The sequence below is a fragment of the Diadema antillarum genome, unplaced genomic scaffold, assembly GCF_040938485.1.
Source record: "Diadema antillarum isolate AM-2024a unplaced genomic scaffold, OU_Dant_1.0 seq00000589_RagTag, whole genome shotgun sequence".
Taxonomy (NCBI): domain Eukaryota; kingdom Metazoa; phylum Echinodermata; class Echinoidea; order Diadematoida; family Diadematidae; genus Diadema; species Diadema antillarum.
In genome coordinates this window covers 489721-561809 of record NW_027271521.1, presented here as the reverse complement: position 1 = coordinate 561809, position 72089 = coordinate 489721, and the positions used below count along the sequence as shown (strand labels likewise).

The following is a 72089-nucleotide window of genomic DNA, read 5'->3' as shown; positions in this document are numbered from 1 at the left end:
TTTGACCTCCCCTTTAATACAGCCTCAGATGGACAAACTGTATATTGATTATATTATCATACTATAATTGTTATCGTCGTATTGTATAGATGATGTTGGGGTCATGCTTGTGAATACGGCGCAGAAGAATTTTATTTTTGTGATACAGGGAGAACGGTGCATCACCAATAGATGACTTTACAAATATCATTTTCTCACATCATAATTGGTTGCTATTGTGAAGTTTTTCTATGTTTGATTGAACTGTGTCGTCATTGGCCATTAATTAAAAGTGTTTCCACTTTTATATCAACATCGTGATACTCTACACGTTGTATGAAAGGCTTCAATTTAACTTCCTGACTAGTTAGATAAAAGTTAAGTCTGATAAGAAAGGGTCATATTTCATTCACAGAAAAGTGAAAATTTAATTAAAATCGGACAAAGATTAAGGATTAAAGTTACGAAATTTTAAAGTCTGGGTAATTTATACAAAATACTTCTTGAACAGTCAGTATGAAGTCATTCAGCCAGGAATGACTTGACACTTAATACCTTTATAGCAGAAAAATTATTTTTTTTTGTCTTTTCTTTTTTGTACCCAATCATACCGGTGGAAAATTGTGAGGTGATGGCAACATTAGCACACCTTTTGTACTCGCATACTATCAAATGTCTGAGATTTGATTTGCAAAAATTAGAAAAACTTCACAATTTAATTTATAACATTTTTTGTCAGGTTTTAATAATTTTTTTTTTCAGACGTTCCCAGAAAATTAAATTTTTTTCTATTTAAACTAAATTGTATGTGATCGGAAATTCCCTTTAAGTAATGAAATTTTATGCATCCATACTTTATCAGGATGACATTAATATCTGCTGCCAAGTTCCCAGAAATATCTGCCATCATAAGTCGTCCCCAGAGCTCTCTATTCACGGGTTATCTCTTCTGTGTTTGTGACAGAAAAAAAGTATATTTATGAATGATAAACAGACCAAAGCTACAAATGAATCAAGTCATGTTTGTTTGAGAATGTTTTTCAAATTTGCGATGTTCCATACGGCATACTTTTGGAATCACACTGATTTACGCACTGTTTAGATCAAAGCCAACTTTGCTTGTCTATGCGCAGACACGTCGTCACATTCATTACGTGTTGAGAGGAAGATTCAGTCAGTTTATGCGTGGCAGTTTTGAAACAGCGATTGTGCAATATGCCCGAGTGGTGCAAAGAATGATTTGCGAGCACTGTCCGAGATTCCATGGGAGATGAAATCTCTCTCTCATACCATGCATCAAATTTCTGGCAGTTGCAAAACGGGGATTACTCGCAGTGGGAAAATAGGATTTCCTGTGGCTCATTAATTACAGCTTGCATCAACGTCTTCGATTCCACGGCGACGAAAAACTGCCGCGATGTTGGAAGGCAGCCAGAACGAGCGTAGAGGACAATCTAGGGCAGACACGGCAGTTGTCTGTGCCCGGATGATAGCACTCCGAAGTGAGCCATCTGTCTCGTTTTAGTGCCTTCTATCGTGATATAAAGTGACAAGTGTGACTCAGCAGATGATTTGTCTGTGGTTTAATGCAGACTTTAAATGTGACTGAAATAAATTCATCTCTTTTTCACATTTACATCTATCTCCAAGTTGCAATTCACACCTGTTCTCTTATGAATGGAATTTAACAAAGTACAAGATAACTTGCTGTCAAATTCTTAGTGATTTGCTCATCAGACTGTACAAATTAAAAAATTAACAGAACCAAATGACAATTATAACATGTTTTCATTAACTTTGTAGGGATGGAACTTTATTGAAAGGGAAATTGTCATCCAGATAGATTGAGAATATCTATTAAACTCCTGTCACTATTGTGAATAGGTGTAGAACACAATTCCACACTACTTGTTCAAGGATGCTATACTGAATAAAATGTACTTTGTTATCTAAATTTTTACTTAGTTTGATAGAGTGATACCTTATTTCTAAGAGAAATCAGCATGGCTTGAAATCAAAGAATTAGACAAAATAGGCATGTTAAACAAACTTTTGAGTAAGTCACGGGATAATGTGCTGCATCCATACCAAAACCATTTGATTTATACCTGGTAACTGGAGGATCAAACCACAATTTTGAAAATCACAATTTTCCATAATTTTTTTTTATCCTCTCGTGTGATCAGATCGATGGAGAAGCTTCCTTCACTGTCTTGAATATCTCATATCATGTAGCGTACAGTATTCCTGACATTGTTTTTGGTCAACTGATTGAATTGGTATCACGTACAATGTAACATTCATTGTTGTGTTTAGTGGATGGTCATGCGATGTGACTACAGATTTTGTTCATGGGATATTACCTCCTTGGTGTTAATGTACGTTGTTATTTATACAATAGCACATGATGAGTGCTCTGTCCTGTACCATTCTGGACTATTGTAAAGTACATGTACTCCAAATGCCTAAGTAGCCCTCTTGATATTCCGTTTCACTTCAGCCTGAGGCCAAGGTGAAAATGGCAATAACCATATAATCCTTTTCTATAGAGCTTTCCTGACCATTCACTATCTATGCATAATTTTTATACTCATGGAGACACACAAACCCACATACATGGCTACACATGATAATGTGCAAAATACAAATGTACATGTACGATCAACTTTTTGTTGTTGTTGTTGAATTTTCATCGAGTATGTCTCTGTTTATTATTATAACTCTGCTTTTGACCATTTCTTCTTCAGGTTAAGTGTCAAGCATGTTTTGCTCTACGCAACCTGGCTTCAGATGGTAAGTTCTTTCTCTGAACTCAAATGGCTGTTGGTAGTAGTAGTGGTAGTAGTAGGTAGTAGAAGTGGTAGTAATAGTAGTAGTGGTAGTAGTAGGTAGTAGAAGTGGTAGTAATAGTAGTAGTGGTAGTAGTTGAAGTAGCAGTCTTAGTGGTGATATTAGTACCAGTGGTAATAGTATGTGTAGTAGGCTCAGTAGTAAAATGGTTGCAGTAGTAGTAGTGGTAGTAGTAGTAGATGCAGAGACTCCAACTCTCCCGCTTTCGATGGGAGATCTCCCGCTGAAAGCCCATTTTCGCAAAATCTCCCGTTCTCCCGGTTGAGATTTGATTTCTCCCGCCCTGGCTCTGTGTCTCCCGCTTGAAATGATTTTTTACTGAGTGTCATTGTATGTTGAAAAATAAGCATGAGATGGGACAAGAGAGCACATAAAACCCTAGAGCGGGACTCCAGCCGCCGAGGGACATCGTGCTTTGCGCTCGTGATGTGCGCCTCGCGCACATCGATGTTGGAGTCTCCCGTTTGCTAGGGGTTTCAGGCGGGAGAATCTCCGGATCAGAAGGTGCTTGGGGTTGGAGTCCTTGTAGATGTAGAAGTGGTAGTGATAGAAGTAATGGTGGTGGTAGTAGTAGTGGTGGTGGTGGTGATGGTGGTGGTGGTAGTCGTAGTAAAATTAGTAGCCGCCCAAGCAGTCCGTGATCAACAGCAACAGGAGAAGTTGTAGTTTTATGTTTGTGTAAACAAGAAAAGCAGCAATAAGTTTTGTAGTGGAAGTAGTAGATATACAGACATGTATATGTAGCAGCAGAAGAGTGGTCATCATGAGTGTTGTTGTGACAGTAAAGATGACATAATCAGAGACTCCACCTCTCCCGCTTTCGACAGGAGATCTCCCGCCGATAGCCCATTTTTGGAAAATCTCCCATTCTCCCGCCCTGGCTCTGTGTCTCCCGCTTGAAATTATTTCTTACTTAGTGTCATCGTATGTTAAAAAACATAAGCCTTAGATAACATGAGAGAGCATCTAGAACCCTAAAGCTTCCACTTTATAACCCCGGCCGCAAGGAAATTCGCACTTTGCGCTCGTGATGTGCGCGAGCCAAGTTGGAGTCTCCCGTTTGCTTGGGGTTTCAGGCGGGAGAATCTCCCGATCAGAAGGTGCCTGGGGTTGGAGTCTCTGCATAATATTCACGTCCTATAGCCACAGTACTGTTCAATCAAAAACATGTTGGGGCCAGGTCTGAATTGGTAGACTACTCTGAAAGTCCAGCGAACTGAAGGGCACTTTACTATACTCTGCGTTAGAGTATACCACTAATAATTACATGAACACTACCCCGCCCATTCAATCCCCATACACACTCTGAGCACACCGCTGAATGGCAGAATCTCGCACACTCAATAATGTGTGGTCACTGCTGCTGTAAATCCAATTAATTAATTAATGTACGAGGGGCAGTGACAACCTTCACTTCACTTTGCGGAGTTTTCAGCTTAATTGATTTTTCTCTTCATTGTCCGTATATTTCATTAGGCTGTTACCAGCACAGAAACAGCCCGAGGACATTCTGATACTAAAAAAAAAAACCCAACAACAAACCAACCAAATAAAAAAACCCAACAACATTGATACATTTGACATGCTGGTATTTATGTTCATGCCATGATAAGCTGGAAGACAAAAACTGTAATTTTTTAAACCTAAAATCATGAGAATTCACCTCCTTTTGGAAATTCTATTGAAATGTTTTGCTGTCATGTCACTCCTAAAGACCGATGTGACCACCCAGCTGAAAACCCACAAGAAAGTCACAGATTAGAATTCTCTGTGATAGACCAAAGTAATTATTTGTATTGACCAAATCAAAGTTTTTAAAGTCTGTCTTACCTGGAAGAGTATTTTCTTCTCTACCACCTACTGTCAAAATTTGGCAGCATAAACAAAACTAAAATCAATATATATCAGCACTTTTTTTGGACCATTATATATATATATATATATATATATATTTTTTTTTTTTTTTTTTTTTTTTTGACAGGCACCACTTTTACTGTGATTTTCATTGACAATTCTGTACAGCATTGCTGATTGACCCTAATCTTTAAATCCTCTTTTCTCCCTTTTCTGTGAAACTGCACTTCCTAGGTCTCTTTTACTTCAGTCACTTTTTGAATTATTTAGGAAGTTCCAATATTCATAATTTATATATCATTTTTAAAGCTTACAGCTTACTCTTTTAAACTATGTGGAAAAGTGAAAAGTCATCTTGGCCTACTTTTTGTGGCTTTTGAGCCGGGCAGTCACATGCCATGGGAGTAATCTTGAAATGGAATACAGCCTGCCCTGAATTTAGAATTTGACATTTACATCAAAAAGAATGGAAAAAAATTGATTACACTTTGAGACAAAAGTTAGAAATAGAATATATACCCCTATAGACTTTGAAGCTGCCCTTACAGTAGATTTTCAAAGTATCTGTGCAAACACATCTGTGTACAGGTGTGTGTCTGGATGGAGAGAGATACCATGGCAGAATTTTTATGATATTACATTGCTAAGTAACAATGTCTGAATTCATATGATTTTAACCCATTGAGGACGAGTCCCGGGTATACTCGGGCAGGGGTCTATGGGAAACATGTGTTGTACCGGTACCAAAATCAGCCCGTCCTCAATGGGGTAAGAAAATACATGCACCAACATGATTTTGTTGAATGGTATTACATGTAGTACCACACATTGAAAATGAATAACTGTAAATGATTTATATAAAGCTTTGTAGCAGTAACAACTGACAATTATTGTCAACAGTTTAGTCTCTACAACTACATCTCCATTACATATTTCAGAAAGAAATTGTTCACTTCTCTAACTACCAAGCTGCATGCACATCAGTATGAAGACTGTCTCAATCTTCATTCCTCATGCTCACATTTCCATTATCAATGCCGATGTTAACCCAGTATTTCTTCCAAATAAAGAAGCTAAATGCATGATCAGGTAACAAATGTATTGAATGTGAATTCTATGTTTAGCTAGTTTTAATGTGTCACAGCCAGGTAGTTACTTTGAAAGAACATGCCAGAGGTTGCTTTTGTTTGATCATTCTCTGGTCTGTCTTCTGGCATCTCTTGCTGTCAATATGTTGACTGTTTTCAACTCAGAACTTTAAAGTTGTTCCTACTCGTTTCCACTGTCAGAGAGAGCCCCTCAAAAAGTGAAAGCATACAAAATAAGAACAAGCAAAAAACAAACTGTACTAGGTTATTGAGTATCAAAAGTGTGTGGTCAGGTTGAATTCCCTTTACAGCATCGTGTTTATAAATCTCATCCAACATTACTTTTGCCTCCAAGACATATGGTACAAGCACAAGAACCCCAACGTAGTCCCCCCTCCCCCCAAAAAAAACACACACAAAAAAACCACCCTAGGGCAATCATGAGTATCTCTTGCATACAGTAGCACTACATTGCCATTTCTTAGACTTGTCCTCCAGGGAGGATGGAGGTGCCCAAAGCTTTGCTAAAATCACATAATGCCAATAGAAAATCACACGTGTCCTTGTCTTTAAGTTTCCACCCATGGGATTGTTTGTACAGCTACAAAGAGCCGCTCCTGAAATCCAGCCCAATTCCTTTTGTCATCCTGATTTTAGCCTTGGAAAAGCAAGCTAACAAACCATGTTTCTTTTCTTTTATTGCCTTTTTTTTTTGTCTCCCGCCCTCTTGTCAAGTGAATTGTAACCCTTGAAATTCTTGTCTTCCTCGCATTGTAGTGAATACTTCATTTTCCCTAAATCCCATGAGCTGATGTCTGTTCAAAAGGAGTAGTGAATCATATCGGAAAACCCTCTCAGTCTTCATTTGTACAATTGTACGATTCATTCCCCATAGAATGATATGTGTTCAGAAAACAAAGTGCTTGAAGTCTTCATTTGCGCTCAGTACTAATTTATGAGCAAAAACTAAAGGTGACAATAGCAACAATACATACACACACACACACGTACAGACGCAACCACATAAATGAAGAAAATGTGCTATTGATGCATTATTTATTTTAGAATCAATAGAAGAAATCTTTCATGAAATCATCCTTCGTTTGTGACGACAGTGCGCAGGTGACCCTTTGCAAGGGGGGGGGGGGGGTGGTAGGTGTCAAATTTGCCACGGGTCTGACCAAAAAGACAAAATGTGCATACTACATGTATGTATTTTAGTATGAGCTAACCAATACGTGATATTTATGGATTAATTACATTATACTGTAAAACGAGGAATGTTCGCGTGCATTTTAATTTCGCGAAGTTCGCGAGCGCCAAGATTCGCAAAATTAAAATTCATGCAAAAGTTCTTGTCTTCACTATATGCATTGAATGGCAGTAGCAATTAGCGAAAATTTCATGCCACAAAAAAGGCTGTCGGCCCCAATTTAACAGCGAAAATTTCCTGCCGCTAATATGTTTTACAGTAGTGTCTTTTCCTGAGCAGCATGTGTGATATTAACCAGTAGCACTGTTTTCTGAAAACACAAGAGACTTTGCAACCTTCTTTTATATTTCTTGACCATTTCAAAGTAAAACCTTTGTCACTCTTTATTTGTATGACTGTATTCTTACTTATCTATTATGAAACTTGTCTACGTCAGCAAGGAGTGGGGTTTCCCTTAAACCATTTCTGTGCCAGGGACTTTGGACAGTGTGAAATATGCTATAGGGTTTTTCTGAGCCATTTGGCATGCAAATCATACAAAGGGTTAAAATTCTATCCAAAGATCATGAACAGAGCTTGTTGTTTTGAGGAAATTTTGATGAACGGGACATGGCAAAATAAACAAGATGTACCCTTTTGTGAACATTTAGAGTACCAAAGTACAGATCCAAGATGGCACAATTTTGGAATTGTAATCGTCTTTACATGTTATAAATTACAGCTGTGATTGCACTACATGTGTTGGCCCCATTGGAGCATGGGGGAGTGAGCAGGGGGAACTACAGAGCATCATATATGATGATGCTTAGTTTCATCTGATGTGCAGCGATCGCGAGCATTGTGTCTTCGTGTCTGTGGGACACATTGTCGGGTTCGATTTGCGGTGACTGGAGAAAGCATGGATATTTGGTACTGATATCGCAGTGACTCACAGGCTTTTATTAAATCAACTCTTTAGTCGCGGTATCAATGCCAGACTTCACAGTAATTACATTGAGCAGGGTAGCCTACCATCAAGACTTAATCATAAATTGCTTTACCTGCTTCTAAAGACCAGGACATGATAATCAGCTTTAATTCAATATCTGGTTTTTCAATTTAACCGTCTATCATGAGTTCAAATTGTCTTCTCCATGTGTTCAGGCTAGAATGTATATCTTGACTCATTACAACGCATCTTGGCAGATAAAGGTGCTAATTGATATAACTTGATAGCAGTGTCGGATGACACTAAGGGATGACTTTCGTTGGATTCCTTGCGATTCCTTACGGGACAAGACTACATTTTGCACGTAACATAGCACTTTCAGGGAAATTGACTCATCGATGCTATCGTGGGCGCGTGAGACTCCCGGCACAAGAATCGCTGATATGGATCTTGAGTAGCCAAGTGACCTTCCTTCCAAGCCAGACTCGCAGCTAACTGAGACCTGATGATATGTGATGAAAGAGTTTGAAAAACCAAAAACAGTTTAACAAAGAATCGAATGTATTGTGTGAATTCCTGCTATAAATCATATACATTTCGTTTTACTATGTAAAGTGTATTTGTTCTCGTATTGAAAATGAAGTCTTTGTATGTTTTATTTTGTTTCATTCGGCCCTGTTAGTCTACCTTTTAGGCAACTGTGGAAGACATTGTGATTTGTAGTGAAAGCAGATTGAAGTTCTATAACCCCCAGTGATTTATTTTTTAAAGTGAAACTTCAGTGAAAAATTGATGAACTCTATAGTTCTTACCAATTAAATTATGCACATTTCCATCTTATATATTAAATCAATCAAGACCAGTGCAGCAGACTCGAGACAAGTTTTGAACCACAACTTATACCTGGCAATAAAACTTAACGAAACAACACAATAAAAAGGAATGATAACTTGAGTGTAAAGACTCCACACTGTACGTTGGATTTGTCTGATTGTTTGTTTACAATAAACAATGAGACAAGTCTGTGTCGGAAAAACTTGTTGAATTGTTGGTCTACAAGCAGGTGATGTAATGTGATAAGGATGTGCTCCTGAAGTCTCCAGTTGAGTGTTAGAGAAAGCATGATATCTGGAACAGATTCTTGGAAAATTTTATTGATATACCTATTAACTTTCCCATGAAATAAGGGCACGCCAGTAACAAGTTTATAAAGATATAAAGCAATCAATGTCACAGTCATGAAACAGGCCAAGATACACTCAGACACACTCATTTGTGGACCCCAAGAGGACAATCATGTCTCTGTGACTCACTGTTGCTCTGTTCCTGTATTCAGTGTCTGTCCCAGTTGTGCAAATTTGCCGAAAAATTTTACGCTGACGTTTGGTTTGTGTTTCACTACTTTCATCAATGCAACTCTCCATTGAGTTTACTTTCCCAACTGTAATGAAACAAGGATTGTTTGTGCAGGAAAAGTGGTTGAACAACAAATTTTCCTATATGTTCATTTTTTTCTCTGACAGATGAAAATCAGGTAGCCATTGTCAAGCTGAACGGATTACCCCCTCTACTGTCCATCATCAGGAACAGCTCGAAGGAGACGCTGTCAGCTGCAATCGCCGCGTTACGCAATTTGTCCATCCACAGACTCAATGAGGTAATGGCGTTCTTTCAATTGGTGGTCATGTGACTCAAAGTTCATTAATCTCTTCATTATTATACAAATGATGCACAGGATAGAGTGCGTTAGTGGAGATGTAGCGCACTCTCGGGTATTTACAATGTAGTGCAACATGCACTCGGCTTCACCTCGTGCATGTTTCACAATTGTAAATACCCTTGAGTGCGCTACATCTCCACTAACGCCACGAAATAATCCTGTGCATCATTTGTTTTATAAAATGGGTAGAAAACTAACAGCATTTTTCACGTATCTTTGTGGGTCAATACCAGTCAGCTACATGTAGCACTAGCACTGGTCGATGTTCGTCCCAAACATTTACGCACGTCGCACTCGGAAATCCTGCACATATAAGTACTGTACGTATAAGAGTACTGGAGTATACGTACGCCACACATGTTATGTACACAAGAAAGGCCGGCCAGCAGCCCGAACTAGAAGTCGTTTACAGGATTGACAGCGCGTATAGTAGCGCGCGACGCACTTGTAACAACTGATTGAGTGCGCACTGCTAGTGTAAATATTGTGACGTCAGGCCGAGCATGTTAGTGAGAAATTGATGCACGCACACATGACTCATTTCAGCGCTTCCAATTGGCTACATTCTTGAACCCATTTTATAAAACCGTATGATGCATTATGTACTGTGTTATTTATTAGCATTATTATTTTGTCTTATTGGTGACAATGGGGAAAACATGTAGCAATGTGGAAAAATATACAGGGAGTGCTGTATATGACAAATACTTTGCAAGGTTTTTGTTTTCTTGAATTTTGCAAGTCAGGTGTTATTCATGAATTTGAAAATATAGAAATATTCATTCTCATCCCGACACGAATGTGACATGCATGCATACACATTTCTTTATTCAGTACTGGACTCCACCATCGCGAATTTAACCACTCGCGAAATTGTCGGGAAGACCCGATTCACGAAAAATTAGACTCATTAAATATGTGGTGTAAACAGTTAAATGTAGTTATTTTGTGAATAGGAATGGCAAAGAAAGGATTTCCCTCAAGTCAAAGTAGAGAAAGCATGCTTGCAAACCTGCTTTGGTGAGTTAAATGTATAACCACAATTGTTGGGATTGGTGTTTGCTGCAGGCAAAAATTGTGTTTTTACCTCTTTTTTGCTCTTTTGGTGGTCCCTTGTGACACAGGCTAGAGCAAGTAGGCGTGTTTGGCAAGTTCTCCTGTTCTCATGGACGCAACTCACCAGAGACTCCCAGTGTTAAAAGCAAAAATTCTGATTTAGCAAAATATAATTTTGAGGATGAGGAAGATGATCTGGTTTTTGTGCACCTTCTTCCTCTGGTCCCAGATCCCCATCTTGGAGCACGGATTCCTGGAAGAGATCGCGGTGGTGCTGAGGCAGCCGATGCTGTGGGACGCTCACTGCCACGCCGCCGGAACGTTACGCAACCTGGCAGCCGGGAGTAAGACATCGGTAAGGTTGCAGAGCCTTGAGCAGAACATGCACTTTAGCGCCTGTACACAAACTTCAAATATGCGCAGCTTGAATTCCCAAGTTCATTGACCTTAATTATATGCCAAAAGATAAAAAAATCTCTTAAAGATTCATACAAGTTCTTGGGTCACTGGCAAAATTTAATCATCTATTCCTTGTGTCATTATCAACTTTTCCTGTAGGTTTCATCTAAATCTGTAGTCAACTTTTTGAGCTATTTTGCACCCAGACAAACAAACAAACCAGCACCAGCAAAAACATAAACTGCTTAGAAGAGGTAATAAAAGAAGGCTCATACAAAACTCTGAGGCAGAAATAATGTGTGTTGCATATATCAAAGACACAGATGTCATAAATGGTGTTGAATGTTGATTTATTCGTTTGGATGCTAGATGATTCTTACTTCGGGTGCCCTTGACGGACTAATCACCGTGTTCCTGGAGTCCACCTCTCCAGCCAGCGTCCAGACGGAAGTGACCGCAGCCCTGGCCATCATTGCTGGACACGGTAAGGTGGCCGGTGAAGGCCAATGCAACTCCATGATTGTGGACCCATTCCTCCCACAATTCTCCAAGATTCTTCCGTGCCCCCAAACAAGATTCTTTCTCCCTGTCCACAGAGAACGAACAGGTTGGTGATCTGCCTGTGCGAAAAACAGTCAAGTGGTACAATAGAGACTGTCAAATAAACTATACCTCACAGGACAAAGTTCTTTCAGTGATCATGAAGCAGAAGAAGAATTCTGTAACTTCAATATCTCTCTTTCCTGTAACTGCAACGTCAGTTTGTGGTCTCTATTGAAGAGATGAAAAGGTGATTTGATGATATTTGACAAGTCAGTCCATGGATGCATCTTTGCACTTTGCTATGCTGTGGGCATTGTGCAGTACATAGTTTTCACACGATTGCAAATTGTGCGAATCAATAGATTAACAGTTTGCGCAATATGTGCAATATGTGAAAAGATGAAAGTTACACTATGGCAAATTTGTTTAGATCATAGGATTGATATTGCCATGAGACCTGTAAAACTGAGTAAGTTTGACTGCCCTGTACTTACAAGTGTCACTGTGTCAATTCATATACATATTACATTCCTAATTATCTACCTACATGCTTGCCATTTGTATTGTAAGACTTGGGTTCGCTGTTCAAATGTGCTCCTTTATTAATATGTACTTGTGTCACTATTCTAAAATTATGATCAAAGGTATGTATGACCATGTACATTTTGTAATTACAGACTGGAATTTCTCATGATGCTGTGATTTTGCAATCTTGTGCAATAAACTGTCCTAATTTTGAATTACTGGTAGTAATTCTTGTGTTGAGTTGTTCTTATTGGAGCTGATTGACAAATTGCCCTACATTGATGTAAATGAACTCCTATTATTCAGTGTTTGAGCTATAATGAAATATCACAGGCATACATACTCTTGTACTCTTGTTAGTTTGAGTGTTAACCAAGTATGTGTGCTCAGGATTTCTCTATCATGACTCCTACTCAAACACCCAATGATTGATGTTCATTTATGTTGACATGGGGCAATTAGCCAATCAGTTGCGATAAACCATCCTGATTATACAAATTTTCCATTGTTTGTGCTGTGTTCCAGACGAGGCCAAGCGAGTGCTCCTAGGGATCGGTGACGGCCGGGTCTTCAGTCGTCTGGTCAACCTGGCCGCGTGCTCGCCCAGTCGGGATGTGCAGTACAACAGCGCTGGAACCATTGGGCAGCTGGCGTTATTCAGTGAGTGACCAAAAGGGGGCGCCGCACATGGGTTGTGAAGTTACAAGAGTTCATGTGAACTGTCACCCTTACACTTCTAGGGCCATTCCACTTTGTTTCAATTTGCTGTGTTGACATCAGACCAATGTCTCCCTAAACTCTGTTTAACCTGTTGAAGACTACTCTTGAGTATGCCAGGGAGGTGTCTACGGGAAATGCATGTTATAGCAAATTAAGTCAGCTAATATTATGTACCATTGAGTAGACAATCCTGTTAACCCATTAAGGACGGGCTAATTGTGCTACAACACGCATTTCCCATAGACCCCTGCCCAAGTATACTCGGGACTCGTCCTCAACGGGTTAAAAGTTTCATTACAGATGTAACAGTCCCACATCAAGACTATTGTAATATGACGGGGTGAAATAATTGAATATTATAGAATTGGTACAAGAATGTAGCCAACCCTAAATGCTGACATGAGTCATGAGTGCCTTCTTCATTTTTTTTTTTTTTTTTTTTTTTTTGTGCCAAAAAGCACCTGAGTGCAAAAAGTGCACAGCAATGAGAAAACAAAACTGCACTACACATCTTCCACTGGAAGATTATAGAGTAACCCAATTAGTTGCTTTGATTCACATGGTCGTCTGTACAGCTGATGAAAGAGGGAGCAAAGAGTTTTCCAGCTGACATGATAGTTCATCGACCTATTTTTGTAACAAATATTGCACAGGTTTAAGCTTGTGACATTAAATGAATGAATGAAAAGGTATTTTTTATTAAGCAACATCTCTAGCAGCCCGCAGGCTGAATTACAGACTTTTTACATGAGTAGATGTGAGAACATTGGAATATGAAGAAAAAATAAAAGATAAATGAACAAAAACATATATAAGAATATAAAAAATATATAAAATAAATAAACTGAAATCAATGGTATTCACAAATCATGCAACATGCTGTTGGCTGCACCTTGCGCATGTTGCACCATTGTAAATACCCTCCAGTGTACTGCATCTCCACTAACGCGCTGTCACCCATGCATCATTTGTCTAGCGTCATTCTCTCACATTGCAATGAGTTTTGGGACATCTTAATCAGTAGGAAAAGTCTGTGCTTTAGCAGACATGAAAACAGCAGACATCACACATTTGTGTTTTAAACACAGGGGTTAATTAAGTAAAAACCTGAGTAATAATCATGGTGTTTATTGAACCCCTGTTACATGTCAAGGTCTTATTCTAGGCTTTGATTTCACATTCCTGGCACCTTTCACAAAGATGCCTGGATCATTCTCAAGTTTTACAAAATTGCACAATAGGCCAATAGTAGTTTTTGCCTCTCTTTTTTTTTTCTTTTTTTTTTTTTTGGGGGGGGGGGAGGGGGTGTTATTCATTGTATTGACAGATATTACCCATATTTCTCTATCTTAACAATGGCATGCAGTCTACCGTAATGCTGACAATGGAGCAGCAATATTTGTTTTTCGCTGCAAACCTTTTGATATGCATGATTGACACATACGAAACAGATAAGTGGGCGATCAGTACACACTCTAATTTCAGTCGGTTGATATTATAAACCGCTTCTTGTTTTGTTCTTAAAGTAAAAAAAAGAAAAAAACAGTGCCAATGATGTGCAGAGATATGATAAGAGATGAGAATCGGAAAACAGAGTAAAATGGGTCATCAAAGTTTGTATCCTTGACTGGTAGGTTATGATGAGCTGGTTTTGTGTGCCACACCCAGTCTTTTGCTTGTGTGCCCCTTTCATTCTTTGTTTTCAGCCGAGGTTCATGGACAAATGTTGTCAGGTTGCCAAATTCTGACTCAACTCCCAAGATGGGCTAATAGGGATGGTAACTCTTCTAAACGTATAGTTCTAGATTTATGTACTGGAAGAGGGAATACTGTTCAATTCAATTCAAATAAATCTTATTTCCAATAACACACGTTTGTTATCGATACATATTAAAAAAAAAACACATTGTATTACAACAAAAGAATTGCATATATGGAACTGATCGTTCAAAATAATTGCGTTAATGGAAAAGAGGGACCCATATAGAAGACAAGCTTGTAGGAATATGGGCCACTCAATACATCAAACTTACAATAGAATAGTTGGATGCCGTACAGAGATAGAGAGAGTTATGGGAGTCTCAAACAAGAAGAGATCCCAACTTTAATTCCTGCCCTATCCATACATCACTGAGTTTCGGGCTTTTTATCTACCTGCAATACTCGTACTGACCATGATGTTGGTATGATTGTTGCAGTAAAGCAGGGCTGCACACTAGTACACCTTTTCTACTAGTACAACCCATCTTTGTTGGACCAGTAGATACCCAGTTTTTTCCATTTTTACTGGTCGGAACCTAAAATTTACCGTTCTTGTTCTGTTGGTTTGACTGGCTCAACAATGTTGTTATCAACATTTTTTGTTTAAACAGTCATGTCGGACCAGTAACTGTTGCGATTCTTAAAAAGTTACCGGTCCGTCAGTGACTTTTGCCAGTCTGGGACCATCACCAGTGTTAAGTCTTGGTTAACCCATTGAGGACGGGCTGATTTTGCTGTAACATACATTTCCCATAGACACCTGCCCGAGTGTACTCGGGACTAGTCTTTAATGGGTTAAAAAAAGGGTACTGATACTGGCAACTGCCTGCAGCGTAGGGCACTGCTAGCACCGAAGGGAGGCTACCCTGGGTAAATAAGACCAAGCCATCCTCTAGGTAACCACAAGATGACGATGTTGGTTACCCTGTCAAGTGAACAGGTGAATGTAATGTTGACGAACTGACTGTGATGTCTTCACCTCAAAACTTGCCCTTGTTAGCTGTTCTGTGGTGAGCAGGTGTTTGTGTTAGCCTTCTCCCCACCTGCCAGATCATTCTGCCAGATAATGTCTTCAAAGTTACCCTGATCCTGGGCGTTAGAATGAGGCCTTTGTCTGTCAAACCTCATCCTCTCCCATTATCCCTACCTCTGCAAGATCAACCTGATCCAGCCCAATTCAACTGTTTGTCAACTCATTACCCAACCCAAAACTCACATTATCCATCTACCACCTCACCCAATCACCATTGTCCCCAACCACCACCACCACCCTGCTCAGTCATGGCATTACCCATCCCCCTTAACAACCCCAACGTCTATTTAGCCCACTACATCCACATCAACCCTCCCCCATCAAACCCATCAAACCCATCCTCCACCCATCCCAACCCTAACCTCTTACCAGGCTCCCTGACCCAAAATGGCCACTACTCAGCACAAATATGACACCATCCAACCACCTATAAACCCAAATCAAATCACCATCCACTTGCTAACTTTACAATTATAAAGCTAAGTTTTGATGGCTTACTAAATGACAATGAAAATGCCTGGCAAGTTACGCTGAGCACATGGGCACACAAAGGTTTTAAAATATGCTACTGCATGTTGTCAAAGAAATGACTAGAATTTGAAGAAATAAGAACAAACACAATAATATTCTTCTCACCTTTGTGTCATTGACTCACCTTTTTCAACAAGCTGCATTGTGAATGATTCAGTGGGCATAGCCTTTCTCACGTTTATGGACATTATCATTCTGAACAGAGACCCTTTTGTTTTCAAGGTGTCGTAAAACACAAAGATATTTCCCTCACCTTCAGGACATTCCCACACTTTGTTTAAACAACCCAGATGATTCAGTCGGCTTAGCCTTGCCTATGTTCATGGACATTATCATTCTAAACAGAGACTCATTTCCCCTCATGGTTTTATGCATCTTTAAACAAGAACAATGGCACTTTTGTCACATTTGTTCTCAAAAGAATACTGCTAACAGCGACTGAACCAAGCATACTGATTTCTTCAACACAGTCCAAGTGCACTTGACTATTTTTATACGAAGGTCATTTTCCTGTAAATACTTTTATTGTTTCACACGTTTCCATTTCCATAAATAGCATTTCCTGTACATGTACTGTAAACGTGGACATTTTCGCGGTACATTAATTTTCGCGGATTTCGCGCTACGCTCGGCTAGTGCGAATTCAAAAACGCGTGAATATATCGTCACAATTTTCTACGCACATTTTGAACGGGATGAATTGTGTGCGCTTCATCGATGATACTGCTACGTAGTACAATGTACAGGCATGTTTACGCTACTAGTACTGTGCGAAGAGACGATACCCTAGATTGCTGTGTACTGTAGCATGCATGTGTGCACCGCACGCATCGATGCTACAGTCCCCCGTGACTACGGTACTAGAGTCACAGCTGTACTACGTATTTGAGTGCTTGTACTCGCAGTCGAGCCGCTCGCTACGTCCCTTGTCGTACGCTGGCATAGCAAGCTATGTAGCAGAGGCTTTGGATGAAAGCAGTGAATGTGTACTACAGTAAAGTAACCCGCTGCGTAGCGCGAATTTAAGAACCCGCGAATACGTTTTCGAGCCGCTCAGCGCGAAAAATTAATCGCGCGAAAATATTGACGTTTACAGTATATTGTTCATTGTCCCATTTTGTGTATTTTTGTGTAATGCATATCTGTGAGAGAGGAGGTGGTTTAGGTTATGCACTTTTGACTCTTTGTTCATTGTGGTAGGCTTGTGACAATATGACAATAAAACAGTTGATTGATTCTCCTTCTCGAGTCACTATGCAGCTGGCACCATGTCCGTTCATCCCAGTGCTCCGCGCATGTTCTTGCTTATGGGGATGAGGAAACGGACGAAAGCTATTGACAATCTGTATCTTAAATCTAAAGCTGAAATATACTTGATGTCACAGTTATGATGATGAAAATGATCAAAGCAATGATATAGTAGTATTAATGGTAATGGAGGCAATAGTAAGGGGAGTAGTTGTAGTAATAATGATAGCGATAATGATGATGACTTGAGGATGATGATAGTGATGATGATATGTGACTCACCACGACAAAAGGATCTGAAAGTTGCTGATGGCTGAGCAGAGAAAATCGAGTTTGAAGTCAGATCATCATAATTTGTCAAAATAATTGAATTTCTATTTTCAGGATAATGTTGTAGTCTAATGTTTTGTCTATCATTTACCGAAATTTTGAAGCTCAAATGATCAAAGGAAAGGTGAGAAATTGATGTTTTTCTGAGCCATGATTTTCCAACATGCAACGGAACAGAAACTTGGCCGAAGATTTTTATTTAACGCTGCAGATAGACTCTGCCCCTCGCAACGAGGGAGTGATCTTATTGGTCAGTGCGTGGCATCCTGTTTGCTGATTGGTCGTGTGTAAACTGCTGGCGCTAAGCTTGATTGAACATTGTGGAGGTTGCTATGAGCAGACCTATTGTCAAGAGGTGTAAACTGTCTTACCTCCCCTTGATCACGATTGCATCAGAAAGAAACTTTGAAGGCGGTTTTCTCAAAATGCTGATTTCCTAGACCGCTCGACGTGCTCTCATAAAATCATCAATATCTCCGCAACCGATGAATTTTATGAGTTGTGTTACATTGTATATATGAAATTACAGCAGAAGAGTAAGGGAATAATGTCATGTCATTTTCAGAAAATCCACCTCCTTCGACTTTCAGATCCTTTTGTTGTAGCGGGTCACATATTTGTATCTTACACAGTTCCTTTCCAGCCATGTTGAGACACTTAATGATGCTTCATAACATAGCAGTGAAACTTTTCCATTGACAGCTTTCATATTTTGTATCTTTTGCCAGGCCTGCCCCCCGAGCTGATATCTGCCAACATCTCCATGCTCCAGAAGTACCTGACCCGTTTCCTCCGCAGCTCGGACGCCGGCTTCATCCACATCTCTCTCTGGACCATCGTCCACCTCCTCAAGTGTAAGACACTCATACATGCATTGCTCAGAGGTGATAAAGAGAGTGATGATAGTGACGATAATGGTGATGGTGATGATGGTGATTGCTGATGGTGATGGTCATTATGGTAATGAGCTTGGTGATGATGATGATGGTGGTGATGGTGATGGTGATGGTGATGATGATGATGGTGGTGATGATGATGGTGACGATGATGTGGATGGTGATGATGGTGATGATGGTGATGATGATGGTGACGATGATGTGGATGGTGATGGTGGTGATGATGGTGATGATGATGGTGATGATGATGGTGATGATGATTGTGATGATGATGGTGATGATGATGGTGATGATGATGATGATGGTGATGAGGATATGGTGATGGTGATGGTGATGGTGATGATGGTAATGATGGTGGTGATCACTATGGTAATGATGGTGGTGATGATGGTGATGATGATATGGTGATGATGATGGTGATGATGATATGGTGATGATGATGGTGATGGTGATGATGATGGCGATGTGATGGTGGTGATGGTGATAAGGATATGGTGATAGTGATGATAGCGATGATGATGGTGTTGATGGTGATGATGATAGTTGCAACTGATATATCCAATCTGCACTTGTCTCATTGATAGGAAAGTCTCTGTTTCTGGTGACAGTGATGACAATGATGGTGAAGACGATAATGTCTGTGTCAACAGTTGATGATTCTGATGGTGACAATGAATATGATAATGGTGATAATGCTGACGTGATGAGGAAGAAGATAATGATTAAGGTAATAGATATTATCATGGTGATAGTCATGAGAATGATGTTGCTGATGATTAACATAAATTGTGGTGATGCTGGTAAGACGGTGATGATCATGCTAGACATGGTGGTGCTTATAGTTTGCAATAAGTTTGATAAATGGTGATAATCATGATAGTGATGATTGCAACTGATGTATCCAGTCTACTCTTGTCTCACTGATAGGAAAATGTTTTTTGTTTCATTTCTTTAATTTCGAGTTTCTTCTTGCCATCCCCTCCCTACAGCGGAAGCTTTCAGGACGGCGTTCGGGGAATCGTCTCTCCCCAAGCTGGTGGACACCATTCTGACCTCTTCTCACTCGGCGCAGCTCAAGCAGCTTGCACAGACCGTCCTGGACAACATGGGATAACCAGTCTCCATCCTGAGTGGGTAGTTGTTGCAGGGTGCACGATCCCATCTCTCAACCACGCTGACTTGACTTGACTACCTGGCATGGATCATGATGGAAGACAAGATAGTGGTACCAGTCTAACTATTAACAAGCAGCAGTGATTTTTATGAAAGCCACATGCTAATGTTAAAAAGTGAAAAGGTAGATGCTCACATCTTGATGTATGATGAAGACTCTCTTGGATACGCACATGGATACATCAATGATCGGAGGTCAGTTGTCCAAGACCTTAGCACAAACATTTCTTTCTTTTCTTAGGAAAAGGAAAGATGGTGGCAGAGAAAGGAGAGGACTTTGGACAGACAGGCACCAGCTCTACTACCCCTGTGCAGATTGTCATCAAATCTGTGTTGGTTTCGCTCACATGATTGCACCAATGATTGTCCAGAGTTTGTGGTTGTTCACCAGTCTGCATGTTGACTGCTTTTTTTTTTTTACTCACCCCCCAACTGGTTGAGTGTGACAGTCATATGAGCGCGACATGAGGAACACTGGTTTAGTATTGGTGGATGGGGAGAGGGAAAGGGAGGGGCGGAGGATGGGGATGGGGGATGAGAATGGTGAACCTTTCTCTGGTGTGTGTTTGTGCAGCCCTAAGTTGCGTTCAGCTCCAGCAAAAACTACACCCGTCTCTGCCTCCCATGATTGGAAATGGGAAAATGAGGAGGGGTGGGGGAGGGGGGGGGGGGGCTGATAAAGGAGAAGATGATTAAAAAAATGATGGGCTGCATTTGCATTTGATACTCATTCCTTCAGTAGGAATTAAGGTGGAAAAACAGTTTGTTGGTTTGTTTGTATTTTCGCCATCCATGATGGATACAGTTATTTGATGAGATATCTTGCCCCCTTGGAATTGTTTAACATTTTTGTATGTGTCACGATAATGCTACAAAATTTGTAACAGTGCTATGCTTTGCAAGTAAGACATAATCAGGATTTTTTTTTTTTTGCCACACACAGTGGAATAAGGCCAAATATTCATATCATTTTTTTTTCTACCTGCTTTTTTTTCAAGCAAGTTTGTGAGTGTTAAAAGCAGAAAGGCATTGCCAGTGCTACACTCAGATGATGCATGCACACATTTTCTGTGGCCAAACAAATGAAATCCTTTAGATTACGACACATGTAAGGTCAGCCATCTTATTTCACAGGTGGTGATGTACAACTGCGAACTTTGATATGTCTGAGTCAGACACAGGCAACTCCCCCGAGGTTTTGGCTGAGCACCGCATGTTTGTGAACAGATAGGAATAAAATGACAAAGTATGTTAACTTGCGTAACCTTTGACTCTCTCCCAGCCTGCGTTTTTGTCCCAAGCATCACATCTGCTGGTGCGGCGTCCTCACCAGTCAGCTGTAGACTTTCCCCAAACTGATTGTCTTGTCAAAATGGACCTCATAATTCCACTGCTCTACATTCTCAGGGTTCCCACAGTCATGAAAAATCCTGGAAAATCCTGGAAAAATTTGTGGTCATGGAAAGTCAGGGAAAAGTCAGGGAATTTGGAAAATTTGTGAAAAGTCATGGAAAAGTCATGGAATTGCATTTACCTCTTGGCTATGGCAGCTTTCCAGTTTGTCGTGTCTCGTAACTCTCATACTCTGTGATCATACTCTGCTATTATAATTGGTGTTCATGATTTCCATTTTTCCCAGTTTTGTGACATCCCAAATTCTACATAACTCCCGGGACATATACTAATGATAATAGATGTACATGTCATGAGTAAGATAGTGGGTGGAACGGATGGCTGTGAGGGGAGGTGGAGGCCATCATAATGTGTCTGATTTTGGAAACCGTGCCAGAAAGGAAGTCATGGAAAGCAGCAATTTAGTCATGGAAAAGTCATGGAAAAGTCATGGAATTCTGTTTTCAAATTTCTGTGGGAACCCTGATTCTACAAAGATTGTATATATTACTGTTATACTGTTTTGCCGGTGGGTCTAACTCTTATTACCCCCCCCCCCCCCAAATTCTTTTTCTTTCACTTGTATTCAAGGGGAAAGAATTGGCCGAAAAGTAATGCAAATACTTAGATAGCAATTTGTAGCCATTTACAAGAGTAAAAGGTAAAAATAACTTAAATTCTTTATCTTGGGATCTTGGCATTATCGTTTTTAAAATCCTGCAAAATGCGATATTAAAGGTACAATGTATGAAGGCTTATCAAGCAATGGTTTTTTTCACTGCATCATTTGGGATTTATGAACAAGTAAGGGCCAGAATCTTTGATGCATACCTTGTTGTTATCTGGCTAGTGTTAGTTGCTTCATAGTGCTGAGGGGAAAATGACCAAAATCATATGAAGCAGTGAAAAGTGACAGAAAAGAATTATATTCAGGAATATCACCTCTGGATCCATTGCTTCTGTTTGCAATTTGAGACATGTTTACCTTTGTGTTTCATCAAACTAAAGATGGTGATTTTATGCCGTTTCAGTTTCAAATTTGAAAATTTCCACCTTGCTTCGATTAGATCCACTTTGTACTTAATCCTTCAAATGACACTTTCTTGGAAATGTATCTAATTGCGCTGGAAGAATGTCAAATAATGAAAGGAGAGTGCTCTATCTGTCACACCAAGGGTAGATGTTATCAGCTTGTTGCAGACTGAAATCTTGTCCTAGGGCACTGCAAGGCCACATGTCACTTGCCCCGGGCTACTGCAAGTCACTGTTGGGCTTGTGAAAAAAATAAAAATAAATGGGCACCTTGCCTGTTGAGTGTGTGTTGTGGGGCTCTTGCTCAAATGCCTGTTCTGGCCCTGATGCAATCAAACAGAAGTCAGAAAATCAACCATAAGCCTGTTATCAGCCAATCAGAATTGAGTATTCAGAGACTTATGTTTGATTTTCTGACTTGCATTTGTTCTCAACTTTTAATATGCAACAGGGCCCGGCTGGCAGCTTATTAGGTCAGAAGTCATAGACTGCACCTTGGCTTTTCATCTGCCCATATTGTCCAAAGATGCATGTAGCTTCTAACCGCTCTTACTTCCTTGGCACTATAACCCTTCTTGTGGATAAATTATGCATCTCTGTAGCCACATCATTGTTTGGGGTCACATTTTAGCTATTAACATGCATATAAAGTACTCATGCTGCCATAATTGTTGTGTGCTTGGTTTAAAGATATATTAGAATCATTTCGGAGAAGAAACATAACTCCAATGTCAAGAAGAGAATGCGTCTTGATTCTGAAGTTTATGCTAATTATGCATTGCATATTCATGGATATGTTAAATAGGAAGGGATGAGTAGTCAAAGCAAACTCGACATTAACCACTTTAGGAAAGGCCAGCTGGGATAGACAGTGTATAAAACAGACTTAAATAAGTTTTGGTGTCTGAGATCAACAGTGTGCTATTTATAACTTGTTTCATTGATCATGACTACGTTAAAACTTCATTTTTCTGACTTGCAAGGGATGACCTCGGTCTCTCACTTTTGTGTCGTGATTCTGTACTTATGAAACAAATCGACAGACAAACAGCGCGTGTTGTCATGGTTATCATGATTCTGCATGAGACAGTTTTAGTTGTGTTGTCAAAGTATGTATTACAGAATTGTACAAAATGATGAGGTCACAAGTTGGCATTCCATACTCTAGAGGACCAACCTCAATGTGAATTTATATAGTCTGGTCTGTAAAATAGCCTCAACTTTGTGGTGGTCGGGGCTCACAAGAATTTCATTTGTATTGTGTTTGTACTTATGATACTTTATATTTGCCAAAAAACCTTTGATAGGTGTGTGTCCACCCTATGCTTCACTTGAATAGAAATTGAAACGGTGCTATTCTGATAGTGTGTCTTCACACGTACTTACGGTTTCCACTCAAAAGGAATTCTTTTCTGTTTTTTGTTTTCCTCCCGTTGGGCGTACTTAACTGCATAGGGACACGTCATGCGGAGTTGATGTCACACTGCAAGTCTTATTAGCTTACAAGAGTATGTATTCTTATTACTGATACTACACACTTCATATTCGTGGAAGAGTTACAGGTTAAGCTACGGAGATTTATACCTGTTATCTCCGTTCAACTGATTTTGTATTCTCATATTGCAAAAGATACTCGTATTATGAAGATGTATAGATTCCTACATATGATCTACATTTATCCATTTTATATTCTCAATTGACAAAAAGTACAAGTAAGTAAGAAAAGAAATCATACTGTTGTTCACAAGTCTTAACATTTCTGGAATTGTACCCCACCCCTCCCCCCATGCCCTAGTTTTTATAATCATCTCCAAAACAAACCCATACTCAAAAAGAATTTTGTCCAATGAAGATATGATTGATTGTGCATCAGATTTGGTTATAGTCTGCCATTGTTTCTACGTCATACATTTATGGAGAGAATTTGAGTGCTTGTTCTTTCAAGCATGTTTGATATGTAGTATTGTGAAAGTTATGATTGATTCTTTCTAAGGTCTACTGACCGGCTCGTTAGTGTGATGCGTTTATTGACATCACGGTGCAGATATGATGCACATTTTTTTGTAATACTCTGTGAGAAATTGTCATCAGAGATAAAACATTTGATGCTTGTGCTAGAATGTGAGCTTTTACTGTCAGCATGTGGTAAAAAGAAGGTGATTTTTAGCTTCTTTTTTTTTACAGCAAAACTAATATTGGAGATATGCTTGTTTGGAGCTCTGTGTAATATGTGTATCTCTAGCATGTGGTGATTCAGACTGCTGATATGTCGCCTCTTTCAGACAATTTCTCTCTGATAGCAAAATTTGACTTTGGATTTTTTTCATGTAATGTTTGTGTGTCCCTTTTGCAACCCCTAATGTTGGATTTCTTTCGTAATAGCGGTAGCTAATTCAGGCCATCCCCCAAAAAATAATGAAACTGGAAACTTGAGTATGATGTCGGGGGAAACAAAGATTTCCAGTGGATTTATGCAGACCTGGAAAAACAGTTTTATCAGTACAAAACGAGAGAGTATTCTCTAGTGACATGGGATTTGCTTTTTGTTTCTTTATCAGAGACTGAGGTTTATTCCTGTAAGATTTCATACACGATGTTTAGAGATATTATTCTTCGGTGATGCAAAATTTTGTGATGTTTGCAAAAGGGATACACAACTTTTGAAAGTCACAACTTCAGCTTTTAATTCTTTTTGAGTTTATTAAACAATGATGGAGGACCAATCGACGATTCCAACCAGAAACATTCCAAGCCAACTTCCAACCAATTAAATCCAGTGCAAGATTGCAGAAGAGGACCACTGGAAGACCTAAAAAGATCTATGGAAGCTTTCACTCCTAACATGCTTGTCTGTGTGCCATATGTCATAGATATCATGTTGCTCTTGTTGATAATTTACTGCATTTCTCTCTCTACTAACACTGCCTCCAGATGACACCTTTGAACAACTGTGTATTCATTTCTCGTTTTTTCCTGCCTCTATTTATTTCTATTCAGCATATTGTATTTGTGTGTAGTAGATTCTGTATAGTATATTTATTGTGGTAGAGTTATTATCAGGGGTTTGGTAGAGTGTTTGAATTTCATTTGTTCTTCATTTCATTTAAATTTCTTTCGTTTTTGTGAGATATATTTCCCATCTGGACTGTGGAGAGTATTCTTGCTTTTTTTTTTTGCACTCAAATCATTTCACAATCAGAAGGATTATCACTTCTTTATTAGTGAAGGAATGTTGTCGATGACTTTCTGAAAAATGTTTATATATAATGCGATATGTGTGTGTGTGTGTGTGTGTGTGTGTTAATGCAGTGCATTGTTCATGATCTTGACTCTGTTGCACTTGACTATGATTATATGAATGTTACAAGCTAGGGACAAAACAAATATTCAAGCCCATGCCGTCAGCCAACAGCAGCCATGTATTCGTAGGCAAGTACACATGTACAACAAGGTTGTGATAAAATTGTTCCTTTGGTCTGAAAACCCCATAATGTGCCCTGCTGTTAGAGAAGCGGCACAAATAAACTATAATGTAAGATGGTTCAAAAGTCATCCTGTTAACTCAAACTGAAGGAAAAATTATGAGAAATGTTTGATGATCTCTCCAGAACAGAATGAAAAGAGACATTCTCACAAAAAAAGAAGAAGATAATTTAACAAATGAAATGATATCTTTGCAGGAAAAATTTCAGTTTCAAAATGCAGTGCTTTATCTTTTTAGTACACGTGACCATACGTACCTTTGATATCTCTCAAAACTTTTCTATGACCACGTGTACCTTTTATTTCTTTCAAAACTTTTCTAATTTATCTCATAGAAATAGCAGGCCTAGGACAGTCTATTATTGGTACAAAACAAAGCAGATGGAACAGAATTATGATCAGAAAAGAAGGACAAGATATTTGTGATGTGATGGTTTTTGTTGCTCACCAGAACTGTGAATGGAAAATTCTCTCTGATGTCCATATATTCACCTATTTTTGCATCATGCCGGAAATCGGAAGGGAAAATCTAGAGAATGAAGTGAATGAGAGGTTGGGGTGGTGTTACATAACATTTCAATATATTTGCAATAATGGTAAGAGATTGGTGTTGCGATGTCTTTGTATTTCCTGTGGGGTTACAGTGTGAAGGGGGCCAGTGAACAATTGGATTTGTGTTGTTATCTTCTCCCGTCCAAACGCGAGGACACAGTAGCTGGTCTTGAGAATTTGTCATGTGCAATTGTGGCTGTGGGAACTTTAGAATGCAATGCTTTTTGGGGAATCGGTTGTGCCCAGTGATGGCTCCATGAGAAATTACAATATCTCGGGTGCCAAAGGGTTATTAGAATTGTGGTTGTGAAAGTCATGTGGCTTTGCGCTCCTCATTACATTCCCGCCATGTCAGGGGAAAGGGGGGGGGGGGGTGGAGGGTGGTGGGAGAGAAATAGAGGAATATCTGTTTTTTTATTTTATTCAAGTGATATTTGTGTTTTTCTCTTGTGACCGTCTGTGAGGTGTGGGTACCACATAGCTCATTTGTGGTGGTACGTTCCATGAAATGTGTATAAAGATATGTTGGAAAGTTTTACAAGAAAGTTCATGTACAGCTCAGAATTGCGTCCATTATGATTTTGAACTAACTGCAATAAAAGTGTGAGAATTCATTTGATCTCATGCGGGAGAGAGAGAAGAAAATGTCACTTTTTTTTAAAACAAAAAAACTTGCCTGCAAGAAGGTCACCAAAAACTGGATGTACATATTTGTGTACCTACACTGTGACACCTGTAGTTTGTTATGGTCTTCTGCAACGTAAACTGTATATAATATGTGCATTAATGCCGGAAGAGAGATTTACTGTGTGTATTAAAGGCATCTGTTGTAATGTAGTGTGTCACCTGTACTATCTACTGCTAAAAACAAGATGAAAAAAGTGAGAAACATGAAAAAAAGATGTGCTTGTGAGTGTGCTGTGCATCAAAGTAAGTTTGGTATTATTTGGTTTTGGCACCATCTTCGTGGATTGTTCATATTGTTTTGGCCAGTTGAGATGTTCTATGTGCAGCCTCCAGTCTGGACGAGTTTACGTATACTGTACGGGGCACAAAAGCGTGTTGATGTCACTTTCACGAGCAAAGTACAGTGTACGCAGTATCTCTTAGCTTCGCTTTACTGGAACTTAAGTGGAAGACCAAAAAGGAAAGCAAATAGTCATATTTCCATCCATCACAATTTGAAAAGAAATGGCATGTGTATGTGTGCTGTACGTAGTAAAAGGCATAAAGGTAACTTAGGAGCTTGTAATTGTGATGAATTGGACCAGCCCATACCAAGTTTTTTCCACCCCCACCCAGACAAAATGCTGTTGCTGCAAATATATGTAAAGAAAAATACCAGGGCCCTCTTGCATAAAAATATGCAATCAAAGATATTAAGTATGAAAATCAAGCATAAGTCAAGTATGAGCCAATCACAATTGAGTATTCAGAGACTTGTGTTTGATTTCTGACTTATGTTTGATCCCAACTTTTATGCAGCATGACCCAGGAGTATGCTGCTCCATGCAGAACTTTCTTGCCGTATACTGTAGAAAATTGATTAGTATACAAGCATATCAATAGTATGCTGTGTATGTCTTGTAGATCGCACCAGAGCCTGACAGAGAAATGTGCATGTACATTTTGCTCCCAACATTATCCAAATACTTCAAGGTTGCATTATTCAGTTTGAAGGGCTTACTCGTGCATTCAAATTCATGGGCACTTTTGTTGTTGTTGTTTTTTAGAGGATGTACTAACTAGCTATTTCTTCTATCTGTACATTCTCAGTGAATTTCAATACATGGAATCCAATTTACATGTGTCATATTGGGGTTTTTTTTTCTGTTGGTCAAGTTTCGGGCATATTGGTAAGCGCACACTTCGAATATATTACGTTTGAACCAGTCTGTTATCGTAAAAGACCTGAAATTGTACCAAGGTAGCCGATTGTTAAAAGTAGATGGCAAGGGCTGGCGCAGCTTTTCGGCACACCTTTGCAGTATCCCACTGACGATAGAAATGCATCTCAGAGCTTAAACCATCTCTGCACTCTACAAGTCCATAGAGGAATGATGTACATTCCTGTGTCTTCTCATGGCCATATTTATTTCAAACAAGACAGGACAAATGGCCTACTATGGTCAATCCAAAATTAGTGTCCCAAAGTTTCTGCCTTTTGTATTTGTGCTCATTTGAAACTTCAATATACTATAGTGAAATGTTTCATTAGGCCAAAGAAATACTGTAAAAGCAGAAACACTCGCAGCATAAAACTTTGACGAGTAGAGGCTGACGGCCTTATTCGTGGCGTGAAACTTTCGCGAATTGGCGAGTGGCACTCACTGATATGTGTAGACAAAGACTTTCGCATGCATTTTGATTTCACTAATCTTGGCTCCTCGTAAAATTTGCAACAATTTCATGCACACGTATGTAAATTTGTGGTTTCTCAGGCTACGTTGTCAAGAGAGTAAGTTGGATTTTTAGTTGTCCCAAATGTAATAAAGATCATACCTTTTGTGAAGAAAAAAAAATCACTATAAAATATTCAAAATTTGCTAGTACTGAGCAATTTCCGTATAGGTTTTCAGATCTAAAACAAAGTGATACAAAACTGGGAGCTGTTTTGATGTTTTCACAGCAAAACCCTTCAAAGATGTTTTCCTCTTTGATCCCAAGGTATAGTTTGAAGTTTTTTTGCTTATGTGGGCTTTCTGTACCACTGAGATTAGGCTGTGTGTTCCAACTGAACGGTAGCTATATGTCAAAAGTGGGTCTATTCTTGTGGCGAAACTGTGGTGTTGTGAACTGAAGGTTGTGCAAAATGTAAGCAGTGTTGTGCCATCACCCATTATCCTGGACCAAGATGTGTAACTTCTGAGCAGTAGTCCTACAAACTAGCTTATTAATAGGACGATAATACAGCAACATCTACCCATTGATATAGTGGTGCCATTGGTGTATTTCTGTATTAAATCATTGTGATGAGAGTGAAAAAAATCCTCTGTTACTCACATTGTGATAAATATGTACCCCCGTCGACAAGTATGCAGCATTTTGTACTGACACATCTTCTAGTTTTTGTTTTGATGTGATGGTTCATAATGACATGTGTTTGTCATGGCATATTCACCATAATTATACAGCGCATCTCATGAAAAGTAAAAGAAAAAAAGATATTAGTTTGGAAAGACTACTGATATCTTATTCTTGTCACCAAGTTTCTAACAGGGAAACATTCATTGCATCATACCGGTGCCATGCTGTAATTGTGTTATGAAGATATTAGATATTAATTTATTTGTAAACCCTGTATAGGTGTGTGTATAAAGTTGCCTTTGTAATGTAGTATTTTGCATCACAAGTGAAAAAAAAAGAGAAAACAATGCATTCTTGTATTCATTGTATTTGGAGTTGTTTATGAGGAGGCAGTATTAAAAATAGTCCGTCGTGAAAAGGAATTGTGGTGTACACTCATTGTCTTTGTCATTCTCTTCAAATGCACTTAATATTACGCTCTATTTCATTAGTTGATGATCACAGGATTACAAAAAAGGATAAAGAATTACATAGTTCATGTTATGTAAGGTGTTTGTGTCCCTTTTGAAACCCTGAAAAATCAAGATTCCATTCATAAGCTGGTATATTGTAGAGGAGAGTATAAGTCAGATTTTTGCTCAGAATGATAAAACTGGAAACTTCTCTGTGATGGAGGGGGAAACAAAACTAAAGCTTTCCAGTGAATTTATTCGGAGCTCCGAAAAAAATTCCAACTGTTGTTCTTGGTACAAAAAGGGGGGCATATTCTGAAGTGACATGGGGTTAGTTTTTCATTTCTTTAGAAAGAAAAACAAAACAAACTCTTGAGGTGTATGTACCATACACTTTCATACATGAAGTTGGGAGACATTATTTTCCAACCACATAAAATTTTGTGATGTTTGCAAAAGGAATCCATATGACCTTAAAAACCTCTCTTTTCTTTCTGATGACTTTAAAAAGTACATATTGTATGAAGAGGGGAATCCTGTTATACAGATAGCAACTTTGCTAGGACCACTAATTTGACCTTGTTATAACTGGTACATGTACCTCATGTAAGGCCTTGCTATAAAAAAGAGAGACCAGCTAAATACTGAAATGGTAAATCGGCACTGCCGAATTCTCATTGTTTAAAAAGCGTCACATTGTCCTATGCGAGCTCACCATCTGCAGGGTTTCCCTGAATTGTAGAGCATTAACGTCTCTCCAAGGGATAAGTTTTCCTTTTCCCCCAAAAAGCAAAAGTTCACTTCACGGGGGACTTGTGTACGTGCAACAGGAACAGTAACACACTGCAGTGGATCACAGTTGAAAAACTGACCAGATAGGGATGTACTGTATGACAAGTACATGACATATTAATGTCATCCATTTTCACAGTTTTAGACACAAACATGCACACCTCCTCCCTCCCCCACACACACAATATACAATACGTATCTATGTACATGTATGTATCTACACACGTGTATATCTACTGTAAAACTAGAAACATTCATGGCATTGAACTTTCACAAATTGAAGCTGAATTGAATTGCCACTAGCATTCAATGCATTGTTTAGACAAAACCTGTGGGCTCCTCGCAAAATTCACTTTAGCTTCATGCATACGACTCACAATCTCTGGTTTTAAAGTATCTATTTATCCATCTACATGTGTATTTATCTATCTATACATACATATATATGTATACGTATATGTATATGTATATACATATATATATATATATATATATATACATATATATATATATATATATATATATATATATATATATATATATATATAACAAAGCTGCAACAAAGTTCATGCTGTATTCACCAACGGTTTATTTCTTCACACAAATTTTCGAGCGTCTCGCCGCCCTTTTATATATATATATATATATATATATATAAAACGAAGAATAAACCGGTAATGCAATATTTCACCAATATAGAGTTTATTGAGCAACTCAAATTTTCGTCGAGACTCCTGAAGAAGGTGGATGGAAGCCACCGAAAATTTGAGTTGCTCAATAAACTCTATATTGGCGAAATATTGCATTACCGGTTTATTCTTCGTTTAAATTGGAGCCAATACGTGAATTCGCAACATGTTTGGACCTAGACTATATAAATATATATATATATATATATATATATATATATATATATATATATATAGAGAGAGAGAGAGAGAGAGAGAGAGAGAGAGAGAGAGAGAAGAATCTTGTTATAAAGGGGTCAGATATAACAGTTACTCCTGTCAGAAGGTAATTTTGCAGGTCCGAATTCACGATATTTCTTTGTTTTTGTAACTTGATATAGTGAGGAACCTCATATAAGAAGGTAATTATCATGCTATGTTCTTTAGGTCCTACTTGAAACAAAGTCCCCTCATATACATATATGTATATATATATATATATATACTGTATATATTAGAGAGAGAAGAGAGATAGCTTTAATTCAAAATCTAATTTATCTGTTTTCATCAAATTGAGATATTTTAGATTGAACCTGTAGAAATACAGAGAAAGTAATAAAAATATGTGCCAATTTTAGTAACATTTTCAAAATGTTAATGTAACGAGTGCAGTATCATTAAAAAGATTAATTTTTTCTCTATAAATACATATGATTCTTGCATTCAAACTCCTCATATATATATTATACATATATACATATATATACATATATATATAGAGAGAGAGAGAGACACACACACACATATACAAGGCACATATACACATTACCTACCACAATACTTTAAACAACAATACATACGCAAGAAGTATCCAGAACTTTTTTTTTCTTTTTCTGTTTATTTCTGTGAAATACCTCAATATTCTTTCACTGGTGGCTCAGCTGAGGGAGAAAAGACAACAATAAAACGGAAACATCGAAAAATATAAATTTTCCAACAAGAGACGAGGCGGATCTCGTCTTCCAGCCAGCCACGAACACGAGAGCTACAAGTACGTGGAAATTCGAGTAACTCCCAATACCATCTTGGGGAGAAACTCTGTATGACTTAAACGTGTAGGAAAGCATAGGCTCGAATGATGCAAACTACATCGTACAACACATTCTGGGGATTTCCCTTTTTCTTACACAGAAACCCACACATCCACTTTTTATAGAATGGGTAGCGAGAATCCTGCGATCTGATTGGTCGAGAGCTATGTGTTCATTTTTACTGGCCGCACGCTGAGTCACAGTGGTAAACATGTTATCGCGCACTTAGCAAGAGTACGCGTACTTGTAACAAAGGTTCGCGCACTAAAGCAAGCGTTCGCGCACTCAGCTTGGCCATGCATCCAGTAAAAACTTATGCATGGCTGGCCATGCATCCAGTAAAAACGGTAAGTACGGGTATGCATGCCCTTTACGGAAAGCCAAAAGGAAATGCATCCAGTAATTTTGTCATCTGGTAACACGATAGAAAACTGGGTTTTTGACAAGAAAATTACCCATTCTATAGATCAAATGACGCACATGTCTTTTCGTGCGTCAGTCGGAATATAGTGTGCATGCGGTAACTATGGAATTTAGCCTAAACCCACTCGGCTTCGCCTCGTGGGTTAAGCATTCCATAGTTACCTTATGCACACAATTCCGACTGACGCACTCAGACCTGTGCGTCATTTGTATATTAATAGAAAGGTGGATGTCTTCATGTTGGGTACCGTCACTCGCTCAGGGAGCCACTGGTCCCTGGTCCCAATGGCTCCATTTTTTTTTGCCACTTAGCCTGGATATCTCATCAATGGAGGCTACAGTTCAAGGGTAGTTTACCCCTCCTGGTTTTAGGCAACCATGATGCTTGCTGTTGTGCTACACACCTCATCCTTAATAGCTTCCTCCTCGTGAGTGAATCCTCCCTCGAAACTGAAACCCCGGTGCACTCTCCAGATAAATCATCGGTTTCTTGGTTCGCTACACAGTCCTAGTTTACTTTCAGGTTTCATACACTACGTACTGTAATTACAGACCGTATCTCTGCATGACATGCATTGTTATGATTGCTTCATTTCTCTGCCTGTCCAGAAAGAATCGGATATTAAAGGGACACATTAGTTTTCTATCGGAGAACACTTTGAAAAGTATGCCACTTTCAAGCAGGCATGTTCTTGTGCTGTTGATATGACGCAGACTCCACAAATTTTGGAGAGACATTCTGGGAAGAATTCAGCGGACTGTGATTAATAATCAGACACATGCATACGCAGCGAGTGGCACTTAACTTCACATGCAGGACGTTTATAATGATCATGACAAAATATGATAATCTTTTGCATGATTAGCATGTCCTCGGGGAAACCAGATTAAAAAAGGGTCACGAAACGTCACCACTAGGTACAGTTCACCAAGGACGCAAACTGCCACTATGCATGTGCAATTGTAAATGACCACACAGTGTGCAATTTGCACTGGACAATCCCCTTTCAACTGACTACAGTAGTATGCTTCCCATAAAGCAGTGCACGTGATACCAATATACACTAACACATAATATATATATTCACATGTCATTGTTATATGAAAAGGCTGCTGAACTCTTATTACATAATGTGCATCTTTGAACACTTTATAATCTGATATTGCTTTACATTACTTTACCAAAGAGGATACCTCGGTGCACTCCACACAGTGACAAAAAGAGACTAACAAAAGTCTTATAATTGAACAGTAATGCAGAGTTCCTGATGTTCAAAATATATAATTTTCACTTACAGCATTACAACAATGGGACAAAATCTGAATATCAATCCAAGATATCTTCTATCAAATAGAAAAACCATGCATTAGAACAACACCTCCACAGCATTAAACTTTTAAGTCTTCATTTTTTTTTTTCAAAAAAGGCAATACTTCAAAACTGGCAATTTAACATTAATTAGTAATATTGATTAAATGATCTCAAATGCAAAACTTCAATGAAAGTCCTATCATAATACAAGAACGAGCTGGCGAAGCTATTCACACGACTTCAACCAGCCTTAAGGTTACACCAGACTGTAATGTTAATATCATACGACAAAGTCAGATACCATTCAGTGCTTGGATAAACATGACAGGTGGAACATCCTATTAACATGGGGGGCAGAACATTTTGTTTTATTCCCCCCTGAATAAACATTTTCACGTCAAACGAATGACATAAAAAGGAGTGTCCCCTCTAGGTACTGGGACCAACACATATACAGCAATGCGAAAATGTGATAATATTTGTACTTAGGAATATATAGAACATCTTATTTTAATCTCAGGGCTTTGAATTGCTTTTCTAGGGAGAAATTCTTGTGTTCCCTGTTTCAAGGAATTGGTATATGACCTCATTCAATAGCACCAACAACCCTCTGAAAGAAAAGTTCTGTATGTTCTCTCCACACTCAAGTTATGTGTGCTACATTACTTTGTGAAACAAATTAAAGGGATGGTACAGTATTGGTGGAGATGAGAATTGGGCTTTTAACTTTTTGCAAGATAACAAGAAAACACTTATGAAATAGTACAGAACATACCATTCTAAGAGGAATTAAAAGTTTATTTGATGAAAATAGGGTTTGGAATGACTGAAACATCCAAAAACTAAGTAAAACAAAGTTATCGTAAAAAAGTGTGGGTCCCACACTTTATTAGAATCGCTCTGTTTTGGATATCTCAGCCATTTCAAAACCAATTTTCATCAAATAAACGTTGAATTCCTCAGGGAATTACATGCTCTTTCATATCTCATAAGAGGTTTCTCATTATCTCACCAAAAAATGTTAGAAACCTGAAATTAGGTCTCAACCAAAAGTATACAATCCCTTTAAAGCTGGCACTATGCTAATTTCTCTTTTCTTAGGGACACAAAATAATTTCTTAGTTACGATGCATCAACACAATCACAATCATTTTCTTTCTAAAATCATTTACGACTCTTCAAAATATACGCCAGTCATCCAATACAACTGTTTGAACAATTTTGAGGGGGAGTAACATGTGTGATAATGTGATATACATGTAGCATACATCAGGTACAATGCAATGTTGCTCCGTCAATAAAGAGCATCATACGGTGAAAAACGAACAGCTGGCGATTATTTGACATCGATGATATTTGCTTCTCTGTCTCCTAGAGTTGATGACGTTTTCAAATTCACGCTTACTCTCAATGAAATGACCGACATCACTCAATGATTATGTACAACAAACGAGGAGAATAATGCAGCTTTTCGCATGATAACAATTCAATGTTAATCACTGCTTCCATACTGTGTGTGTTTTTTTCTTGGTGAGTTCACACCTCAAGTTGCAAAAGAACACATGAACGGCAACAGGATGCAAGGAGATGGCATTTCATAATAGTCTGAATGAGCTTCCATTCTCCAAACATTCACAGGTTACAGGCAAACCTTCACACAGTAAATATGTTCTTTGCAATGGCTGTACTGTACCTAACCTATTTCAAACAGAATTGTAATATTTCATGATTGCACTGAAGTAAACAAGAAATGACAACTATTTCTTTTTCCAAAAAGAAAAGAATATATATATATATATATGTATAAACAAGACATTATTTGAATGTCTGACCAACCCCGATCACAGAAAAAGTTCAAAAGTTGCATACACGCCATAAGCATGAAATTCCACATAATTTGGGTTATGCCAAATATGTGCGCTTGTGTCAGCCAGCATACAAACAAAATACATACATGCACACACTTATAAAAAGAACCAAAAAATGTTCATACATATTAAACGTGATACGAAAGCTGCCATTATGGTTGCATTCCTCCCTCTTGGTGTGCACTAAAAATGATCGAACCGAGTGCACTTGAAACTGAAATGAGATTTGGGTTTTGGCACGAAGACCACTGTTGGCGGTTGGACAACATACGTGGCAGCAGCAACACTTTGAACACAGAAGTAAAGAGATTATCCAATCATTCCCCCCCCCCCCCATTGAGCAGCGGCGACATCTCACAAAATAACGAAGATTGTCAAAGTTAAGTCATACATAACTGCAACACCAGGAGCACAAGACAAAAAAAAAAATAATAATAATTCATACACCATTTTTTTTTTCTTTACTGTCAGCTCCTTACTTCACATTGCATACAATAAGAAAAGATGGCAGGTTGTTTGTGGTGGTGGTGGTGTGTGTGTGTGTGTGTGTAGTACACACTGCCATTCTGCATCTATGCAGTTCTCAATACCATCCCACTGTGATCACTGGCATGCACATGCATACATGAGTGATAAGTCAAAATGAAACCGAAACTGGAACAAGCTCGTAAGATTGTTATCATTTCTTCTTCTTTTCTTCATTCTTCACAGCACTTACATCATGTTCTTTGTCTTTAATATGATTATACACTCATTTATGCATATCACACACTCTTTGCCCTGATTATATTGTGTAGTGGAAAAGTCTCTAGTGTGGTGACAATATCGATAAGACAGAGTACATCCGAATTGATGTACCTGATAAACCAAGAAGAGTCAGCCTAAAACTTTTCTAGTAATAACAGCAAAATATGTCTCCCCCCCCCCCCCCAAGATAAGGCATCCACTAGCAAAAAAAAAAAGCCCAGCCCGATTAGGGTTAAACCTTTAGTCTACTGTGGGAGATAATTCCCGGTAATCACAGCATTTCTATCGCAACTGAGTTGCAAAGCAGTGATTACCGACGACCCTTGTGGAAAGCGAGCGTTTTCCGTTGTCTCCATCACAACAATGACGAGCCATCAGGCTTCCACCTGTGGTTGCCATGGCAACTGCAAAGCATTGGGCTTCTTCCCAGCCTGTGAGAGAGCATGTCTATTCATCATTGATATCTCTCACTTCTTCCCCCTCACACAATTTGATATCACATAGGACACTACTATGGAGGAGAAAAGGAAGCAAATGCATCATTTGCACACCCCTGTGAAAATCCTACTGGATTTCGATGCAGAATTCTCCCTATCGCATATAGCTCTCCAAATCTGAACGTGTGTGGCGCTCTAATTTTTTTACCTTTATTTCTTGGTATATGAACTTCCGTTTATGAACGTGCGATGTGTAAGTGTACGCTTTTATGCACATTGAATGCCGAAGTACTAGCTAGTATTCATAGAGTGTATCAAATTCTATTTTATAATCTCACGAATAATAGAGTTATTTTCTAATCTGTAACTTTGCATATTATATGTGACAGTGCACCTCAAAACGAACATAAAGTCGCACACACTGATTTTGCGTGAGGACTACAAACAAGTGAAATGGGTCAACCTAGGCGAACTTGACTTTTTCATATTTTTTGAAAGAGCAGGTCGTCTTTTACATTATGCTAAAATTTGGTATCATAAAACGGGCAGGAAAGTGTGTTTTTTAGCAGTTTATCTCGAACATTTTTGATAGAATAGTGTGATTAGGTGTGTCTTCAGAATCCCTTTTTCATTTCTGAAAAACCTTGTCCACACTCTTCACTTTCAACTCTAATAACTTTTGAAAGGATAGTGCTACTGCTTTGAAAGTTGGCATTAATTATGGACAGAATGTGTGAATGAGGCATGCTTAATTTCAGTTTAATCTAATAATCCCTTCATTGTTGTTACTCCGGTGGTTTACTTCCTGTTTTTTGTCCCATTCATCGCACAGCCAGCACGGTTTGGTAAAGATTAAGCGCTTGAATAGACACTGTACTTCAGAGCCTCTTTTCTCAGTTCACACTTTTCCTGAGGTTGTGCTTTCTTTCCAATATTTAGATAGGTTAGGAGAGTCCATTTGATTTGAGTTATACATCATTTTAAAGCTTAAAGTCTGCTCTTTCAGAATATGGTCTTAACTAAAAATTCATGTCTGGCGACTTTTTGTTTGTTTTGAGGTGCACTGTCACATATGAAAAATGGGATTCTTCTGCAAAGCAGTCCAATGCTGGGTCAATGATGCCAAATGACAAAATTATGGAAAATATCCATAGATGAAGGATGTGACGTGGGTGAAGTTCCCAACAGACAAAGTTTAGCGGGGAGCGTGAAAAAATCTGCTTTGCAGAAAATACCACTTTAACCTGAAGTCAAACTCACGTATTTGTTCAAGACATTTCCAGAAAGGAATGCACGATCAAAGATCCTACACTACGTAGGATCTTTGGCACGATTTTCCAGAACCGCAAAACCGGAAGTATACGTCCCAAAAGCGATCGATCAGATATCGGTATCGAGAGGTGATATCGCTTGATATCGGTTATATGCGATAGGGAGAATTGTGATATTTTATATGCAAGGAGAACACCATGTCCAACTACACGTTCCATTTTGGTCTAAATACAACTACATCAATATCTGAGGTGAAGGGGCATTGGAACAACAAAAACTTTAAAAAGCTTAGGTGTAATCTGGACCAATACTTGCACACCTACACTCGTACAATCTTCCCTTTGTATACTATATAATCATATTGAAAATATCTCTGACTGTAATCACTGTTAACGATGGTACAAAAATAAATATTTACAGTCCAAAGGTTAATGATACACTGAAAAAAATTCTCACTACAACTTGAAATTAAACTATTGGAATCACCCTAAAAATGATAGCCCATCCTGAAAATAATGTCATCTTGTTCTGCACATTGCATTTTACAGTAATATGTCGAGTTACATTAAGCTTTGATAACATGTATTATGCTCCTACATGACAGCATGGATGCCTGTAGCTAAATAAATATCTTTATGGTTAAGGAACAATGATACATCTCAAAAATAAGGAAATAGAAATTCTTGTTACTATGACTGCAAATTTTTTCAGCAGAGGAAAAAATATGGAATCTAATGTTCATTGTGACCCATCTAAATTGAGCTGGAAGGGAAATTTTCGCAGATTACTGTGATTGACAAATCATTGTCAAGCTTGAAGCTACAAAGAAAAAAAAAGACCTTAAATGTAGATTTGATTATTTAAATTGTGCCTTCCAGGCAAAAATTCAACATACACACAAAAAAAAAATTAGCAGAAAATAAAGTTGAAGCATAAATATATAGGAATTTTAGCAATCTTTAAAAAAAATTCTGTACAAGTTAAATATGGCAAGAAATTGAACACAATATTATATTTATGGGGCTGGAGTGGGGGTAAGAGTGAACATTTACTGGCATTTTAGTCCCCAAGGCAATCCACAGAGCTGCGTACTGCATGCAAATCAATACTGAAGGAGGAATGGGGATTGATTATCAGTTAATGAAGCCGACTTTACAGATGACATGCTGGCATCTATATACAAATGATATACTCGGGACTCATCCTCAATGGGTTAACATCACCGCAGGAGTCACATTTGCCCAAAGAGGTTATATTTTCCCCTAAAGCACACAGCGCTGAGGGAAAATATTCTCTTGAGGGGAAATATAACCCTCAAGGGACTGTCCAGTGTTGTATTACAATGACAGATAAGGCAATTGTGTTATGTACTGTATGATCTACATAAATACCGGTGCACATCATTTCAGTCTAGCCCCATCAGGAGCAGGTCAAATGCTGGAGTTATCATACTTACTGACACATAATCACTACAGGCAATATTACGATTTTGATTCTCACTGCAGTAGTCAGGTGATTGTGCTATGACCAATTACTATTAATGGTATTTGTGCAGACCACTTTATATAAATCTTTACAGATGGCAGATAGAGTTCCTCAGGTTTTCTTTTTTTTTACGATCTACTCATCAAATGGAAGTAACTGCCACCTCCATGACACTGCAAACTAGAATCTGCACGCAACTGACTGCACTTCCCACTTTCACTTTCTCGATTGCACTTGACATTGTGAAGTGTCATGACTTGGGATTCTGTCTTTTTTTTCCCTTGCTTGCTTTCAATCAACCCATCAAATTAGCCTCTTTAGGTGTGAGCACGATTCTCTCTTTTACATACAGCTCTGTTCTAACCCCGGAAATATGGCGAGAGGTCAGGCCTGGTGCGCCATGCGACCAAAAGCGTGTGCACGTTGTACCGCACTAGTCCAGACTCTGGACTCTTTTTATGATAGCTTTATTGGAACTGCTGAACTTGTATATGTTAAGTCCAGTGATAGCACGATCCCGAAAACCGGAGAAAAAAGAAAAGAATTCAGACTTATGGCTCTCCACTCTATCACTTTCTCTTCAGAATTTTGAGGGAGTGTACGCTTGAATTAGAAGTGTGTGAACATTTGACCTCTACTGTTAGCTGACAGCAATAACTGAATATGCCGAATATTTTGTGAGCTTTTTATTTTCACAAATTTCACAAGTCAGGTGCTATTCGTGAAATTAATAACATGCGAAAATAATGACTCTGATCCCGATATGAATGTGATGCACACATATACATTTCTCCGTTCAGCACAGTACTCCACGATGGCGAATTTAACCACTCATGAAATCATCAGGAAGTTCCGATTTGCTAAATATATGGCGTATTCAGTAGTCTGGACTCTTTTTGTGTGTGTGTGTGTGTGGTTCTCGGGACCATGTCATCACTCAACTTGACGTGAACAGGTTTAGCAACCCCAACACAGATATCATTGAAGGAGTCCAAACTTTCGACTAGTACAGTACGGTACAGGGATCAGACCAGCACACACCCCAACATACATATACACACCACTGGTGTTCATAATCTTTTTGGCATGCAAAAAGCAACAATGCTGTGATTAGTTGGCTCAGTGCCAAGACAGTTATTAAGGACTTAACTATACACATTTCTGTTTGTTTGTCTGTTCTGCGCTTACTCTGAGGAGGTTGAGGCTCGCACCCTACTGCTTAAGGATTGGTGTCAAATTAATCATTTTGGTGAAAGCTGAAGTATGAGTGCAAAAAAAAAAGACCAACTGCAGTAATGTGCATGTGCGCTCGTCATCTGAAACCAAATACCACTGACCATGCACACAATGTACGTATAGATGAATGGGTCTACATAGGTCTACCGTACACGCAGCATATTTCTTTTCCTACTGCGGCTCACAACACTGTGTCATCTCAGAAAAGTTATTGCATCAAACCAAAAGACCATCATTGCTCTTCATTTCTCTCAGCATTCAAAGAGCACATACAGTTACTTGCAAAATTTACAAAACAAAACCACAAATCAAGTTTTCATACAACATCAACTTTGAATCACAATGATGGAATCATGCATACTAAACATCACTTAAACTTGGAGTGATAAATACAAACTACTATACATGATTACGAGAAGTAAACCAAACTATCTCAAAATAATGCAACATCATTTTACCAAATTACATGAGAAAATTATCAGGTATTCCACATATGTGATTGACCTTTTGCTGGTAGACTCGACTGCTATAAGGGTCTCTGGGCTCTTTCTTCCATGACAAGTAAGTTTAAAATATCACAGCATTACAGACTTATCTTCCGTCAAAGTGTTCGGCGGGAAGTCACTGCCTTAACACAAAACAGGCAGAAACTCCCACTCTACTTCTTGGTTTTCATGCTCCCTATAAGGCTACCCATTTTACTGGGGTTGGACACCTCCTGCGGATGCTTAATCATCAAGTGCTGCTTGAACCAGGTGTAGTTTCGGGACAGGTAGCCGCAGTACATACACTTGAAGGTGCTGTAGCCTAGGTGGCGCGCTACATGCCGCTTGAGGGAACTCACGCTCTCGAAGCGCTTCTTGCACTTGAGACATTTGAGGAGGCTGGTGTTGATGAGCGCCTCGATGGCCTGCTGCTTCGCAGAAGCGTCGGCCACATCCTTCGATGGCGATGGCCGCATGTCGGTCTCGCCACGGAGCAGGTGGACGCGAACGTGGCGCTGCAAAGAGCTTAGGTACTGGTATCTCTTGTTGCAGTTCAGGCAGCGGACAAGCCTCTTGTCCATCATCAACTCCAACACATTCTTATCCTCCTCGTCGATCTCCGTCTTGATGGAGCGAGGCTTTTCTGTTGAGGTCTTGCCCAGGTCCCGTCGCACCTGCTGTGTTTTGTCCAGCTGCGGCCGCTCGCCCTGCACCTTCTCCGGCTGGCTGCGAGGAGACACACTCTGGTGGTTGAGCCGTGCCTGGCGAACTGGCATATCGCGGCTGGGCGTTGGCTCAGGGCTCTTCCTGGCACCGTTGCTGCTGGGCGGAGTCAGGAGAATATCCTTGGTGGAGTTAGTGTTCTGATGCTGCTTCGTGGGCGTTTTGGGCATGACTTTGTTTTCCTTATTTGATTGAGACCGAGCAACCTTGATCTCAATCTTGCTCTGATCCTTCTTGTTTTCTGCTGCTGCTCCGGCTTCTGCAGCATCTCCTTCTTCATCTTCTTCTTCCTCCTCCTCCTCTTCTTCTTCCTCTTCCCCCTCCTCTTCAGCATCATTATCTCCCTCACTCTCCTCTTCTTCCTTTGCTCTATGCTCTTCTTCATCCATCAAGATATCATCCTCATGATCCCCACTGTCTCCATTGACATCTGGTGTACTCCCATTCTCCCTCATCTTTGGTGCTACAGCTGCATCGTGTTTGGTTTTGAGGCTGATGAATTTGGTTTCGCTATTCTCCTTTGGTTTTCCCACACTGGAGTTCGCATTCTCGTCGGCACTTGCGCCGTTGTTGTTCTGCACAAGATTGACCCAGATACCCACCTTCATGTTGCGGATGGCTTCAGAAATCTGGTGGATTGTGCGGAACTGCCTGCCATGTTTGCCCATCATGTGCCTCCTCATCTGCGTGTAGTCATTGTTCTCATACGGACACAACTTGCATCGATAGCGGTTGAAGCCAAAGTGGTTGCAGCAGTGTTGCTGAAGACGTCGCATGGTTGACAGCTGCTTCTGACAGCGCCGACACTTGAGGTTTTTCTCGTCCATGATTTGCATTACTTTGTTCTGGGCAATCTCCTCTCGGGACGGCGTCACTGTCCCTCCTCGGTTGAGGTCAGAGGTGAGGCGCTCGCGCCGGTGGATCTCCTTGTGTCGCAGGACATTGCGACGATTGGCAAAAGTTTTGAAGCAAATATCGCAAGTGGGAACTGAGCTACTCTCCCCTTCCTTGGCACCCTCCTTCTCCCGTCCCCCGTGGGAGACCTTCTGCTGCTCCACCTTCCTGCTGAGCAGCTCGTCAACCCTCCTAGTTGGAAGGTGGTGCATCGTCTGCATATGTCGCCTCAGATTGTACACCGACGCCGAGCTGTATCGACACAGGGAACACTTGAATATTGGCCTCTTGTGAATGCGCATGTGCCAGGCCAGTGCTGTCCAGTTCTTGCACTTCTTCTTGCAGATCTGGCACTCAGTTGGCTGGCATGCTGCCGTCCCCTGTGCATTCATCTCTTTTGGTTCTTGCTGAGGACTAGTCTTGCGTGCCATTACAGCATCCACTTTGTTCGGACTTGTTGCCTTTCCTCCTACCTCTGCTCCTCTACCTGGGGGACTTGATGGTCCCTCAGGGCGGGCTGCATTGCTCGACAGTTCACTGCTGTCCACAACTGTTTTGCCGCTGACATTTTTGAGAATAGTGTGAAGAGCTGCACGCTTCTCTATCCTCGTTGTCTTGGCACCTTTTGTTGCCTGGCGTATTGCAATCTCCCCCACTATCTTTGAGGTGTCCTCACCTTCGGGCGTGTGGGTGAAGATGCTGAGTTTTTCAAGTTCATCATGGTTCACTATGTGGTCGGACCGGACCACCTGCTGCTCGATCGCCTCTGTGGTGGAAGGGATGGGCCGCAGGACCACAAATGCATCGGAGTTGCCGACCCCTGAGGACATGTCGTTCACAAACACTGGCTGCCCGGACGACCTCTCTGGGAGGACGCGTTCGGTGGCTGGGGAACCAGTTGGTGGCTGCGGTTCCACTTGCGGCGCTGCTGCATCCTCACTGGGGTACAGGTCTCTCATGTTGAGGCTCATCACCTTGGTGGAGCAGTGCTGGTCCAGCCCCGCCCGCATCTTGCAGTAGGACTTCTTGTGCTCGATGAAGTTGACGAGGCCCCTGAAGAGGCCCTTGCAAACGCGGCATTCGTAGATGATGTCGGCCTCGTACAGGAGCAGCTGCTTGAGACTGGGCGTGGCATTGTGGAAGAGGTCCAGCACCTGTTGCAGGCCCCGCCGGGAGGTGTGCATCGGTTGCAGCAGCTGGCTGCTGTCAAGTCCCTTCTCACTGGCAACCGGGGTTGCCACGGGCTGAGCCATCACGGTAGCCGCTCTGTATGCAGACACAAGAACAAAACCACATTTTCAATTAGAACTTTAAAATGTATACAAAGACAAAATAGCAAAATCTGAGAAAAAGAAATCTGGTGTTCATTGGTTTGAATTTATTTAATGTGGCCACTACGGAAGCACTATAATATGCTCAGGAGTGACCACTACAAGATTAGCAATTTAAAGTTCCTTCCAAAGGACTAATTTATGAGGATTACAATTTGTAAGTGCTTTGCCTAGGCCAAATAGGGCAGAAAAAAAAAAAAACTGCTGCTAGCAGACTTGAATCAGGGAATCCAGATCACTTGGACAGAGAGCCACATCGGCTTCCTTTCAAGCTGATATTTGCAACCTCAGAGCAACAAAGAAGTCTAACAAACTCTGAAACCCATCTAAATCTAAATTCGATTGTTTAACTTCAAAGAGTACAATTCGAAGTCCAAAACTGCTGGAAGTAAAATGTGGCTGCAGGACAAGATATTAGGTCAGGTATACATACTTTGCCATGCAGTATTTCACCCAAGACTTCACATGCTTGATCATTCAGTTATTACTTTTCCACCAGTTGAACACAATGAAGTACAAGTACTCATGATCTTGACAACGGAGCTTCAGTTGCTTTAGGTCAGTGTTGCTTGCAAGTCAACACTTACTTGGGTCACCTCTACCCACGGGCCCACGAGTCTTTTTTTCCAAGCACCCAAGATATTATGCAAACAATCCTACACTCCATCACAGTTAAAGCTACTGCCATTACAAACAGCACAACTGCTGAGAAACTCTGAAGAACTCACACCCATGGAAACCAGGAACAACATTCTGGCTACAAGGGTAACTTTGATCCGAAAGGCAGTGGGCTTCATAGTAAATAAGTCTGGCAAAGTCTGTTAGAGTCTGCTGAGTGCTTTGCCATTACCACCAGCCATTGACCTTTGGTCTATCTGCTGGGTGAGCTGCCTTGACCACTAGCCACTGACCTTTGAGACTGACAGATAGATAGATAACTTGAAATCTAATCAGTATCATTTATCTGTCATTTATCGGTCACACTATGTCCTCTTCCCTGGAATGAAAGTTTTGACAGGGATACCTTTCTAGTAGTATCTCATGGACAATCCGTAACGACCATAACCTTTGACCCTTGATCTTTGAAACAGCTTGCTAGGAAATCAATCACTTTCTGTGTCATCAATCTACACACAATGATGCAGCATGTACATGTTGTGATCGAAGAAAACAAGTCTGTACCCAATTCTGAGACACCTAAATACTACATTGTATGCTTTCTGTGTCATCAATCTACACACAATAATGCAGCATGTTCATGTTGTGATCGAAGAAAACAAGTCTGTACCCAATTCTGTGACACCTAAATGCTACATTGTATGTACTTTTGCTCTTTCTGTAAAATGCACACATTATCTCTCTTTCTTATACTTTTCCCATCTTCTTGACACGTAATGCTACTACATACATATATTTGATATATCATTTATATCAATATTACAATCTAAAACCTGATTTCAAAGCTCTAGCCTAAGCTTGGCTGTTGAACATTCCAGCATTTTTAATTTTTTTTTCTTTTTATCTTCTTTGCTTGTCCAATGACATATTGCCTTCTGCCTGTATGGAGGGTCAATCAATATGCACATGTATACGATTTGTTGCACTCACAAATAAACTGAGACAGTTTGCATGGGTTACAAATACAAGCAGTTCACTGTGCCATCACGGAACATTGCAACATAGATAACAACAGCCCAATTATACCCATTTCGATAAGAAATTCAGGAATCTTGCAACAGCCATTCTTGACTGATCTCAAGTGGAATCCGTTCATACATGTATATTGTATATTTTGGTTTCACAAATTGCAAAAATGTGACAGTAGCATGCCGCCGCAATTAACTTAACGGACTGGAGAGCAAACTGAGCAAAAAGATCATAAACTATGATCGTTAAAACTATGATCGTCTGCTCAGAGGATTGTTAGCCACTGTTTCACTAGCCCACTGCCTGAGCAGTATATTTTCCCCCAATTAGCAATAAACCTTACAATGCCCTCTGTTGCTCAATGATAGAAAGGGCTCATAGAGATGTTCTCATTTATAATACCTTTTTTGTGAGGTAGCAATTTGTGGGGTGAGAGCAACATCCCTTTCGCCAGCAAAGTTGTACACAATACCGTGCGATGTGATAGGCTTATGCGGTCACTGATCACAAGAGGGCGACATAAAAAGGTAAGTGGAGACACACAAAAAAGGCAAAGAGCCTTGGTCTACTGTTTGACTGGCTTCTGATGTTGGTCACTTTGCATCACATAATCGTTGTGCTTCTCTTCCTCATATTGGCTACAAGGACACTGTTAATGATTGAGCATCTCTGTTTCATGGTAGGCTGCTGCGGCTATGAAAACAGGTCTAGAAATTGGAAAGCCTTACATCAGACACAACTCCCACACCATACATTGTACATTACCTCCCGAGGACAATTACTTATCATGTATGTACGCAGAATTTAAATATCAACAGCCTCAGAGGTGGGACCTCCCCCCCCCCCCTCGCTCATATGGGCTCAGTCACTTCGCTCCCTCGCATGCGCACGAGTAAGAAGCCCTTTTTTTTTTTTGCTTGTTAGCTGATGAAACCCGTAAGTGGAACCAGAAATATAAACGCATTCCCCGCCCTTGAAAAAAAGCTGGTGACGCCCCTGAGTGGACAGTAATACAAGTAATTATATTAGTCACACTCAATTCAGAGATCTATTGGGGAACACTGTAAATGAACACACATTTAATGAGACTGAGAGCTATCCAGTGCTAGTGACTGATGATCTCACACAGGTATCAGTAAGGAAACCAAAACTGTGCCACTTCAAACCAGTTGACAGTGGTGATGTCATTCATCTCACAACTTTGACCAACACATATTAAAAAAAAAACAAGAAGGAAAGAAGTCCTGCAGTTACACATACACACTGCATCCGATACTTTTGTGTTGTGCTCTTAGGCTACATAGTACTACACAATTACTTTAAACATCACAGAATTACTTCTCTTAACCCTTTGAGGACGGACTGATTTTGCTATAACAACACTCATTTCCCATAGACACCTGCCGGAGTATACTCAGGACTTTTCATGAAGAGGTTAATGGTGTACAGACATATGACACTTGCACGCACAAAGAAATATACAAATAAACTAGAACTGTCGCTATGGCGACTGGTATGCCTCCACCATAATGTATGATTCTCCTAATAGGTCTATACAGTAGTACGTCTTGACAATGTATGATGACAGTTTCATCTAAATGGCAAAATATTAAGTTGACATGTTATAATGTGTTGAATGTTCACTTTCCTTGAACTAGGCTTAATTGGACGAATGGCTACATTTTCTAAGAGAGCATGTACTTGTACATGTATTTGGGGGATTCAGGGACTTTTACTTGACTTTTGACCCTTTTATAAGTCTCTATGCATAGAGTTATTTTCAAGGTACAGAGAAAAGTGTAATTTGTGTATTAAATAATAAATTGTTAGCATCTTGACCTGGCCTTTGACCCTTAACCTTTGAACCTTGACCTTTGACCTTAAAATTCCCAAGAGAATCACTGTCAGGCACAACATGCATATATATTAGTTTCATACCTTGAGCCACTTCAGAGCTATGGAGGAAGAAGTGAAATCTAGCACTTTCACTTGACCTTTGACCTTTGACTTTTTGGCCAAAAACTTTCCAGAGAATCTCTATTGGGTATCTAAATGCACCAAATTTCAAGAAAAATCTTGTCATGCACAGGCATAAAAATGATGGAAAAAGTGAAATTTAATGAGTTGACCTTGACCTTTGATCCCTGATCTTTGACCTCATGACCCCCAAATTCCCATGATAATCACTGCCAGTCAGTACATGCATATGTACTCTGTCCCATGAAGATACCTTGAACCATTTCCAAGATATGAAGAAAAAAGTGAATTTCAACATTTTCACTTGACCTTTGAACTTTGACCTCATGACTCCAAACTCTCACTAGAGAATCTTTATTGGGTAATAGATGTATACCGGTACACTACGTTTCAAGAAAATGCCATCGGGCATTGCATAGATATGGGCGAAATAGTGAAATTTTATGCATTTGACCTCGACCTTTGACCTTTGACCTTGAGCATCTGCACCCAAAAGTTGATAGGCACAACTTCACCCCCTCATACATATACCTGCCAAGTTTCATTAGGATACCTCGAACGGTTTTTTAGCTTTGCTGTCCACAAAATTGATTATGGATGGACAGAAGGACGGAAGGACGGACAACCTGAAAACATAATGCCTCCAGCGACACTTCGTAGCGGAGGTATAAAAAATTATCCACAAGTCAGTAGGGCCTACTTTTGATTTACATCAGTCGCCAATTATTATCAATGTAAATAGGACTGGTTCATAACCTAAAGCTATGTACAGTGCTTCCATGATCAACTGCTGACTGATTGTATCATGTGCACCAAAGAATGTTCTGGAGTTGGTTCGACTTGCTTCAGTTCAGTCAAGCCCGCCCCCTGGTGGCAGAGTGATTAGATGAGAAATCACAAAACTAGAGACTGTCCTCTCCCACCGTCCAGAGTACTCTCTGCTAGAAAGGAAGTGGTCTCGAGGTCATATAACTGATTACACACAGATTTAAATTACACCACACTAGAGGCAAGACTAACATATCATGTTGCATTGAAAGATTCAAGCATATTTTCATGGGGTTACAACCATCCAAATGGAAACCACTGAATGGTCTGCTACATTCTCAAGTGTTGGATAGGGCTCTTCTGATACCCCGGGGCTGCAAACTCTTACAATCAGAGCACAGTTCATCCACTTCTACCTGTCTCACTCTGATAAACAAAATCTCATGCTGAACCCCTAATAGACAGGAACAAAAAAAAAGGTGTCCAAAAATCCCTGATATTTTGACAAAGTCAATGTTCATTTCATTCATGTTTTATTTTCATTTCCAAACAATATAGATGGGTAATACAAACATCAACATGATGGTATATTCTTCCCATGCCTAAGGTTTCAAGATTGCCCAGCAAGCACACCAGGGCCCAGTTCTATCAAAAGATAAAATTGATTGTAAATTCTCTTTCCAGACAGGCTCGACTACCGGTACCGGGTATATTTACTCTTCATAAAACAGGGCCTAGCTCTATGTACAGGTATAATGTTGAAATCATGACTAAAGCAGGGCTCAACATTAGTGGTGGCCCAGGGACACTAACAATTCATGTCGGGCCATCAAATTCCAAAAAGACTGTCTTTTGGTGGCCCGATCAGGCACTTGCATTGTATGACTCAGAACAGATTGTTACATTTCAGACCACTATACCGGGTGTCCCAAAAAAAGCGGAACGGTGGATTTTCAGTACCTTGCGTTCTAAAAGTGATATATTTTTTGACATTATTAGAAAGAGCATCTTCCGCAGAAGACCATGATACCAAAATCATTAAATTTGGTTCTGCACTTTTTATTCTATGCCAATTTCTGTAAATGCAGTCATTTTCATTTTTTTTTGCGACTTATGAGATAATAATTTGGGCGCGACACGCGTTCCATACGGTGAATTGTGTAAGCTCGTTGATCCATGTCAACAAAAAATAACGCTTTCATATTGGGAGCGCGCACACACACACAGACACACAGACACACACACACACACGAGTTTCCCAATGTGAAAGCTGTATCTTTTGTTGACACGGATCACCGAGCTTACACAATATTCACTGTATGGATCGCGTAGTGCACTTAAATTATTATCTCATAAGTCGCAAAAATCCGGCGAAATTTGGCAATGACTGCATTTTCAGAAATTGGCGTAGAATAAAAAGTACTGAACCAAATTTGATGATTTTGGTATCATAGTCTTCTGCGGGAGATGTTCTTTCTAATGATGTCAAAAGATATATAACTTTTAGACCGCAAGGTACTGAAAATCCACCGTTCCGCTTCTTTTGGGACACCCGGTACAGTGATTTCTTTTTTGGACTACCAAAATCTCAGATCTTTAAAAGATTTTAGTGGCCCTAATGGGCCATTGAGTAAAAAATATAGTGTCAAGCCCTGACAAAAGTTTGCACCAAGTTTCACAACAGTCAAGCTTGCTATAAAGTCAACCTTGGATAAGTCCAATAATCACCTGTGTCGAAGGTCTTTTCAAGTCCTCTTCTTTTTACATTCTATTGATTTTAATCCCTCACAAGTCGATTTGGAAGTTGAAGCTATTTCTTCAGTCCAAACAGATTCAACTTAGGCAAGGTCAGCAAAATGTTCCCAGGTTAGCATGCCTGTACAGTGACGGGGCGATCCGTTAATGCTCGCCCCGTCACTGTACAGGCATGCTAACCTGGAAACACTGAACTGCACATTACTTGAATATGAGACTATTCTGAAGCAAATAATTTTCACACAACAAATGTACTCTTAAATGAATCCCACAAGGATTGGAACAATCATCCCCCAGCATTTCCACTGATTCCCACTGATCAGTTACTAGCCATCCCCTTTAAGCCCCTGAAAACTGAAAGGGTTTCATTGCCCCCATCATGGGTGTGCTAATGCAGTGGCTATGAATATAGCACCCCTGTGCTACAACATCATACCTTTGAGATACACCAGCTCAGCATGGTATCTGACCTACGATACAGGATAAAGACCAGTAACACTACAAATATCCATTGGCATGCAATGAAAGTGCATCCCCAGGTTATTAACCCAAAAAAGGCCGGGGGGTTGAATCAACCCCCCCTCGACATTTTTCGTGACTACTCCGCCGCGCGAAATTTTTTGACCGCGCCGTTCGCTGACTTTTTACTTTCAAGTCTCGCGCATCTTTTGACGCCATTTGACAACAAAAATGGCTCAAAAACGTGATTTTGTGTATAAAGTCTATTGATGCAAATGGAGTTTTCTCTTCTTATTCATAAAGATATGATTATTTTCACTTTCATAGGCTGAAAATAATTAATTTTACCATAATTATGCTTGAAATAGGTTCTGTCATAAATTTTGCGGAAAAAAAATGATAAAACAAAAGGTCGAAAAAACAAGGAAATACATAAGAAATTCATAAAACAATAAAATACATAAGAAATTTATTTTGATACCAAATTTTTTTTTCAAGTACGTTGTTAGGAATGCTACAAAGAATGTTTTCACCAAAAATTAGGATTCTAGGAGATTTAATTTCTGATTTAGAGCAAAATGTATGATTTTATGCATACACAGTTGTATTAGCATAATTAATTATTATGACGAAAATTTCCATTTCTTTTTGTATAGCATGGTAGCATACGCCACAGGCAATGCACGTGCCAAATTTCATGGCGATTGCGCAATCGATGGCCGAGATCTCCGGGGGGGGGGGGGGGGGGGGTTCAATCAACCCCTCCCCAGCCACAGAACACCAAAAAAAAGCCCGGCCTGGTTAGGGTTAAACTACAACTAAGATAAGGGTAGGAATATACCATTCGATGGACCTGCATAATATAGCCATTAAGTATGGCCAGTGGAGTGCATGTAACACATACAAGTCAGAAACCTTAATATATGAATTTTGATCCTATAAAAGATGGAACACTGAGGGCAGCATTACCAAAAATAACAACAGTATAGATTTGTTCATTATACAACCTAATAAAAAATTTGTGTATATCCATTACGAAATGCCACCTATATTCTGTACACAAGACACCCACCAAAATATGACCTTTGACCCTATAAAAGGCTGAACACTGGGAGCAGCATCAAGGGAAACAATAAGGTCTAGATTTACCACGATGCAAATCTATGTATTTTTTACGCGTTTTGAAAAAGATATGTAAGATGCTGCAAAGATGTAGTCTATGGTTAAGCATACAGGGAATATGTGTGTATAACATGGTGGCAGCCTTTGACCCGATTAAATGTGGAACACTGAGGGCAGAATAACCAAAACTAGTACAAACCATCTACAAGGTCAAGATTTTACTATGATAAACCTCTGTACAAGCCTTCCATATTGAATTTGAATGAAATCTGCCAAGAAATGCAGTCTACAGGCCATACACAATATATACAGACCAAACAGTATAACCTACATGTATGACCCTGTAAAAGCTAGAACACAGAGGGCAGCATCACCATAAACAATAAAGGGTTTCAGTTTCATAATGATACACCTCCATACCAGTTTGGAAGAAAATCAATCTGGAAATGTGCACAGAAGAAATACACTGTATAAGGGTGGCTACCTTCGATCCTGTAAAAGGCAGAACACTGGGGGCAGCAGCATCAAAATTACAGGGGTTCAAATTTGACTACAAGCACTGCAGATGATAAACCTCAGTACAAAATCTGACCAAAATCTGTCCAGAAATGTGGCTTGCAGGGCACACACAAGCAGACTGTAAGACATCAACCTTTTTGTGTACGAAGAAAGAACAAGTGAGGGCGCCACCACAAACACTATCTATCAGGCAGCTCTACTTTTCGACCAACTGGCCCGAATTCACGACGGTGGTACAATTGAAACCACGGTTTAAACCATGGACAAAGACCGTAGTTTTTTATGGGGCGCCAAGTGTCGCATGGCCTATTTCGTTACGAAATCACCTCATTTCGTTACAAAATATTGACCTTTCGTTGACAAAATGACCAGATGAAATAACCATTTCGAAACGAAATAGGCCATGGTTTCAATAATGTACCACCTTTGTGAATTTGGGCCATTGAGGATGAGCTGCTTTTGCTATAACACACATTTTGCCATCTAGGCACCTGCCCGAGTATACGTGGGACTAGTCTATAACGGGTTAGTGACATACCTCCATACTGTAGGGCCTATTTGAATAACATCCCAACCCACCCACCTCCCCCCCCCCCCCCCATAAAAAAGGGGGAAAAAAGAGGAAAACTGACAGACCTCCAATATGGTGAATAGCATGGAATGAAATAGTACAAAATAATTTATACAAACTTACATGTATGTGACTTTTTTATGCCAACCCTGTAAATAGCACTGGGGAGTATTCTGAGGGCTGACTATTAAGCATAATCTTGGTGAAGAACAGTATTCTTACCTTTCCTGCAAAGACCTGTGCAGTAGTACAATTTGGAAAAAAAAAAAAACCAGTACTTCCCCTAAAACCTGCAATATTTTTTTTTGCAAGAGGACAAAATACTGCAAAAAGGTGACATCTACATGACTCATCACTATATCCAAATCCAGTTTGACACGCTCACATGAAGAAATGCACATGGGCACAAGAATTCAACCACAGACCTGCATATCACACCCACGAGGGGAATCCCAGGTTAAAGTATGTTGTAAGTAATTCTGTCTGGCCTACCATCTTATATAAAATGTCAAAGCCCGGTCACACAGCGCTTTATGGCTTAATCACGGCCAAAACCCGTCAAAAAGTGGTCTCCCGTGAAGCAGACGATGTTGTTCGCGTTGATGTTGAGTTTAAGACGAGCTACGGTCGATTTATAGACGTGGCAGGACGCGGGGAAAAATCGGAACGGCGTCGGACGCGGCAAAAAGTTTTGAACTGCTCAGAATTTTAGCCCGCGGACAACCACAGGCGGCACACGCGGTAAAGACGTGCAACACACGTGAAACACACGTGATAATCCGTGTTCCGGCAGTGATTAAAACTTGGGGAGACGCAGTAAGACGCGAAAGTTTAGCGGTCTGTCACGGGCAGAGCACGGTCATCGGACGCGTGTTACGCGTTGGTATCATGGGAAATAGCGTGTGTTTAGCGGCTTATCACTGACAAATGGATTTTTCCGCATACATACACGTGGCTGGACGTGGTTAGCCGTGCTTAGGCAGTGCTTCAGCAGTGGAACAGCCGCCGACGGCCATACCCCATACAAAGCACGGCCAAACCAAAATTGACCAAAAATTACCACTTACGACCACGTCCACCAGATTTTCATAACTTTTTGTACGTGATTTAGACGTGGAGTGCTGTGTGACCGGGGCTTTACATTGACCTCCTGATAGGACTGAAGATGTAAACATTGAACAATACAAACATATTGTTCATGTCATCAAGCTAATGTTTACCAAAATCGCATTGAATCTACACAAATGGTAAATTATGAGGCGACAAACATGTGGAAGTGGTAATACACAAGATTTACCGCTGGTATCTCATTCATCTCATAAATGTTTTAAAAGCAGTATAAAAGATAACTAGTGTGGTAATTAACTGGTATGTACACTGTATCTTCAGAAAATTAAAGCTGCACTGTAGCATTTGACTTCTATAAGTACAGTTGGTCCATGGCACCAACATGTTGAATGAAATCTTACAGCACCAATTGGGGTATAAACAAGAATTGATACTGTCAACTGTTCCATGCTCCTTCCAAAAAAACAAACAAAAAAACAAACAAATTCACGTTACTTGCCGATTACAAATTCACAATATTTTAAGGGAATTTCCATCATGACTTTATGCTGCTTTCTATTGAAACAGAAAAATCAGACAATCAGTGAAAATTTGGGGGAGAATTGGGGGGGGATTTGGATACTGGTATAGCATAATGTATTAATATTGTAAAGATTTAAAGACAGACAAATTGGCAACTCTGTGTGATGCATGTGTTGAGCAGAGCTCTATTTGTTTGGTAAAATATGAAATTTCACTAATTTTTGCATTTCTCAAAAAGAGCACATGCAGAACTCATTGATCACTCTTAATACATACTAGGAACAATTCTGCAGAAAATTTTTCCTGGGAGAAAAATGAAAATAGTTGGTTTTCATGTACAAACTAAATGAAAAGCTGCTCTACATCTACAATGCCATACAGAGTTGCCAATTTAGCACACTCTAAATTTTCAGTCATAACTTTGTGTTCCATTTTTTTCCTCAAAATTTTCACTGATTTACTCTCAATTTTTCTGTTTTCACACTAAGTAAAATGTAACATCAGGATGGAATTTCTTTTATGTTTGACAGTACTTGAGGTGATACTTCTGCATGTGACATGTATGACCTACACACATTGTGCATTTATTCAAATAAAAAGTGATATGGACAATATAATTACTTCATATGACTGTGCACATGTAATGCTAGTATACAAAGGCATTTAAATTAAGGCAGTGCCAGGCAGTACACGGCAATGGCACAAGTTGGCAAGTCACTAGGCCAATATTAAATCCCCCCTTTTGCTGTTTTTTGTTCTTTTATTCTGTGTACATTTCTCATCTCGAAAAAACCTGCTTTGTTTATATGACATAATGGGAAAAAAATCTTACATGCACAATACTTCTCTACAGAAACACAGGTGATGACCATGAAATGAGCGAGCATCCTTGTACCAAGGAGCAACATGCTGTACCACACCTTCTTGTTACATGCTTCTTTAACACTCTAATCCGTTAATGTTCTCATATTCTCCGGGGGTGTTTCCATGACAACCTCTGTGATGCAGGTCTGCATCACAGAGGGGAGCCCCACAATCTCTGCCCAAGCTTTGCCAGCTTTATCGTTTCCAACACATCAACGTCAAGAGTGAGTGCACGCACGGCAGCAAGGAAACTCCACGAAATGGATGTACGGTCCGCTGGGCAAGATTTGAACCGAGAACCTGCCATAGTGGATGTCCACAGCCTTGCCCACTGTACCACAATGATGTCACACAACCACGGCACTTCCACTGCTCCTTGTCATGAAGATACCAGAGTGGTGGTTGGTGGAAGAATGCACCCAAAAGCAAAACTTCACAAGAGAGTAAAATGTCAATACCCAAACCTGGCACTGTTAGGGACAAATTGAATCCTCATCACATGATGTACAAAGCTTAGCTACTCTCACTTTCATAACTAATTTATATACGAATGGGACGTTTAATTGCACAGTAGGGCATGGACATGACATGTATGTGTGACGCTACACACTCACACGCAAGAACCATGAAGATGTACTCTGAGAACAAATCAAACTTTTTACTGCACAATAAAATCGATGAGAACAAGGCCAAAGAGAGACTCTGCAACTCTTAGGTCATCGGTCGAGACTACAGAGGGAGCCAGGCATCCCTGCGGCTCAACAATTAATCTCTCGCACATGCAGCAGCCACACATGTAAAGAGCCCACAGTGACAAGTGGTTGCAGCCATATTCCAATCCCATAGTTCCTCACTCGAGCTGAATGATCAGCGGATGTTGTTACACTTTTGTGATTCTCTACTAGGGATGGGGTAACATCTTTACCTCCACACTTGTTCTACTTGCGTAAAATCTAGAAGTTTGAAAGAAAATTTCCTACATGCAACATTTTTGTGGGATTAACTCATTTTCTTGAGTCAGAGATGCAATTTGCATGTCTGTTTGACTGTTTGTTTGTTTCTTGAAGTTCCTTGACTACTGCCAGATGACAAGCTGTATGGGTTTAGATATTTTGGTGACAATGTACAAGAAGAACAGAATATCTACGGTACATTTTGTTAATATTGTTTTTTGCTGCTGGTATTGCAGTGCACAAAATTTCCACAAGGGCAAAGAATGGTGCCTATCCCTGCTGTTGATACTTCCTATTACATGCATTCCAGACAGTTACCATGGCAACCATATACCCTGCAGCCTCCTACACGAGCTAGGCAAGGCTCCAGTAGACATGAAACGCGCAAGGTCAAGTCCTTGCAAGCTCAACCTTTCAATCACTTTAAAACTGAGAGATAGTACTGCCCACTTTGTTCGTTTCTGCCATCCAGCTGATGACCATATACCAAATCCCCACCCCTGAACAGGGTGTTACACACCCAAATGCCTGGCTGCCCAGGGCAACAAAAACTTGATGTTGGGCATGTAATATTATTTGGCACCTCGTTGTATCATAGAATCTAATAGGGGATGTGCCAAAATCCTGTTTAGGGCAAGTGGGAGTAGATATGGGGGATTTTCTGTCATGCCCTGTGTGAAGAGAGCATGGAAACGCCTTTAGAAATGTCAAAACTTGAAAGGACTTTTTTTTTTTTGGTCACTCTACGCTTTTACTACAGTGCCATGGGCACCCATCCATGCTCCCGTGCCTACTGAACTATTTTGACATCAACCTCAGCTGATGCTCATGATCGATCGAGGGCGACCACGCAGTCGCCGAAGAGTGAAGTGCAGATGAAGAGGACGGGGCTACCAAATCAACACCAGTCTTGTCCACGTGCGGAACCAAAGCAGAGTCCTACACAAATTTTATCACTGGCCACTGGGCAGGAACGGACGGCGGCTCGCCCCATCGCCAAACAACACGGGCCTGGGCAGACAGCACAATGGACCTAGCGGCATTGTGGAACCTCGACGCCAATCTGACAAGCTAGCTGTGTGCACACAGCAGAAATTCAGAACACGGAAGAGCCTGGCATGTTCTTTGCTAACTCCCCAGCAGCAACTGGTAACAAAGATCCATGGATGCAATCATACAAAGTCCTGTCCAGTTGGTTAATACAATTGTACAACACATGCTACATGGGTACACATGCAGCAGAAAACTCCACTAGTCAAACCTGTAGAGCTATTTTCTTTTTTTCTGACTTAACAGCATATTTTTCTTTGAGCGTTTGTTTTGTCTGAATTCTCACCCACTTGTATATAATACCGGTAGTATGTAAATGCATTGCTACATAGGAAGTGACCAACTGAATACAAAATCATCTCGATGACCTGATGAAAGTGGCTGTTTTTGGTTTTTATTTTCATTTTCTTAAAGTGGGGGTGGTTAAGAACAACCACTGTACGTCAAGAAGAAACAAACAGTAATTACAGTGAAACAGCGCTCCACATCACAAATAACACTGTGTCACAAAGAGCACACTACACAGCAGTAAATGGCCATCAGTCTTGCTCAGTCATCCTTTTTGTTTAGGCAAAGGATGGATTCCACCACCCATCACTTCATGACTGCCCTCTAGAGTTCAAACACAGTGCAGCTGTCATCCAAAGCCATGCCAGATTGAAAAAAACAACAACTAAAAAGCACCTGTCAAGTCATCTTCCCCGTTGATATTGGATGCAGTGCCGTGCAATGAAAATAAGGCCATACATGTAGGTTGGGAGATTTTGTTTAAACATTGCAAGCTCGTTTCTACGGACATCAGGTGCATCAGATATTTGACAGATGGTCTCCACTATGGTACCGAAGGTCCAGTTATTTGGTGGACATGAGAAATCTTGTGGAGTTGTGCCCATGCATCCCTACTCTGAAACTTTCTGTACCGTACTGGTCACATATCATACTCCGTCACATGGTAGGAACAAAAGATCTGAGATTACTATAAACGAGAGGACTGTTCGCGCGCATTTTGATTTCACGAATTTCGCGAGAGCCAAGAATCGCGAAATTAAAATGTACTCAAAAGTTCTCACCTACACTATATGCATTGAATGTCAGTGACAATTCGTGAAAATTTCATGTCGCAAAAAAGGCTGTCGGCTCCGATTAGCGAAAATTTCATGCCGCGAATATATCATGTTTTGTAGTATAATATTCCTGCCCACCATCCTCTAGTGCAGAACAACATTTTTGATTTGACAGCAGAACATGATCCTGGTGCCGAGATTAATTCAAGAGAATCTCACTACTGTCAACATTATAGCATGTAGTTCCCACGGCCTCGCTTCCTCATGCAATATACCAACATGAATTAGGTCATCACACAATTTATCATCACATAGTTTTGAGGCACATTCACACACACACACCATCATGCAGGCACCCACAATTGTGCACATTAGGAGGGAAAAAAGTAAAAACCACAAAAGTTAGCAGTTACCTTGGCAACTTCATTACATATAATTTTGTCGTCAAGGCCAAGATACAATGCTCAAGAACCAGGATGTAAGCTAGATCTCTGCTACGTTTTGTGGATTTGGAAATTAATAACTTTAAACTTAAAAAAAAAAGACCAAAACAATGCACATGGACTGATAATTAGATAAGACGCAGGCTTACAGACCAGGCTAGGCTACATACCTTGAGTCAGGTGAGTAAATTTTCATTGCTAAATTGTCTCCACGAAATAATTATCACTTCAAATCAACGACCACGATGTCCCAAGCATGTCTGACAGATGTGTAGCTGGATAACTGCCTTTATCAGCTTTATCAAGCTCAACAGTCAAGCTCTCACTGAACTACCAGTGATCGTGGATCAATTCTATTCTAAGTCATGTGTTCCCAGCACCCAGACAACTAACTGTTAAGGTGCATGGAACTAGCCCAAGCCAAGTGTACTGGGCCTGGCTGGGAACCAAGCTATGGTAATTTAAGAGGAGCAGTACAGTTTAGCTTTGGAGAAACAAACACGTGTAATACAAGCTGCTGCTCACATCATGATGTTGTACATCGCTGGGGAAAGAAAGCCCCTGGCAAAGACAAAAATGAGTTCGGGGAGGAAAAAACAGGAGGGTCGTAGACACACGCAAGGCAGGGGACCCGAGGTTACAGGCATGCAGCAGCTACAACGACAGAGCCAGACATCAGACGACATACGACAATTTGCGTAAATGACTGCCGGGTGGCCACGTCCCGTCAGCACCCACTCACCACTGGCGCTAGAGTCACCACCGACATCTGCCCAGCGCAAATTTCAACATCACCAAACACACAGCGGCTCTAAGCTCGAGAAACTGCAAGCTCCTAATACCTCCCCACGCTACCAATAAAGCATTTCGACAAGAAAGTGAGGCCAGCCATGTTCATGCCGTTGGAGTCTTATTGTCGGGGAATTACTGCCGAAACCGACAGCAGACAACACACGCCCATTGCACAGCCGGTTTATGACTTCGGGCACACAGACAACATGGACGCTACGCTCGCTCGCTCGCACTGCGAGTATTGTTTGCATGTCTAAAACTCGGCGGAAGCCATCGACAATCCAAACAAAATTCGTGAATCTGGTCTAATGTGGATATTTACGACGGCTTGGGGATAACAAGGATTAAGGCAAATACATTCCTGATAGCATGCTTGCCTGGTGATATTAATAATTCACGAACTCTTATGCAAATTTGGAGGCAACATCTGTCATGTTCGCGAGCGATTTGACAACATTCGACGCACAATTTCGCTACGTGCCATGACGCAGTGCGTCAATGGCCAGCCGCCTCGAAATAAGTCGACAACCCCAACAAAAAACCTCGCAAATATTTCGCATGACTTACCCTAAGACTCTAAACTTGTCAACACACTACGCTCCTTGTAATTACGCTCGTTCTGGTGCGAAAATGTTCGTTGAAAAACGTCTGAGATTCGAAATTTTGCGAGGAAATCTGCGATCGAGACACGCCGGTTTGACGAAGGTCGCACACTCGCAGCCAAGTATGGCGCTCGTCTCCTTTCTTCTACACTGCGTTGCCGTTTGAACGTACGGCTTTGTTAGAGGGATGCGTGTACGGTGCAGTGTGAGCGCGTGGCCAGCGCACTCCATCAATGTGAGTTCGGCGCTTTGCAGACCCAGCCATTGTGGACGAAGCGTCGTGGCTTGTCGAATTTCAAATTTTCGCTCAGGTCCGAGCCGATTTATTTTCTCAAGCTAAGGCCGTGCCCCTGATGAACAACTAGACACTTGACTCGCTTTCCTTTCCAAATTTGAGGTCGCTTTCATCACACCACCGGCTCTAGATGTCGATAAGTGTAAGAGACTAAAAAGACATCAATCAACGTCGAAAAAAAAATCATTTTCAACAGACGTGACTATTTTAAAAGGGAGGTTGGCTTGGGAATTATTTATCAAATTGTTACCTCTAACATCATGCCGTTGAATCACATTCAAAGAATAAGTCGTCAATGTCTTATCTATGTTGTGCGTCCGAAATGTTTCCAGTGGTCATTAATGTTTACGCCAGTCTAGTCTGGAAACGAGAATCACAAGTTGATAGTCTTCAATTTCGACAGTTTGCCCTCATGCTTTCCCGGCATACTTCATAATGCTTTGTTACAACGCTGCGATATGGTTATGAATTAACAATCCTCTATCCCCTTTCACGCACATACACACAATTGGCACTCAAATGCACACACTTAAACACACAGACACAACAATCTATTGGACCACTTCGTGCGCGAAGAAACCACCACTAGCCCAAACTTTGATAAGAACAAAGTACTAGTAGTACTCGCTGACCCTAGCTAACTTTTCCAACCTGCACACATGCTGCTGAGAAAAAAAGAACATATGGCAGCGTTTTCTGAAAGAGTAAAACGACTTCGCTCGACTTAATTCGTCTGTTTCTCCTCCTCCTCCTCCTCCTATTCCCTTCTTCTTCTTTTCTCCTTCTGCGTCCTCCTCATCCTTCTCTTCCTCCTTTTTCCCTTTTCATCTTCTCAATGAAAATTTTGCTTTGATGCCTTTCGTCACTTACCACCTAAAAACTCTACAGATTGAATGATGGTTTACCGTGACTTCCTTGACCAAGAATAGCAATTTAGCATAGGGAACTGTACCCTAACCACTGCGTTTAAAAGTAGCTGCTCTGAAATTCATTGAGTTATACTGACAATCGCGAAGAGGTAAATGCATTTTCTTCTTTTTCTTTTTTTTTTAACAGAAAAAAATCCCCCTCAAACTGAGTTCTAAAAAACACGAGAATGCCAGTCATCCATGGTGGCCCCCATTTGATATAGAAGAAGATGGATGGTTTACTGAGCAGAACTACATACTTAATTTGTAAATCAAAATGGCAGCCCCCTTTATGATTTTTTTTTTTAACGTTCTTTCGAACGTTTGTGGGTTCCTTTTGCTAAAGAAAAGAAGCAGGTAAAACGCAGAGGACTCGATGAAATCTTAAAGGAAACCAAGGAATGTGGATTGAGTGAAAACATAAATATTGATAGAACACATCAGGAGGAAAAACAGACAATTGTTTCAATAGTGTTGTGAATTTTCAACGTTTCAGTTTCGTCATCCCTGGATAAGGTGACTGATACACTTCATGACGTCATAATGGACAACACTATAAAGAAAATATAAAGAAAATCCAACATACTTATGTTCCCTTTTTTAGCATAATGAAAGAACACTTGACTTACCTCTTTCAGAAAACAAGGAGAATTATATTACACTTATATGTCAATGAAATGTGTAATTTTCATGAAGAATGAAATTTTGTGAAATTCTTTTATTTTCAAAAAAAAAACTTTCACTGATTTGTTCTGCCAACATTGACGCTTCCAGTCAATCCACATTTATATTTGGGAATTGCTTTCCTTTAACTCCTTAAAGGGATTGTACAGTTATGGTTGAGACCTAACTTCAGGTTTCTAACATTTTTTGGTGAGATAATGAGAAACCTCTTATAAAATGTGAAAGAGCATGTAATTCTATGAGGAATTCAACGTTTATTTGATGAAAATTGGTTTTGAAATGGCTGAGATATCAAAAAAGAGTGATTCTAATAAAGTGTGGACCCACACTTTATTACGATCGCTTTGTTTTACTTTGTTTTTTGATGTTTCAGTCATTCCAAACCCGATCTTCGTCAAATAAACTTTAAATTCCTCTTAAAATGGTATGTTCTGTACTATATCATAAGTGTTTTCTTGGTATCTCGCAAAAAGGTAAAAACCCAATTCTCATCTCCACCAAAACTGTACTATCCCTTTAACCTTCTTATAAAATTTGTTAGAGTGTTTATCTACACCCGGGACAACTTACTCCATGGTCCCCTCTTTTGCCAACCCTGTTTCCGATTTTACTATCCCAACACCAACAGATGTAATGTTTTTGCGGGAGTTAGATACAAATTATAGATTCAATTACACGCTCTAATGCCGCGATGCTCCGAATATTGCACACTTTCGCAAATATCCTAGAAGCTGCAACCATGGCAACATGATCTGCTGATGATTAGAAACTACAAAGTTTCACATCTATCATAATATACTTTGATAGTTGTTTGAAACACAAGAAGTAACAGAAAACTTGAATCCATAAGGATAACAATATCATGCCAGACATTTTGCATGAATTCGATTATGGCATAGTATCATGATAAGTTTTTCTATTTCACCCAAAGCATGAAAGGTAGAAATAAGGTTCCCTCAGGGGGAAAGCGAGAACTGAGACGGTCAATGAAAACATCTCTTCACATGACGCCCTTATGGCAAATGATGCCCTCGAAGACATCGGCCATCTTTCAAAGAAATCTCAGTCAACACTAATTCTATCCTATTTCGTCCACTATTGGTACTAACACCTGTCGTCGACCTGGACCTTACACTTCCAATGGGCGTGGCCGTGAGAGATACAGAGATTCCGTGGATTTTATTGAAGTCGAATAGCTTAACTCTTACTCTGCTGACGAGTCACATGTGCAAAAATTATGCACACAAAACTATTGATAGGAGATTAATGTGACATACAAAAGGGTAATATACCGACACTGTTTGACATTGTCGGGCAGTTTCAGAAGTTGCTGGCTGAGCTGTACATGGTGATGTTTAAAAGTCATCCAAGCAAACAAAATTTATGTCTTATGAAAATGATGCTGTCACTATTACGCTAAATATGGGCAAATGCCAGTGAATCCTTTATTGAATGGCATGGTCCGCAAAACTATTGTCTACAGAAAATATTGAATACATTAACTGGAGATACGGTCACTCACATGGTCGTCTCACTTTTTTGACGCATTTAGCTATCGGCTTCAACGTTGACTCAGGGCAGCATGCAAGGTCATACAGCGCAGATTTTTCAAACTGGAAATATGGTAGAATAGTGCTTTAAGGCGTCGTCCAGTTGCGCTTTATAGATGAAAAAACCCACTTGCCAAAATGAATTCATTTCATTCAATTCATTTCATTTCAAGCGTGTATGTGCCTGGTTGATACCATTTACTGACTATTGCTATATTCACCTAGGGCGAACCACGAGGGTTCGATAGGCCTACATGCAAGCATTCAATGTCCTGTGAAGACCGTCGTTTTCACTTCCTCTTTACTATCGGACATTCCTGACTTATTATCAGTCCTGTATTCCGTCTCCCCAGGTATAACTATAGGGCATTGATTTGGGAGTGAGTGATATGCAATTCTTTGTTGCGAGATAAATCGTAAGACAAGAGATAGATCCATTGACGAGAAGCAGTATATGTTTCTGTCGGCATCTAAAGTTTGGTCCTATCGGGACATTGTTATCTTCCACTCCGTCATTAGCAGACGACTCTATCATAATTATGTTCAAATTTACTCGGATACGCCCTGAGTAAAACGAGATCATTATAGTAAGGAAGTGTCATTAAGGTGTCACTTAAAGAGTTAGGGAAAGTTCGGAAACTTTAACCCTTTGTGGGCTCTGAGTGCCGATTGGCACAAAACCCCCTTGAGATACAAAAAGAAAGGGTTAAGATTTCACATGCTTTCGCCAAACACGAAGAAAAAGTAGCTGGGATGATGATGAAACCACTTCCCAGCTCTCCAACTATAGTTTTGTAGTTTGTATATAAATGATTGGATATCACACAAGTCATTTTCAAACTCCGAATCTTTACCACTGAAGATATTAATGGGTCATTATAAAACACAACCAAAAGTTTGTCGCAAAGGATGCAAGTGTCTTATCTGACTTCATACTCCAAGAAAATCAGTTTAGCGACGATTTGTGAGAAGGCCAATGGAAAATTTCTGGGGCCATGACGTCATCATCTTATGAAATTTACAATGTGCTTGCCACATAACGTATCTTTATTTCATTCACATTTCATACAAAAGCACATATTACGGTGGAGAGGAAAAGATGGTTACTCAACATGTCACACATCATCACGGACACCAAACAAATCACCACCATACCAGACTTTTGTAAAGTGAACAACAAAACTTTATTCCTCCCCTCGAGCGCCAGTCCCACGTGTCTCGAATCTTCCTCTGCCCCACGTGATGGGCTAAACAGGCTGTACTTAATTTACATAAATGAATATTCATGACACACATCAAACTTTGAAATTCCAAATTAACTCTCCTGTCCGATAAGGTCAAAAGATTTTAAGAAAAATCTGCCATTCTGGGTCTTTAATTTTGGTCAATTAATTGAAACGGAAAATATTAGTGATGAGGATTTTGCTACTGGTACTTCTATTACTCCTACGGATAAAATGTTTTTCTTTCATTCATCCAAAACTTACGAAAATATGTGCCAATATCCATCTGCAAACGCATTTTATTTTGTAATAGTCAAATATGGCAGTCTTGAAATGTAATGATATTGATTGTAAACTAAAATGAATGATTATATTTTATGGAATTATATAGGGCCTATTTTGTTCTTTGATTTAAGAGTGTACATTTTGCTCATGTGAACACATTCTTTTCACGTGGCTTCGCAGGTACTAACCTAGGTATGAAGTGCACACATATGAAGAGTTTGTTCGCAAAAACCGATAAGTCCATTTTTGAAGGTTTTGAGCTAAGGTCTCTGTCTTAAAGTACAAAATAATACCTTTTAAATGATATGTTGGTCAGTACATATAAAGCTACATTTTTGAAGTTATGGTCAAAAGAAGCGAAAATTTTCTTATTATTCTCTTTATTTTTCTTGACCTTTAATCGCAAATTTCTCCATTTGGCAATCATGGACTTATCGGTTTTTGCGAACAAACTCTTCATATATTGTTTCGTAATGGTAACACTATGTAAACAAACATACACAAACACACAAAAAAGTCCATTAGGTTTTGTCTACACTGATACCTGAATACCGCACGATATACGTGTGGTGCTGAGCATTGGATTTACCACTAACCATGCTAACGAAGCCACGATGCCCGGTTTAGTTTCATTTCCTATACCAGGTTTCGTGGAAAATGTAATAATCTCATTCCCTGGTCGTTTGTAAAGCGATACGTGAGGGCCAAATAAAGCATCTTGATATCCGTTTAACATCCGAGTGTAATAGCTTAAACGTATAACGCACTCTTCAATCATATCGAATATTATTTCCCAATTCTCTTCTAACTTCGATGCACATTATACGTAATTATCATACTTGTTTGGTATTTGTTTGTATCTTTTTCAATTCAATTCTTTTGCTCCCTACATGTAATGCATTTTGTGTTACAACAAAGTATTGCTTTTTTTAAAGAAAAAATTAGCTAAGCTGAAACTGAAACTACCTGTCATTTGTAAGAAAGTATTGTGTATATAAGGGGCGTCATTGCAGAGCAGTTATGAAACTTAATGACCTCACCCTGTGATTTTCAGATTATAGGTAAACAAGTAATAGATAGATATAAACACGTGATCATAATGATAATATGTGTTACCATTAATGTGTGTCTTGGACACAGTTCAGTCATTAGCTCGAGCTTGTGTTGTTTTGCTGGGTATGTAGTATGCTATGGTACGCATGAATCTGAAGTGACAACATGAGGATAGATTCTATTAACGATTTCATTGAATAACTTCCAAGTATTCGGGATATTATTGTAAATAAATGCCAGCAAAAAATATGGAAAAAACTAGATATAATTCTTGAGAAAATTAGTAAATCTATATCGACAGCAATGATAAAGATAACAATATTGATGATGATGATGATGATGATGATGATGATAGTGATGATAGTGATACTGATAATAGTCCAGAATATAATAGGGATATCCTCGTTATTAAGTTAACGATAAAGATCGTAATGATAGTAATGAATGGAACAACGATAATAATACAGTAATAAGTGGTAAACCACTGATAGAAATTATGATAAATGTAACAGCAAAAATCTACTTTAGTATACTCCCAAACGGATGATGACTATATTCCGACTTGATTTTACTCGCGTTGATCATTGCAAACTTTTTGATATCAATCAAGCAATAAAACGTTAGGCTCTAATCATTAATTTTGCTTTCTCGTCATAAATGTCTCATATAGAAATTTGTCTAATTTCAACGGGCATGTATTTTTTCTTCCCCTCCTTCTTCCTGTCATTATCGACACTGTTGTAATTCCTAGTATTGTTTGATTGTTGCCATCACAATTATTATCATCAATATCAATCATTATGTGTAATTTAGCCAGGGGCGGATCCAGGAATTCCGAAGGGGGGGGGGGCGCCAAAAATATTTCTGGTGCCACTTCCGGGTTTCATCGGCTGACAAGCTGAGAGGTTATAAAACAAAACGAAACAATACAGATCAAATCATTTAAAAGAAATGACAAAAAAAAAATCTAACCCTGAACAGTGGGAAGGGAAACCGGTAGGTACTGTAGATGAAGTGTAAAGAAATTTCGTAAGAATTGGGGTTAAACGCTCCATGGTATGAATTGATGTGAAAAAATCACCATGGCACGCCACTGCAAGGAACAGTACATTCATTCGTTCATTTATTCATTCATTCATTCATTCATTCATTCATACATTCATTCATTCATTCATTCATTCATTCATTCATTCATTAATTCATACATTCGTTCATTCATTCATTCATTCATTCATTCATTCATTCATTCATTCATTCATTCATACATTCATTCATTCATTCATTCATTCATTCATTTTTTTCATTCATTCATTCATTCATTTTTCCGTTCCCAACAGAAACATATACATATTTTACAGAAATATAAGACATGAATTACACCACAATGAATAATAAAAGATAAGTTTACAGAATACTTTAAGTACACGGAAATGCTGGAAATGGGGAGGAATACTAAAAAGCAGTGCTTGTATATAGTGCATTCCCCCCATACTTGGTGCCTAGTAAAGCTTAGTTTATCCTCTTGGATCTGTCAATAACTCAAGGTGTGTGATAACAATTCAATTCAATTCAATTCGATTTTATTGTCCGTTCCTGGAAATTTGTTTTGTTTGCATGCTTACAAGTTACATCGATACATGCAAACACAGAGCACACGTATAACATGGATACATAGACATGATAGACACACAAGAGATATACAGCAATACAATGTTAATGTTATTGTCAAAAATACATAGCATTAAAAGAAATATTAATCTGTATGAGTCAACATTGTGTTGGATGTGGTGTACATATAACATGCACGGGTGTGTAAATATGTATCAAATTAATAAAAACTATATAAGAGTTTTAAACAATACAAATGAATGCATTTTTATGACTGGATAAATGATTATATAAAAATCTTGACGGTTATTTACGTGCGTGTGTGCGCGTGTATGTGTGTATGTGTGTGAACGTACAAAAATGTGGGTCTATGTATTTTTGACAAAAATGTCGCAGAATTTCTCTCAGGCTAAAGTAATTACCACGACAGCGACTGTACAACCCGATGACTCCTTGACGACCCTTTTGTGGGGCGAAATGATTATATAACATTTATATCAGCTTTTGTCTACTTAAAAAAAAAGAAGACACCATTACACATTCTATTACATTACTGGCTAACAGGATGTCACGTGATATGCGTCTCCTGCATAGTCGACTAAATTAGGGTCTCATCCTTCCGGTCTATATAGTCGTTGGCACATTAAGGAGTGCTTTTACTGCAAGAGAAGCTCTAAGTTCACTTCCGGTTCAAAGTTGACGGACTTACGGTGTAGTAACGACGAAATCATCAAGGCATGACTGTATAACCAGAATTCTTGCTGCCGTGTGTCCCGTAAATAGTGTTCATTGACTATTTTACATGTATGTATGTGTGTTTACTTGTTTGATTCTTTTTTTGTCTGTTTCTTCTTCTCAGTTTGTACAGGCAAATTCCAGTATAATTTTGATAAAATGTGTATAGGTGCCATAAAATCTGCATACAGCAGCATTTTGTCTGCTCACTTCACCCCCCTCCCCTCCCAGCATGTCTTACCAGATTGTCTTCTATTGCTCAACGTCCTTTTTCTGTAACAACAACAACAAACAACAACAACAGCAGCAGCAGCAACAACAACAACAACAACCAAGAGAAACGACGACATTAACAACTAAATGTTTTATGGTATGCCGGGCTGGGTTCAATGTAAGATTTAAATTGATGATTATAATCCGATGTCATTTGTGTTCGGGTTCTCTCACTATTAAAGTACTTTCCTCCATCTGCCTTGAGTCAGTGAAACCAAATACTAGTAGGACAAACTGTTTATTTGGATCATTCATTAGAGATCTTTCAGAATATCTGTACATGTAGGCCTACCAGAGGGTATGACCACAATAACTTGCAAATTGTGTCAATATGTGAGCGCTATATAGTTAACACACTTATTATTATATTTATGAATGAGAATGACCTCTCCAAGCTCGAACTCTGTTGGCTGCCAATTATGTGTAAATAGCAGGAGCTACAGAAGGTTTGTAATGTGTGGGCGCATGTGTGTGAGGGAGTGGGAGGGGTTTGGTTAGGAGGGGGTGGGGATGTGCCTGGAATAGGCCCTTGTTCGTCACAATGGTCGTGGTTGGGCCAAAAAAAAAATGCTCCCACCTTCATCTCAACCTCCAGTGGAGAAAAATCTCGGGGCTAAGCCATTTGATCGTCATGGGTTTCCTTTTTTCTTTTAACTATTTTTTTCCCCCGGTTCTGCCGCTCCTGAGGAATGCCAACCTAATGAGAACATTACTGTAAACGTTGATATTTTTGCGTGATTATTTTTTTCGCACTGAGTGGCTTCAAAATAATTTCGCGGGTTCCTGAAGTCGCGCTGCACAATATATTATCAACCCATTCAGAATGTGCAGAGATTGCTAGGACATTTTCGCAGGTTTTAGATTTCGCGCTAGCTAAATGTAGCGTGAAATACGCGAAAATCAATGCACCGCGAAAATGTCCGCTTTTACAGTACACTGGTAATTCAGCGGTCGATGAAGGGGAATTCCCGATCCGAAGAGTTCGTATCGGGAGTGTCGATAAGCTGTCCTACAAATTTTTATATCTTTTCCGGCATAGATTTTTTTTTTGATTCCATACAATTCAATCAAACTTTATAGGGCTTATCCTTCAAACAAAACCAAAAGCAATCCATATTACAGAGTACACACTTTACAGATTTACTACATGTACGTCGCTCCTGAATGACGAAACTGTATTTTCCGTTAAAGGACCACTGAGAGGAGGTTAAGCCGACTTTGCTCTCCCCCCCCCCCAAAAAAAAAAAAAAAAATGTCAAGATTGGACTAAAGCAAGTTGGTTTAGGAGCCTATACACCAAACACGAAACACCTAAATCAGTTCTGCATTTAGCAAAGTTCTTTCTTCTTTTCTTTCTGCTTTTGAGCCATTCTGTCAACACATGGCTTCATGGCACATTATTTATGGGTGTGAGAACTGTATTTTTAGCTGAGAACCGGAAGTCCTTCGTTCGTCCCGACCCGAAAATGAAACCTCCCTCGCACATTGCCCTTCCCGGCACGCGCGCGGGAAGATATTTAGCCATGCAATAGTGCATGTCGAATCCCAGCTCATCTGATGGGCTGGTGACGCGCGTTGACATCGTTACGGGCAGTAATACACTAGGCACGCCAGTAGTGCGACTCTATACAACCCGTGGGCTCTGATGGATTCGCCGCCACGGTCACCCGAGGCTACACGAATAAGCCTCCTATACCATGATTATAGCAAAGAGAAGTGCGAATAATCTCTCGCACGATGACTGTCCTTTTCAAGGTGCGCCGAGATTCTGCGGATGTGATAGTTATCACAACCATATCCAGTCATCGTAGCAGTCTCCCCACCAAGGCTGTGTCCATTGTATTATACGATATACTTCGTATAAGTCCCTTAGCGATAGAATTGAAGTCAGCAACGCGCGGACGTCCAACGAGAATAGCCTTTAGACCTGCGCAAGAGAGCCGGTGGCGTCATCCGGAGTTACAGAATTAAAGAGTGACCGTACACGTATACTAGTACAACCTACGAACGCGGAACTTGGACGTAAAAATACAAGTCGCATATTATACACGTGTGCAGTATGACACAATTTCCTTTACCGTATACCGCAGGTGTGTAACTCTTAAAATAATCTATACAAAAACGCCACAAGGGAAGTCATTAATGTATGCATAATACAACGCGGTAATAAATCTCGCATTATGAACGTCATTTATGATCTTGATAATAGATATGTTAGTAGAGTGGGATATCTCTTTTGTCCTTAGTATATAAAAATGGTTTAGTTGCGATATGTCAATACTGAACACTTTAAAGGGGGAGGGCTATCTGCAATTAAGCCCTGAATCAAGTCTTATACTATGCCAAAGTGTAGTCTATTACCTCTGATAGGGATGCGTGCAGACATACCGATTAATGATGTGTCTGCATAGCACAGAAATAATTAAAAACACGTCAAACTCATAAGCATTTCCATTGAGTTATGTAAAACAGTTGTAGGGATCCTTGAGATATACAGCTTTTGAGGACACATACGTATGCAAAATGTAATAACTTTCAAAACCTCAATGGATCATATCAATTTTATTCATAAGCATTGTACTAACAATATGCCCACTCTTAACAGCAGTTAGTAGGTGATTAAATGGAAATTAGATGGAAATGGAGGTAGATGGTGAAAAATATACGTACATGATTATATGTAATATATATACATTATATATATATATATTCATGTATATATATCAAACATATATATATATATATATATA

The 72089-nt window shown here is 39.7% G+C and overlaps 2 protein-coding genes across 2 annotated transcripts in view; one reads left to right on the top strand and one right to left on the bottom strand.

Annotated features, from left to right (window-relative positions):
- LOC139735645 (uncharacterized) overlaps positions 1-20131 on the top strand; it is a 31982-nt gene extending 11851 nt beyond the window's left edge. The window contains exons 7-13 of the mRNA XM_071646395.1: positions 2727-2772; positions 9436-9569; positions 10918-11043; positions 11457-11571; positions 12681-12815; positions 18507-18632; positions 19664-20131. Coding sequence (XP_071502496.1) covers positions 2727-2772; positions 9436-9569; positions 10918-11043; positions 11457-11571; positions 12681-12815; positions 18507-18632; positions 19664-19788 — 807 coding nt within the window. The 3' untranslated portion in view covers positions 19789-20131. The remainder of the gene's footprint in view (positions 1-2726; positions 2773-9435; positions 9570-10917; positions 11044-11456; positions 11572-12680; positions 12816-18506; positions 18633-19663) is intronic.
- A 21643-nt stretch (positions 20132-41774) lies between these two features.
- Positions 41775-60847, bottom strand: LOC139735644 (uncharacterized). The gene is made up of 2 exons (XM_071646394.1): positions 60691-60847; positions 41775-44484 (listed from the first exon to the last, which is right to left on the bottom strand). Exon 2 carries the CDS (start codon positions 44469-44471, stop codon positions 41775-41777), a length of 2697 nt encoding a protein of 898 aa, XP_071502495.1. The 5' UTR covers positions 44472-44484; positions 60691-60847.
- Positions 60848-72089: the final 11242 nt, after the last annotated feature.

Excerpts from the sequence above, each read along its gene's own strand:
- LOC139735644 (XM_071646394.1), bottom strand. The coding sequence starts at position 44,471 with ATGGCTCAGCCCGTGGCAACCCCGGTTGCCAGTGAGAAGGGACTTGAC.